General features: G+C 41.7%; 6 protein-coding genes and 1 long non-coding RNA gene across 10 annotated transcripts; 3 read left to right on the plus strand and 4 right to left on the minus strand.

Annotated features, from left to right (window-relative positions):
• Nucleotides 1-3925: 3925 nt before the first annotated feature.
• LOC127774038 (pentatricopeptide repeat-containing protein At1g20230) lies at nt 3926-13873 on the minus strand. The gene is made up of 4 exons (XM_052300307.1): nt 10304-13873; nt 5236-5332; nt 4785-4828; nt 3926-4333 (listed from the first exon to the last, which is right to left on the minus strand). Exon 1 carries the CDS (start codon nt 13540-13542, stop codon nt 11548-11550), a length of 1995 nt encoding a protein of 664 aa, XP_052156267.1. The 5' UTR covers nt 13543-13873; the 3' UTR covers nt 3926-4333; nt 4785-4828; nt 5236-5332; nt 10304-11547.
• Nucleotides 6362-10311, plus strand: LOC127774039 (uncharacterized). The gene has a single exon (XM_052300308.1). The coding sequence runs from the start codon at nt 7877-7879 to the stop codon at nt 9416-9418; it is 1542 nt and encodes a 513-aa protein (XP_052156268.1). The 5' UTR covers nt 6362-7876; the 3' UTR covers nt 9419-10311.
• Nucleotides 13874-14095: 222 nt separating the features above from the next.
• Nucleotides 14096-20525, plus strand: LOC127774508 (protein FAR1-RELATED SEQUENCE 5-like). 2 transcript variants are annotated; one of them, XM_052300766.1, is made up of 5 exons: nt 14096-14325; nt 14847-14944; nt 16084-16227; nt 16317-19344; nt 20252-20525. In XM_052300766.1, exons 2-4 carry the CDS (start codon nt 14870-14872, stop codon nt 17898-17900), a joined length of 1803 nt encoding a protein of 600 aa, XP_052156726.1. In that variant the 5' UTR covers nt 14096-14325; nt 14847-14869; the 3' UTR covers nt 17901-19344; nt 20252-20525. The 2 variants fall into 2 exon arrangements, with proteins under 2 accessions (XP_052156726.1, XP_052156727.1); XM_052300767.1 differs by lacking the exon at nt 14847-14944.
• A 1441-nt stretch (nt 20526-21966) lies between these two features.
• LOC127774471 (uncharacterized) lies at nt 21967-23160 on the minus strand. Its single transcript, XR_008017747.1, has 2 exons — nt 22823-23160; nt 21967-22287 (listed from the first exon to the last, which is right to left on the minus strand). It is a non-coding gene; the product is annotated as an uncharacterized LOC127774471 (long non-coding RNA).
• An 8799-nt stretch (nt 23161-31959) lies between these two features.
• Nucleotides 31960-33118, minus strand: LOC127773460 (protein SRC2-like). Its single transcript, XM_052299526.1, has one exon. The coding sequence runs from the start codon at nt 32883-32885 to the stop codon at nt 32163-32165; it is 723 nt and encodes a 240-aa protein (XP_052155486.1). The 5' UTR covers nt 32886-33118; the 3' UTR covers nt 31960-32162.
• Nucleotides 33119-41004: 7886 nt separating this feature from the next.
• LOC127773459 (FT-interacting protein 7) lies at nt 41005-45133 on the plus strand. Of its 3 annotated transcripts, none has more exons than XM_052299524.1 (4): nt 41005-41258; nt 41745-41868; nt 42209-42326; nt 42422-45133. In XM_052299524.1, the coding sequence occupies exon 4, from the start codon at nt 42516-42518 to the stop codon at nt 44838-44840; it is 2325 nt and encodes a 774-aa protein (XP_052155484.1). In that variant the 5' UTR covers nt 41005-41258; nt 41745-41868; nt 42209-42326; nt 42422-42515; the 3' UTR covers nt 44841-45133. The 3 variants fall into 3 exon arrangements, with proteins under 3 accessions (XP_052155484.1, XP_052155485.1, XP_052155483.1); XM_052299525.1 differs by having other exon boundaries at nt 41005-41236; nt 42209-42333; XM_052299523.1 differs by having other exon boundaries at nt 41005-41236.
• Nucleotides 45134-48633: 3500 nt separating this feature from the next.
• Nucleotides 48634-55232, minus strand: LOC127774598 (probable esterase PIR7A). Its single transcript, XM_052300867.1, has 3 exons — nt 54768-55232; nt 51095-51232; nt 48634-49356 (listed from the first exon to the last, which is right to left on the minus strand). The coding sequence occupies exons 1-3, from the start codon at nt 55230-55232 to the stop codon at nt 49069-49071; spliced, it is 891 nt and encodes a 296-aa protein (XP_052156827.1). The 3' UTR covers nt 48634-49068.
• Between the last annotated feature and the right edge of the window lie 1738 nt (nt 55233-56970).

Consider the following 56970-nt stretch of genomic DNA (forward strand, 5'->3'; position numbering starts at 1 on the left):
GTGCGGAGAGTGGATGGCCGCATGGTGGCACACGCAGGCTAACCGGCAGCAGTGCCCACACACCGATGAAGGATGGATGGTGGTGGAGCAATGGAGCATCAATTGTTGATAGGCAGGTGGCGGCCAGCGGAGCAATGGAGCATCAATATGTTCTATCACTTTCTTTGGGAGTTTGAGTGTGCACATATAAAAGGTTGGCGGCGAAGAGAGGACAAAATTGACAAGGGTAACAAGGGTAAGTCTTTGGCCATGATTAAGAAATATGGTGATTGCCATAAGTCTTCTTTCAACTCTATCAATTAGGGGGGAGGGGGGGAATTCAACAATTCTTGGCTTTGTTGTTCCAACCGGAAGACCCAAATAAGTGAAGGGCATTGAACCAATATTACATCGAAAAGTACCAGCAAGGATTTCTAGTTTTTCTTCATTGACATGAATTGGCATCGTACAAGATTTATGGAAATTCTCAAATACTCCCTCCGTTTATGATGTAAGTCATTCTAGCATTTCCCACATTCATATTGATGTTAATGAATCTAGACATAATGTGGGAAATGCTTGTCTAAATTCATTAACATTAATATGAATGTGGGAAATGCTAAAATGACTTACATTATGAAACGGAGGGAGTAGTAGAGTAAGCAAATGGTTGGGTAATACCTTTGAGACAAAAAGCTCTTTTTGACAAGCTTTCAGAATGATGAGAATATCATCTGCATATTGGATAATTTGGAATTTTCCCTTCCACTTGTGGGATTGGCATAGATAAGATTCCCTGAGAATGAGCTTTGTTTATCCTTGAAGTGTTTTCTTTGTTGGTCAATAGAAACTGTGGGAGTACTAGTAGTGGCTTTCCGTTGTTTCTATTCCCATCTAAAGTGCTGACATCGCAGGTAAACAATTACCTCATGAGAAAACCCAACCTATAGGGTGGGGAAAGAAGGATTTTGGTCTTCACCATCCTCACTAACGTCCTGTTTGGATCCAAGGAATATTTTTTAGCCCACCCTCAAATAGCCCAAATAGCCCCAAAAAAATCCAAAAGGGTGAGCTATTTGAGGGCTATTTGGAAATAACCCACCTAGAAAAACTATCCCATCCAAGGGGTGCTAATTGGGGCTATTTCGAGTGGGACCCACTGAAAAAGTGTCTTCTCTCTATCTCTCTCCATATGAAGGTACATTAAAGGCCAAATAGCTATCAAAATAACCCTTGGATCCAAATGATTAGAGTTATTTTATTGAAAGACTATTTCCTTATACTAAAAAAATAGCTCTCAAAATAACTCTTACCTAGTTTTCTAAACAAAGCCTGATATTGCAGGTGAATAATTACCTCATGAGCAAATACTAGCCTAGGGTAGGGACACATGGATGATTTTTTTTTTAACCACCCTTGCAATGTCATTCTGCAAAATGTAAAGTCGTACAAGACAAGAAAAATCACCAGTAGTCTTTGCATGAACTTTTTCCATCCTTGAAGTGATGAAATCGGTTCGTATCTCTAATATATATCTCCCTCCCCTCGAAAGATGATATGAACTTCATTGCTTCATGGCAGTCACCACAAATCCGGAGATTCTTTATCACCTGAATCAAATATCCCTTGCATCTCAGCATCCTCACTTCACCATCCTTCACCATCCTCACTTCATTGCTTCTCAGTTATTGCAGCCATCATGGGGTTTGAACTATCGCCAGCCAACAACATGTGTACCTTGTTCTTGATCTCTATCCAACTACAGCCTTTTTCTTTCTTCAACCCTACAGTCTTCATCATATCCCTCAGCCTATTGACCCCATCCCACATTTTCTTGGATGCATAAATGTTGGAAAGCAGGACATAATTACCAGCATTTTCTGGCTCTAGTTGAAATAGATTTTCTGCTGCAACCTCAGCAAGGACCACATTTCCATGAACCCTGCAAGAGCCCAGCAATGACCCCCAAATACAACCGTCTGGCTCAAACGGCATCTGATTTATGATATCATACGCATCATCAAGCTTACCAGCCCGACCAAGCAGAGTAACCATACATGAGTAGTGCTCCATCCTCGGAGAAATTCCATGCTTGTGCTGCATTTCATTAAAGTAACTACGCCCCTCCTCTGTCCAGCCAGCTTGGCTGCAGGCACCAAGGACACAAGTGAAGGTGACTAGGTCAGGCTTCTCTTTGGAACTTTGCATGGATCGGAACAACCGCACAGCATTCTCAGCCTCTCCATGCATAGCATAGCCACCAATCATTGCATTCCATGAAACCACATTCCTATATGGCATTGCTTCAAAGATCATCCTTGCATCCCTGACCCTGCCACACTTAGCGTACATGTCCACCAAAGCACTCACATAAAGATCTTTCTTTCCATGTACTTGTTTGTAAAGTGGCTCCATTGTCCATGAAGTTAAGCTTGCTTGTATGATTCTTACAACACTAGTAATATGTCCGTGCTAAACGCTACGGAGCAATTTTATTTGATCTTCAAAAACTTTTAAAATTTCATGTTAGCAAAAAATATTTTTATATGATATGTGCAATTGAGTTTCAATTCAATTCATATCGTATATTAAATATATTTAACGCAAAGTACAAAAATATGATATTGCATGGACACAATAAATCTTGATAATAATTAATTACATATAATCACTTCAGTATACAATATAAAGGGAAATATACATTTAAGAAATATGTTAAAAAGTATAGATTTATTCCATTAATTTGTTGCGGGCATAAACAACTAAAAAATAAAGTAGGTAAATAACTATCCTAATATTTGCAATACACTTAAGAAATTCTCCTACACCGCTAGTAGCATGCTCGTACTAACGCTACGGTGACATTTAATAATATACGTGCACGTTCTATTTTTGCAAGCAACATATATGTAACAAATCTCTACTTATATATATCTCTCTTATCTACTATTATAAAAATTATATATATCTCTCCTCTCTACTATTATAAAAATTGAATATGTTTCTGAATTTTGGTATGTCATCCGTGTTTGAATCGGCTTTAATTTTATATTTTGGTTTTAATCTCTACTATTATCTTTACCTATTAAAAATGTTGCAGATGATTACATACTCAACTAAATTTTCGTCCGTGCCTCTCTACTGACAACACAACTAAAATAAACCGGACTATGATGACTTGTGTTCGCTACTCCAGTTTCCCCCCGTGCACGGTAAACATGAAAAACGGAACAGTCCATTAGCATGTAATTAATTAAGTATTTGCTATTTTTTAAAAAAATAGATTAATTTGATTTTTTTTAAGCAACTTTCGTATAGAAACTTTTTACAGAAAATGCACCGTTTAGTAGTTTAAAAAACGTGTACATGGAAAACGAGGAAGATGGGTTGGGAAAAAGGGTTTGCAAACACACCCCGTTCGGACTCAAAAAAGAAAAGGCCAATCAAGAAAACACTAATGACTCTACTAATGAACCGTGACTAATTAACCTATCAACACTGTAATTGAACCAACATATCTTATAACTACCTCAAAAATTTGTAACTTTCAGTTCTTCACATCAATTTTTCGTCCGTGAGTCCAATCGAACGATGGCCTCCGTTTCCATACACACGAGTAACTCATCACGTAAGATGGATAAAACACAAATTCACAAATTCAAAAATAGATACAAAATTCAATCAGATAATCCAAAAAAAAAGAAAAAGAACAGGAAAAATAATAAAAAAACGCACAAACCTTATCTTAATTTTATTCTAAATGCTATCTCTGTTTTTTAATAGATGACGGTTTTTTAATAGATGACGCCGTTGACTTTTTCTCACATGTTTGACCATTTGTCTTATTCAAAAAATTTACGTAATTATAATTTATTTTGTTATGAGTTGTTTTATCACTCATAGTACTTTAAGTGTGATTTATATCTTATACATTTACATAAAATTTTTGAATAAGACGAATGGTCAAACATGTGAGAAAAAATCAACAGCGTCATCTATTAAAAAACGGAGGGAGTATGAAACAATACCAACAAAATTTCGGTATTTCTGAGGTGAAAGTGTGACATTCTATCGAAGTCTCCAGCACTAAGTGCACTTCTATGAAAGTACCACATCCAAAATGAGCATGCTAGGCTTGAATATACCAATTTTCCCCGTTGGTAAGAACATTCCCAGTAGTCTGGGCATAGTCACAAATTCAGTGCGCCTAGCTATGATGCTTTTGAACCATCCTGGACACAATACGATCAAGCACATTTTGAACTATGCAAGAAGGCAATAAACACCATTTATCACCTACAATTAGAATCCTGTCTATAGGTGCTATGAAGGTGAAGCAAACCAGCTCCTTCACCTACAATTAGAACAAGATATTAGTAAGAAAAAAAAATCTTGAGTACCAGGAATAAATTTAAACAAGAAAACCAAGACTAAGGCTTAATTACATGTCAAATTTATTCTAAATTGAAGGGACTCTGCAGCTGAAATCTAATATCAGTAAAATTACTTATCCTTGCCAATCATTGCCTAAAATAATCCAATCTTCTTTATTGCATTTCTATGTCAAGAAAACAACAACAAAAAATTCACTTGAAGGCCTCTCCAACCCTCCTTCACAATTTACTGATAAGGGCACATCTTTGAGAAACATAAATATTACAGATATGTTAGTTGCTAACTTAAGACACCACAGCTCAAGTTTTGGGATCTCCAGAGTAATTTATGCTGTCTCTTGGAATGAACATCCGAGGTAGATAAATAAGCTCTTTACATGATATAAGAAGCAACAAGAAACTGAATAATACCTGGATATAATTGTGTTTCCGGAAAACCTACCCATCTCTTCAGCCTGAATGAAAAGCATGAATTTGATGATGATTACTAATGTAATTTTATGAACTTTGTCCATGTTGTATCTAAATAAACAAAAATAAAAAACAGTATTAAGTGGTGGTTAGTCTCTACCACCACCATGGGATCTTTTGTAACACATTATTTGAATATTGAGAGAGGAGAGTTTTTTAGTCTAAACTCCAGCATGGACCAAAGGTTTTCATACTAAAATCCAGCATGAATCCATGTTGTTGTCTAAAAATAAACATATTAGGTTTATCTAAAAACCAATTCTATTCAAAGCAATACAATTAGACAGGCATATATACGCCTCATCCCATTGCACGAAATCACATTCAGCAGTATCATTTAAAAAAATCCGATCATAAACTCATGTTTTTTTGGTAGTAAGGATAACCTGACCTGATCAGTCAGCTACCTTGTGGAGCAGATGACTACTGCTCTTGGTCTCCCTGGCTTCGATGACATATCCAAATATTGCTTCATCATGAGGCAATAGCTACAGAAATGAATGACGGTGCAATAAACACAAATAAGTACCAATAATTCTGCATAACATATTTGGGGTGCTACAGACATATCAAAGCAGTATTCAACTACTGACAGATTCAAAACTCACGCATATGCTCAGCTCTGCCAACCAGGCCAATCTGAATTATATTTGCTAAAACCTCAACACAAGTGAGACCACATGATTGCATGAATCCTTACATCCAAGTAAAGGAAATGCAGTACTAACATTTACGATTTCAGCCGCTAAGTTATTATACTGTAAAGCTTACTAATCAGTAACTAAAGAATGCATAGTTAATCATCCCTGAACAGAGCCAAGTGCATCTTAAACAGCAGATGCGCACGTATCATCGAGCTAAGATCCTGCATATGTCAATTTTTTATTAACCAAAATCCACACCGCCTAGTTTCGAACTAAGCAATAGGGAAGATTTTGTAGACTGATGCAAGCAAATCCCAATTCACAAGTAAACAACAGTAAACTTCAATTTTTTGATCATGCACTCAACATTTGCTACAGGTGGCTACATCGATCTTAAAGTAACATCATGAAGAATTTAATTATTGTGCTAACAAGTAGCATCTTATTTGGGATGTAATTGCACTCCTGCCGGATCCAATGCACGATGTCCAGCCATTAATCCTTTGCAAAGCCCAAACAAGCAAGCATCAGGCAGGAATCTAGAGGCAGACCATTAGCAACAAGAACAGCAAAGCAGTGAGGAAGGAGGGGTGCTAGTGAATAGTGATACATTGTTCCAGGAGGCCTCCGAGTCGTAGTGCCGGACGAGCTTGGAGTGGCCGGTGCCGTTTTTCTGCTGGTGTGCCTACGCGCGCAACTATTTCGATACTGGCTTGGCCTTCCTCATCTCGGTCGACAGCGGCGGTGCGGGATTCTTGAGGAGGCCGGCGAAGACGTCGACGACAAACGAAGAGATGGAAACGCGTCACGTCGCGCATCGATGGCGAGGAGTCACGGTGGCGGCGTGATCCTTGGCGGCACGAGAGAGTCATCGGCGGCGTCGCGACCTGACGGTGGTCGGCGGAGCAGTGGAGGGGGCGCGGGGCCGATGCGCGGTCAGGGGCGGATGGGTGCGCAGAGGCAGATCCGCAGATGGAGGCGCGGTGCGCAGAGAATCCTTGAGGGCGAGGGGGCGGCGTGATTGACAGAGAAGTGGGGGATGGGGTCCATACGGAGGTTGAGGGGGTGCGTGGTATAATGTGATCCGTTGGATTGGATGATTCTGGGCTGTTGGATTTAATGAATGAGTAATGTAGGTGTAAGAGTGGGTTGGTGAACCATAGTTAATTAATAGGATAGATGAATAGCATGATGATAGTGATCAGCCTTTTTTTCATTTCTCCTGTAGTCCTGTTGAGCTCGACATTACTGTCATCAGTCCAACTTCTCTGTACTTCTTTTTTTTTTATGCTTTACTGTCGGCATTAAGCTACCATAGTCCTGCTATGTCATATCTTTATAAAATAAACTTATCTGTGGGCCAACATTGTTCTCCTCCTAATATGCTGTCATTTTTTGTATGCTATTCTACATTGGAAGCTTTCTGTTGTTGTGATCACATGTAAAAACTTATCAGAGGCTTGTTTCTGGATGCTGCAACAGCTGTACTTTGGCTGTCGTGTCTGTCTGTCTTTTTTTTTGTGTGTTCTTTGGCATTGATTTTAATCTTTTCTTGGGGTCACAATGCTCATCATTTTCTCCTATCAGGTCATGGAGCTAATATTATTAGGTGAAGATCAAATGGTGTCAAAGATAGGACAACAGTGCATGCAGTTACCATCTTTATTTCTTAAATTTGTGGATAAATCAGATTTTGGAACCTGGGAACCTAGTTTGTGGTTGTACTCAGTGTTCTAGGTGTTAATGTCACTTGCTAATCACTAGAATTTAAATGCGTGGAGTACATTGGCAACTATTATATATGCTTGTAATATTGTTTGAAGGGCACAGATTGACTTACCACATGCGAATGTCAACTGCTACATTGAATAGCAGTGTTACTATCGTTTTAAAAGCTTGGCAGTATTTTCATTTTCTTTATTTAATGAACTATTTTCTTAATTTTGGTTTTCTTCTGTACATGCCATTGTAGAAATTAGTTATCAGCTTTTCTTTCTTTTTTTTTTTGAAATTTCAGATTATTTTGTGTGATTTTGTAATTTGATTCTATTCCTAAGTTGAGATGTGCTATCTATGCTCGTTTTTGCTTAGTTTTTATTCAAAGAGATGCATTTTCCCTGCTTTCCCTGCTTTTCCCCTTTTTTCCCCATCCGAATAGCATGGGGGTTTAACACCCAACGTGGAAGTGGATTAGGTGGTGGGAGGGGATCCACCCAATCCTGGACTGGTGGTGTTTCCCCCTAGGGAAAGCCCTCCCCACGTGCTGAACGAGACCTTAAGGGGTGGAAAATCATATCCCAAACTCATTATTCAAACATGGCCGAGCTCGAGTGAGCAATCATATCCCAAACTCATTATTCAAACATGGCCGAGCTCGAGTGAGCGAGCATGAAGCTGGAGCCACAGCTGGCGATCACGATGGAGTTGGGTCGTAGCAGCGATCCTAACATTTCCCTGCAGTCACGGAGACACAGCTACCTGCAGGAGATCCGAAGCTTGGCCGTCGACTCGGCCGGCGGGTGGTCGCCGTCGTCGTCGTCTCGGTCGGCGAGATCCAGTAGTTACTACAGCAGCAGTAAGTCAAGCAGCTCTCGTCATCGCTACGCCCCTTACTCCATCTCATCTTCCCGGAGGTTGGCAAGACTTGAAGACAAAGGCCCTCGCGATATTGCGCGGCGGATGGTCCGCGACGGCTTCATGGGCAAGCTGATCGGGGAGTTCGGCCGGGCGCCCAGACCTGCTCTGGAGAGGTGGTTCTCCGAGCTCGACGTCGGCTGGGTACTCCGGTCGGCGCTGGAGAAGGAGAAGAGCGAGCTGGCCTTGGATAAGCTGTACGATCTTGCCGTGCAGAGGTGGACACGAGGATTCACCATGATGGCCGAAGCGCTCAGCGCCACGCAGCGCCATCTCCAGGAAGAGGGCCGTTCGACCGCCCAAGTCGACCGGGACGACGACCTTCGACTGGTGCGGTTCGTTGAGGCGACCGTCTGCAAGATGCTTGCCTTTGCCAATTCCCTAGTCGCCGTGGCCGATAAAACCTGGAATCCAATGAACAAGCTCTCGGGCCTCATGAACGTGCGCAGCTGCATCTCCCACGCGTCTGAAATCATCATGCTCTCCTTGAAGAAGGAGACCCTCTGGCTACCAGATTCGGACGAAATGCTGCAAGGCCTGCTCAACAAGACCAGCAATATTTTCTCGACTGCAAAAGATAATTTGGGTCAGGCCATACAAAGGATGGCAAACGATGCTGAAGCTGTTACTCCTGTCTTGAGTGGCATGCATTCCTGGGAAACTTTCCCGCAGAGTGCAGAAATCCACAAGGCTACTCACTTAATTATGGGCTATGCAAGACTATTTTGGGGACACATTGACGAGCTCAACTCCATACTAGGCCAATGTTGGCCTCATCGCATCCTAAAATGCGACATCATTGAGCAAATGATCAGCAACTTAATAGATCATCTGGAGAAGAAATCAGAGTCGTTCTCAGACCCTATCCTGAGGTACTTGTTCTTGCTTAACAATTCCTACTTCATACAAGATCAGTATATTGCAATCACCGGTTACAGCCTTCCATCTGACTCGAAAATAGGGATCAAATATTGCGACTACCAAAATTGCTATCTCAATGTCTCCTGGGATACAGTGCTATCTTGCCTGCACATTAAGATGACAACGCTCTGGTTTTCTAAACCCTCGCAGCTAGCAAGATTCAAATCGGAATTTCAGAGAACATGCAGACATCAGAAGCTATGGAAGGTTCCGAACCCTGAGCTCAGGAGGAGCCTGCGAAAAGCTATCATTGACAAGGTTATTACTGGTCCTACTGGATACAGAACATACCTGGAGGCCCATCCAGAGCAGGAGAAATGCGGCAGTAATCAACAGGACATGGAAGACATGGTGAACGAGCTTTTTGAAGGATGAAGGATTATTCCAGCTTCATATTGGCATGCCCATTTATATATAGAGTATAAATTTTAAAGCAGCTACGACGAGAAGAGGCCAAGGCTAAACAAGTTCAGTCGATGCTCGTTTTTACTGTACTTTGATATTCTCCTCGTTCTATCCCTTTTTTAAGATATCCTCAATTTTACCTTACTGCAAATAAAATGTATTGGACGGCTTCTTTGTGCCACATCTATCGGCAGACAAAGATACATGCTTCCTCTTGTATTAATCCTTTCTTTGATTCTTTCCCATATGGCTGACTCGGCCAGGCCTTAGGGGCTCTGACAGCTGGGGAGGCAGAGATATATACAGACCCAGTTCAATAGTTCATGTTCAGCGTGATGTTTATCTAGTTTGGTTTGTTTACCTAGCAAAATTTTAGTAAAATGCAAAAAAGTTGTTACATAACAAAACAAAAAACTCCATGAAAGCTCTACTCAGCAAAAATTATGGCAAGTTCATGTATCTATCTCAAATAAGTACAATTTTAGCACTAGACATCTTCATCTCTATCCTACCAAAATTTACCAATCCCAAGGTTTTTGCTCTGCCAACTTTTGGTAGGGCATAGAACCAAACAAAAACACAGAGCTAGCTCTCTGCCTCTCCCAGAGACGAGAGAACAAGAAGATGCAAGTAACTTCGTCAATGGAAAAGGGGTTATGAAAATATCTGAAACCATCGAGCATCTGTAGTAAAATATTATTATTGTGTCAACGTATATCAGGCTCTTCAATAGTCTAGCTTTCTAGTATTAAACAGAGATTCTGATTAGAGTGATGTCTCAGGATAGTTATTAGACATGAAATCAGAAAACTGCAAAGTAGCATGAATTATTATGACAGATTGACAGGAAAGTACCTTTAAGGCTTTAGCTTTTCTTCACCTGTAAATTCTTCTTTATTTACCATATCCTCTGTTTACATGTATACGGTCACTTAAATCAACAAGTCTGCAGATCACAACCATGAATACTTTTCATATAAAATAATATTACTTTCAACTGAAATTGCTTAAGAAATTATTCTGTCCATAAAACATATGCAGGTAAGATGGGATTGTCTACTATATAAATATATCATGTTTCTTATGAAAATTGCACAAACCAAATAACAATTGATAAGTAGGCAACTAAAAGTTGCTACCAATACCAGATTACAAAACAGAGTTTGCATTTTGCAAGGGATAGGAATTACAACACAGTGATATAGACTACATCTGACACTATGCAAATATATTATGCATTCTATTTCCTGAAGGAAGTACTAACTCAGGAAAATGACCCATTGGGTATTTATGGTTGCAATAAGACAGATCTTTCATAAGAGACTAGAAGCTGGTGTGGTCTAAAAGAAAAATATAAAAAACAATGAGCTACCAAAACTGACTGATGGAGATTGTGCGATATATCAGATTGATAAATTCTGGAATTGCAATCAAAGTACAATGAAGGATTTTATGTATTCTTTGTTGGTCAATAGAACGTAGGAGTTCCTTTGTTTCTTTTTACATGTTAAATTGCTGACATCGCAGGTAAACAATTACCTCATGAATATATACCAACCTAGTGTAGAACAGGAGAGTTGAAGGTCCTTCGGGAAGCCCTGCTTTCAAACCTTGGGTGTGTTATGTCATTACCTTCGGTCCTGGATGTTTGTGTTTTGGTGATGGGCAAGTCATGCCATTCCTGATACTAAGTCCCGGTTATGCTTTAAGGTGACACAGTAGTCCTGTGTCTTAGTTTCAGGTTATGGCAGGAAAGGGGTGGGATGGAACCCTCATAGTGCCAGAAAACTGTGATAGCTGTGCTGTCTGTTATCATGTAATGGTGTAAAGGTCGTGTTGTAATGTAAAGACTATCCCATTTCTGGTAATGAAAATGGGCTTTCAGCCCTTGCTCAATAATAATAATAATAATAATAATAATAATATTGTTATTATTATTATTATTATTATTATAAAATAAATCACTAAGTAATGCAGATATTGCTGGTAAGTAATTACCTCATGAGGAAATATTAACCTAGGGTACAGAGACGTAGATGCTTTTCTACACCATCCTTGCCAAGTTCTGTAAAATGTAGAGTCGAACAAGACAAGAAAAATCACCAATAGTCTGCGCATGAACATTTTCCATCCTTGAAGTGATGAAATCGGTTGGTGTCTCTAACATATATCTCCCTCCTCTCGAAAGATGATATGAACTTCATTGCTTCATGGCAGTCACCACAAATCCGAAGATTCTTTATCACCTGAAGGGGTGTTCCATGACTTGTGCTTATAAGGCCCAATGCTACAGCCAACTTCTCACTGTGCACAGAAAGGATATCATCCTTTTCTTGCTCTTCCACATCATGTAGGACATAATCTGTACTTGGTGCAAAGCCTAGCCTCCTCATCTCCATAGTAAGGTGTTTTAGCTTCTCAGTTATTGCAGCCAACATGGGGTGTGAACTATCACCAGCCAACAACATGTGTACCTTGTTCTTGATCTCTATCCAACTACAGCCTTTTTCTTTCTTCAACCCTACAGTCTTCATCATATCCCTCAGCCTATTGACCCCATCCCACATTTTCTTGGATGCATAAATGTTGGAAAGCAGGACATAATTACCAGCATTTTCTGGCTCTAGTTGAAATAGATTTTCTGCTGCAACCTCAGCAAGGACCACATTTCCATGAACCCTGCAAGAGCCCAGCAATGACCCCCAAATACAACCGTCTGGCTCAAACGGCATCTGATTTATGATATCATACGCATCATCAAGCTTACCAGCCCGACCAAGCAGAGTAACCATACATGAGTAGTGCTCCATCCTCGGAGAAATTCCATGCTTGTGCTGCATTTCATTAAAGTAACTACGCCCCTCCTCTGTCCAGCCAGCTTGGCTGCAGGCACCAAGGACACAAGTGAAGGTGACTAGGTCAGGCTTCTCTTTGGAACTTTGCATGGATCGGAACAACCGCACAGCATTCTCAGCCTCTCCATGCATAGCATAGCCACCAATCATTGCATTCCATGAAACCACATTCCTATATGGCATTGCTTCAAAGATCATCCTTGCATCCCTGACCCTGCCACACTTGGCGTACATGTCCACCAAAGCACTCCCCACATAAATGTCATGATGAAAGCCCTTCCTAAGAGAAAAACAGTGTGCAGAACGACCATGCATCAGAGCTGCAATATTTGCAAAAGCTGGCAGCACGCACGGTATTGTAACTGAATTTGGCTCGATTCCTTCTGACTGCATCTCCCTGAAAAGATCAACGGCTTCCAGATCCCTTCCATTCTGCACACAACAAGCTACAATCGAGGTCCAGGAAACAACATTCAACTCAATCCCTCTGCCGACAAACTCCCTGAACAACCTTAAAGCCTCAGAGACTTGAGCATTCCGTGACAGCCCGGCGACGAGGGCATTGCAAGAGGCAACATCCATATGGCTTGACTCATCAAACACCCGGACTATCTCATCAGCTCGTCCGCACTTGCCATACATGTCGATGAGCGCAGTGGCCACACAAGCATCCAACCTGCACCCGGCCTTCACCACATACCCATGGAGCTGCTCACCGACAGCGACATCTCCAACATCCCCAACCGCAGATAGCGCACACGAGACTCCGGTCGCGTCAGGCAAGAACCCTTCCCCGTGCATCCTCACAAGCGCCAGGACCGCGTCCCGTGCGCGCCCGCTCCGGTTCAGCCCGGAGACAAGCCCGTTCCAGGTGATCACATTCGGCTCGACGCCATCGCTCCGCATCCGCTCGAGGAGCCCCCACGCTCCCTCGGCGTCCCCGTGAGAGGCGTGAGCGGCAATGAGCGCGCTCCAGCCCACGACGGTCCTGTGCGGCATTCCGTCGAGCACGCTGCGGGCGTCGGCCGTGGCGCCGAAGCGGAGGTAGGCGTGGAGGAGCGAGGACGCGACGAAGGCGTCCCGCGAGATGCCCGCGACGGCGGCGGCCGCGTGCAGGGCGCGGGCGAGGCGCAGCGCCGAGCATGACTTGAGCGCGGAGGGGAGGAGGCGCGGGTCCGGCGGGAAGGAGACGTGGCGTAGGAAGTTGAGGACGGAGCTGGTGGTGGAGCGGGTGGACATCGGCTCGGCGGCGCCGGGCCGTCTCGCATCTCCCCCGCTCGATCGTCTGCGACGATCCAACCGCTTGTGGTGGTGAGCTCGAGAAGCCACGGAACGAGAGGAGAATGGCGCCGGCTCGATCGGGAGAGGACGGCTGCGCCACCGAGCCGGAGAGCAGCAGCGGGGGATGCCGTGGAGCAGCAGCGAGATGAGAGGCGGGTGGCGGCGGATGAGATGAGCGGTGGAGGCGTCAAGCGGCGGAGGATTCGCCGGAGCAGGCGGCGGAGGTATGGATGGATGGGTGGGAAGACCGACGAGAGCGAAAATCAAATGGATTTGGGATTGACCTGCAGTTTCAAACATGCAAAACCGTTCAAACATAGAAGATATGTAGTGGAAACACTATCTCTAGTGCAAACATAGAAACCACACTTGGATGCAAAACGTAGGTTCCAGATATGTCCACGTCACCACAGTGAAATGTTCAGAAAACACCCCGCCTAATTCCAAACTTTAGCATCTCAGCCCCCAAATTGTACCACAACACATCTCCGATTCAGAAGGGATCCATCCCCAAACTCAACTCTCTGCTGCGGCACGACGGTGGGGTTGGGGGAGGGGTGGTGTGGCGGCGGCACGGCGGTGGGGTGGGGTGGGGCGCCGGCGGTGGTCGGCAGCAGCGCCACCTTTCCACGTGATTCGCGGCAACATGAATCAACCCCCATGCTGCTCCGGTGACGTCGAGGCATCTGCGAACGGCGGCCTCGATTAGCCGATTGCTCATCCAGCATCCACTGAATTAAGGTCATTCTCTCTTCTTGATCCCTGCTATAGTTCGTGTATGTTCTTCCGCGGAATGAGCGGAATGTTCTTGGTTTGAACAATTTGGGGGCTGAGATGAACTAGGGTTTTGATGCCACCAACACTGACAACTGCAGATGAAATAGAGTTACTATGCCGTCGGTGTTCTTGTAGAGACAGCTACAGCTTCCTCTTCTTCTTGTTCTTCTTGTCCTTCCCTCCACTTGGGCCTAGCCCCTCATCGATTGGCCAACAAAAGGTAGTAATGGTGTCCCTCCATTACTGCTGTTCTGTAAGGTTGTGATGAGCTACCCACTGATGTGGAGCAACCGGCGGCGTCTGCAGCTGTTACTGTTGTATTATTCATCGATGGGAGGACCGTGCGTAGAATTTATGTTGCTGACGACGGCCTGCCGTCGTGCTTTATGTTCTCCATTATCTTGCATATTGCTTTAGAACATTAATACTCATGTTAGTGTGGATTTTGTATCTCTGACCATATGCTTGTTTCTTTCTTTCTGTAGTTAGCCGGAACTCAGATTTTCTCATGTTCTGTAGATACTCAGATGAATGTGTGACCTGGGAAATCTACATCATGAGCTTATTGCCTAAAATTGTACATGTAACTCAAATGCCGACCTCCCTGATTTTTTATGAAATGTATATGCAGTTCTATTGTGGGAAATCGTCAATCTAGATGACTGATTATTTTTCCTACAACTCGTGACTATAAAAGATTTTTCTACAACTGTTGTCATGTTTCATTTCATTAGCATGCCACACAACTACAGATTGGAGTAGTTGCTTCTGAATAAAATCAAGATGCTTGATCGAAACCAGGAATTAGCATCACATCCATTCAGAACTTTGCTGTGAATAGACAATCTGATCAACAGATCATAATTCTACTTTCCATAAACATCAAGACTGTTACATATCCTTTTGCAGAGCTGAACACTGCTCAAGACTCAACAGGAGTCTGTCCATCCATCCAACCATTCATTCATTCATGCACCACAGCAGCTGATAGTGTAATTGACTATAATTTGACTAATTTAATCCATAAAATCTGGGAACAAGTACGACAATGCATCCAATGAATACCTCTGAAATAGGAGAACCATCATTCCCCTATGGTGTTCCTAAACAAAATGCACCCTTTAACACTGTGTCTCCACTGTTAAAAAAAAAAACTTCTATGGGAAATGTATTCCCCTCGGCTACTTTCATCAAAAGTGTTACCCCTGCAAGCTGCAAAGACAAATATGCAAATGTCATGTTGCAAGCACATACGTGAAAGTTTGAGCCTGTCAAGCATTTTGTTAGAACCAAAATGCTCTTGGCACACAATGGTAGCAACTATGCCTCCAAAATTATAGTCACAGGGAATTGTATTTCAACATGTGTTCCCTACCCACTGTTAGTTGAATTTTCTATGGTTACCTATAATCTTTTTACCGGAAACCGTTACTTTCTTCCAAGAAAATATTATCGGCCCACTGGTTTGGGTTGATGTGTTGTTTGCTTCAAGTCTCCCATTTGCTCTGACATTCTTGCCTAGGGAAAGACATGTTTTACCATTAAGCAAGCCTGAAATAATCTGACATGTTCACTTTCTTAGTTTTCTTTCATTTTACCTATGTTTCACATATAGATCTCACTTCTTGAATTTGTCTCTTCTATTTTACTGTCTGTTTATTTCTACTGGGTGTGCTCTGTTTATAAAAATTAAGTTTTACATATGGTATTTTGATCATCCAGGTTATTCTTAGAGAACGAAGTGACATGGCAGGGAGATTGGACTTTAATGATGTGCATTCCGATGCAGAATCGGTTACTGCAGGTATTCCGAATCGACGAGATCAATACACCACGCCTCAAAAGTCCTCAAGCACTCCATTCTGTGTAAGTATTATTGCACACCCATTTTTTCAAGTTAGTTTAAGCATTCATGATATGCTGCTCTTTCATCATTGTTAATGTGCACTGTGTAGGGTTCGTATTTTATTCCAGACTGTGATGATTCTATGGTGCCAAACATCGGTATGACTTTTAATGGTTTAGAATCAGCCAAGGAGTTTTATGAAAGCTATGCGCTTAGAGTTGGCTTCTCAGTTCGCATTGGACAACACAAGAAAGTTGATGGAGTGGTTCTGTACAAACGGTTCCTTTGTGCGAACGAAGGATTCCGGGAGGACAAAGGTGAGAGAGGACTAGAATCTGGTAGTGAGAAAAGGAGTTATGAGAAAAGAATCACTAGGTGTGGTTGTGAGGCGAAGCTGGTTATTAAACTAGTCGATGGCGATAAGTATGTTATCACGGGATTTGAGCAAGGTCATACACATGCATTCGTTTCTCCTGACAAGAGGCATCTCATACGTTCCAACAGAAAGCTTACCTTGAGTGGTAGAAACACATTGCTCACGTGCCATAAAGCTAGCATCGGTACATCACAAGCATACCGATACCTTCGTGTTGGTGTAGGAGGGTTTGAGAATGTTGGATTTACAAAAAGGGACTTGCAGAACTACCATAGTGCTCTAAGAGTTTTTATAAAGTCCTCAGATGCTCAAATGTTTGTTGATCAGTTGAGTAGGAAGAGTCTTGCAAACCCAGGTTTTTATTTTGACTATGTTGTGGATGACAAGGGGAGGTTAATTCATGTATTTTGGGCAGATGCTATTTGCAGGAAAAATTATGCTCACTTTGGAGATCTCGTCTCTTTCGACTCTACATACAGCACCAACGAGTATGGCATGGTTTTTACCCCTTTCACAGGAGTGAACCACCACAAGAGCAGTGTACCTTTTGGTGCTACAATGTTATCTGACGAGACAATGGAGTCCTATATGTGGTTGTTCCACACTTTTTTGAAAGCAATGGGAGGTGTTGCACCTAAGCTAATTATCACTGATGAAGCTGCAAGCATGAAAGCTGCAATAAGAGAAGTTCTGACCACTACTATTCATAGACTATGCATGTGGCACATTTTGATGAAGGTTTGTGAGAAGGTTGGACCAATTCTGAAAGAAGATGAAAAATTCAAAGCTCGACTAAGCTCTTGTGTGTGGTCTTCTGAAACACCACTCGAATTCGAGGATGAATGGAGTTGTATTATTTATGAATATGGGTTGGAAGACAACGAATGGTTCAGTACAAAGTTCGATCAACGGCGTTCATGGGTGCTAGCTTATTTTAGTGACATACCTTTGTCAGGATTGTTAAGGACCACCTCAAGGTCAGAGAGTGCCGATTCATTCTTTTCTTGTTTAATTGGGTGGAAGCTTGCTTTGGTGGAGTTTTGGCTCAGGTTTGATGCTGCACTAGAAGAACAAAGACATAAGGAACTAGAAGAAGATAACATTACGCTTCACACAATCCGCAATTTGAAGACAGAATGGGTGATAGAGAAGCATGCAAGTGAGTTCTTCACACTAGGGGTGGGCATATTTAGACCGAACCGAAGAACCGAACCAAAAAGACCGAGACCGAGACCGAGAAATTCGGTTATCTATTCGGTCCCAGCCCTCAAAAGACCGAATTTATTTCGGTTATTGGGTTCGGTTAACCGAATTTAACCGAAATGACCGAAATTTTGGCCCAATAGACCTAGGAAGCCCAATAAGCCCACTAAAACAAACCCTAGAAGTGATACTAACCCTACTACCAGTGCAGCCTCCTCCTCCAGCCCCACCACGCCGCCGCCTCCTCCTCCAGCCCCCACCGCGCCGCCGCCTCCTCCAGCCTCCACCGCGCCGCCGCCGCCGGCTCCGCCCTCCACCGCGCTGCCGCCGCCTCCGCCCTCCCCTGCGCCGCAGCCCGCCTCCGCCCTCCACCGTGCGACCGCCGCCACCGTCCTCCACCGCGCCGCGGACGATGCCGCCGTCCTCCACCGCGCCGCGGCCGACGCCGCCGTCCTCCACCGCGCCGCGGCTGACGCCGCCGTCCTCCACCCCGCCGTGGCCGCCGCCGTCCTCCCCCGCGCCGCGGCCGACGCCGCCGTCCTCCACCGCGCCGCGGCCGACGCCGCCGTCCTCCACCGCGCTGTGGCCGCCGCCGCCGCCCTCCACCGCGCGTTCCAAATTTTTTCGTTCCAAACTCTCCTCAAAAATTTCGGTCAGACCGAGACCGAGACCGAGACCGAATTTGCCGGTCCTGAGTTTTTTTGGATGAAATTCAGTCCTGAGTTTGCGAAGACCGAACTGACCGAAAAACTGAAGACCGAGACCGAATTTTTCGGTCTGACCGAACGCCCACCCCTACTTCACACATGAGGTATTTAGCATAATTTAGAAAGAGGTGCTAGCTGCCAGGGACCGTTGCTTTATTGACAATGTGCAACAAGATGGCGAGGTCAAAATCATCGATATCATTGAAGAATCCAGGAAGCCAAGAGTTGTGCGTTATGATAGACAGACAATGGTTGCAACGTGCACATGTATGCTGTTTGAAACTCATGGTATACCATGTCGTCATCTAATTCCAGTCCTAAGAAGTGCCCAGCTAAGTGAACTGCCGAGATACTATTTATTGGAAAGGTTTAGGAAGGACTGCAAGAAGACACATGTGTTCGATGCAGATGGTATCTTGTTGGAAGAAAACACAAGCAACAGTAATGATCCTGTGATGCAAAAAATGCTTTCAGAAGCATGCAACCAAATGGAGAAGCTTATCCTACAAGCTAAGCAATCAGCAGCAGCTATGCAACTTTTGAGGGATGAACTAGTTGTGCTTGGTGATAAATTAAATGAGATGGTTCCTGAAAAAGAGCTTAGCCAAATTGAGGAATTTGAATCTTATCTTGGATGTAGCATTCCAAGTCAAATTGAAATCCACCCGCCAAATGACACTCGTTCCAGGGGTCGGATAAAGAGAATTAAAGGGCACAATGACAAGGAGAAATAGCAAAACAAGAAGAGAAAGAAAAAAGAGAGAATACCACGAAGGTGCAAGAAGTGCAAACAAGTCGTGCTGCACGATTCGCGCAACTGTCCTAACAAAGAACCACAACAGTGATGCAAGGTTCTATACATCATGCTTCCTTAACTATCAGTCATCTTATAATAGTTGTCATACAATTTCCTGGAAGAAGTTAGCATTTCTCTGTAAAAGATTGTGTGTTGTCATCCAAAATTCAACTAACGGTGTATCGTAAAGTCTATAGTGTGGCAAGAACATTCTGGTTCTAATTGACATGCTGTAGATTTCCTTGGAACAAAGTAGCAATTCATGTAAAAGATAATAGGTGGCCATATAATATTTAACTAACAGCAGGTAGTGAACACATGTTAAAATATAATTAGTTGGGACCATTGTGAGGTAATAACATTTTTAGTATTGTCGTCATGAGTCTAATTATTAGTATAAATCGCAAATGTACAATTGTCCTGTTAACTGATGTGGTCCCTTGCATTTTTGCATGGGTTCTTATTTATAGCTCTTTAAGTTTTTGCCTGTATGATTTGGGACCTAGTGTTATCAACTTGGAACAAAGTATAAAAAAATATGGGAAGGATTCTAGGTGGGCAAGTGAGCATGTAATATACAGTGGGATGTGTAGGAAGCACAATCATTTTGGATTGCATTTTCAGTTTGGAATGGTTAAGAATTACATATGGAAAATATTTAAGTAACACAATTGTTGTATTCTACAAACATGTTTGGCTCTTATACAAATGTATATTGCGACAAGGACATTTTGGACAGCTAATATTCAGCTTGAAATGGTTAAGAGTACATATGGGAAGACAGGGAAAAAAATATTAGAACAACCATTGTGTTCCAGGAACATTTTGTTATCTTAGTTTGGTCCGTACTGTGAATAAAACTTTGTATGTATCTATGCTCACAAGTATATGTGTCCTTAACAATTTTTTATCTATGCTCACAAGTATATGTGTCCTTCTTAACAATTTTTTTCACTATGCAGTTTGCTGGGTGCAGTTTTTTTTGCTGAGAGCAGCTGGCGAGAATTCTTTTGCCTAGAGTAGTTTTTTGTTCAAAGTAGAGCCACTGCCATCATCCAGTGCACACGTGTGTGATCTATTAATAGATTTTAGCCATTTAATAGCAAGGTTGCATTTTGATTAGACAACACCTTGAAGGGGATAACTGATATTTGTGCACAAGTGTTGTAACTTATGAATGTTATTACCTGCCAAAACTCTGTGGGATCTAAATTGTGTCAGCAAAAGACATCTGAATATCAGACCATGTCGTTATACATTGATGGACTAGGTTGACTCTGCCACTACTAGAAAAATAATTTATCGCCACGAAAAAAATCGTAGTATCAATGCTAAAATTGTGGAAATAGATACATGTTGCCACAATCTTAAAATCGTTGCTAGGCGTGGTAATAAATAGCATGGTAATAGGTTATTGCAACGATTTTTATTTAGTTGTAATAAAATTTGATATTGCCATAAAATGGATGTGGCAAAAAATATATATTACGACACTTCACATCGTTGCAATAAATAACTATTGCTACCACTCCATGTGTGGCATTAGTTCTACGTACCAAATTAAATGTTTCAATATTAATTTATCATCCTAACTATTTTCTTCTGATATCTTGTCATGGCCAGGATTCGAACCCAAGATCTCTCCATCACGCGCGCTCTCCATGACCAACTCACCTACGCATCAATTTTGTTTAAAAATGCATACAATTCCATTTGAGACTGCCTAACTAAGATTTAAATCATGAACTTGAGTATTTAAAATATTTCAAATGAAAAATTTAAGTTGTAGATCTCATCGAGAGCTATAAATTTCATATAAAATTTGTCCTAATCCGTGTCCATATGAAAAGAATAAGTTAAATTATGAGATGATAAATTTTTATTGCAACGAATTTGTTGATCATGGCAATAGAAAATAGTGAAAAGTACCATGTACTATACAAATTGCCACAAAAATTAAATGTGTGGCGATAGAACATGTTTTTTGCAATAGTAATGTTTGTTGTGGCAATAGCTCATTTCCTATTGCAACAAAAATACTGAATAAAACAACGATTGTAAATCGTTGCAACAAATTATAGTTATTTGCCACACAAAAAATATCATTGCGATAGTACAATATATTGCCACGAATTATTTTTCGTTGTAATAAATTGGTGGCGATAGCTCAATTATCTTGTAGTGTGCCAATTGTTTGCGGCCACTTTCTGGACCTATGATTTTCTAGGAAAATCCTAAATATACTTGAACTGGATAAAATTTTCTGTGTGCTGTATTTTTCTACTTGAACTAGTAATTTTCTGCACTTGTGTTCCCATTGAGTTTCTTCAGAATTAAGTTCCCTGAATGTTCAGATGTCAATTTTTTTTCATGAAGGTATATATCTGTTCACCCTCATCCATATATGTGGTCTGTGTATGTGGTGAGGGAGATGCCATTTTCCACCCTAGGCACGATTTCCTGTTGTCATGTGCATAAGGTAGATTATATTCACTTCAGTCTGCTCTGCAGTGTCCATTGTCCACTTAAAATTCACCAAAACCTTGTTCTTGTGCTCATTTTTGAATTAAGGAAGGGAAGAACGATAACTCTCACTGCCGTGCATTGTCGTGGATTGCCGTCGAGTTCTGCTCGTGCGCGGGCTGTCATTGAGATGCAAAAGCAGTGCAAGTCAAGGTGGAAGAAGCAGAGGCATTTTACACATTGTGTTTGCTTGTAATATTGTCATTTCAGTATATAGACAAATTGATTACAAACTAACTCTTATATGAATTTTCTTTTTAAATCCTAATAGCATGATAAGTGCTATGCATTGTCTTGATGAAGTTCTTCATCTCCTCCAATTCCTGCAGCACCTTCTCTAGATTGTCACCTTCAATCATCATCTTAGTTAGCACCTCCTATGTATTCTCACAATGGTCGTCAGTTTTGAAGTGCTGAACCCTAGACCCACAGGATTACTGTCTGTTGCGTGTTGCTCTCCTCTCAGCTTGGTAGTCTGAAAATGTGACATCCAAGGAAGTAAAAATACTGATTTGGTAGCAAGGTTAGAAAAACATACAGGGAAGCCTGAAAAATTGTGTGATACTAGCAAGGTTAAGTTAAAAAACTAGTGAAACATTTTCTTAACTAATCCAAGAAACCAACAAAGATCCATTTTATGCCTATCATATTCTGAAAGCATCCCCTGTAATTGGTCAAGGAAGAGTTCAGCACTTCAGCTCCCCAAAATTGAGCACTTGTAGAAATTTTAGTCACAGTGTGCTTGGTGTCCAAACATTTTGCCATTTTCCTAAACATCAACAACTAAATTGGGACAAAATCCAATATGTAATTGGTTACTGATGAGTTCAGGACTTGCAAAAAATTTAGTCACGGTGTGTTTGGTGTCCAAACATTTTGCCATTTTCCTAAACATCAGCTACTAAATTGGGACAAAATCAATATCCATGAGACATCCACACGAGAGATCCAATCAGTTCAAACAGCTACATGCAGGCTGAGACTAGGAGAGGCGATCAAGAAACCCTCACCTTCAGAGCCTAGAGCTACGAGTCAATATCCTCAACGCATGACCGCCAACTCCACTGCGTCGGGGGCTAGCTCCCTCGGACCTTCGGCAGTGTGCTCCCTCTAAGCCTCACCACATCCGGCTCCCTCAGATCTGCATCCGTGTTCGGCGCAACGGCGACATCGGCAACATCCTCCTTACCAAAAGAGTTCCTCTCCTTCCGCGCCTTCTCAGCTACCGACGAGGGCGAGGACAGCCAGAGGCCAGAGTAGGTTGCCGCCGGGGAGGATAGCATCGAGGCTTCACTCATCATCGCTCCTATCCTGTGCGGCTGGTTGTCTTTGATTTGGATCTGGTGATTCAGAAATATGTGTACCTATGTGAGAAAGGAGGGAAATGAGATGGTGTATTTGTAAATGTATAAAGCCTGACGCGGGGGGTTATTCATAAAACGTGTTGAGTGGGAGCTGGGTAGGTAACGCCTAATCTGGAACGCACATTTTAGATCCAGTGGTCCACAACGTAGGTGTAGGTTTTCACTACATATTTTCTCGTTCAAACATCCATGATGAACAGACTAGATCCCCCAGCTAAAAGTACCGGTGTATATATATTCAACAATTAAAAAAAATACAATGAGATAGGCACAAGCTTTTATAAGTATCAGTGTATTGGATTGTAAGGAAGTAAACAAAGTTAGCAATACAGTAAGAATAGACTTAATTACCTCGAGAAAAAAAAATCGGACATATCTTTCGCCAATATGATTAGAAATTATCTACTCACTCCGTTTCACATGCTTTTGACTTGTTTAAGTCAAACTTCTTAAAAGTTTGATCAAGTTTATGCAAAATATACCAAAATTTATAGCGTTAAATTAGTTTTATTAAATTCAGCATTGAATATATTTTGATAGCTTCTTAGTTTTATGTTAAAACTATTATTATATTTTTCTATAAATTTCATCAAAGCTAAAAATTTGGCTTGAAAAAAAATCAAAGCTTAATATGAAATCGTGGTAGTATATTTTTGTTTCTGTGTTTCCAATACGATGCCATTTCTCTTGCGGCTTCAATGCTTCATGCATATACATCCTCTCTTTCACCCCTGAGCAATTTTCCGTCACGATGAATGAACCAGCCGGTAAGTAGCATGCTACTTTTATGAAGATAGCATTCATATGTCTCTTTTACATACCAAAGACCCTATTCATGCTCTACATTTCATAACTATATAATCAATCCATGCTTCTGCGCAATGGAGACACTGCCAGCCAACAACATCTGTTCCTGCTCTGCATTTGATAACTAGAATCGATCAATGCTTCAGTGCAGAAGCAGACCACAGCTAGCCAGCAGCATACACTCTTTTGTTTGTCTTTCACCAATCAATTAGTTTATCCATCATCTAGAAAACAACCCCTGCTCTATGCATTTAGCTGAGATATTGTAGGAAACCATTTTACATCTTACATCTTGTTACCATCCTGGACACACTACAAGATAATTGAGCTATTGCCACCAAATTATTACAACAAAAAATATTTCATAGCAATATATTGTACTATTGCAATGATAATTTTTCTGTAGCAAATAATTATATTTTATTGCAATGATCTACAATCGTTGTTTTATTTAGTACTTTTGTTGCAATAGAAAATGAGATATCGCCACGAAAATCTTGCTGTTGCAAAAAACATGTTCTATAGCGACAATTTTAATTTGTGGAAATTTACATAATACATGGTACTTTTTACTTTTTTTTTTGCCACGATCAACAAATTTGTTGCAATAAAAAAATTGTCATCTCATAATTTAACTTAATTTTTTCATATGGATACGGATTGAGACAAATTTTATATGGAAATTGTAGCTCTCGACGAGATATATAATTTTATAGTTGATAACTTTTTTATTTGAAATCTTTTAGATATTCAAATCTTAGTTAGGTAGGCTCAAATGGAACGATATGCATATTCCAACAGAATTGATGCGTAGATGAGTTGGTAAAGGAGATCATGCGTGAAGCATAGGTCTTGGGTTCGAATCCTAGCCAAAACATGGTATAAAGAAATAAATATAAATAGATAGGATGATAGATTAATATATAAACTTTTAATTTGGTACGTAAAACTAATGCCACATATGGAGTGGTGGCAATAATTTTTATTACAACGATGTTAAGTGTTGCAATATGATTTTTTGCACATCCATTCCGTGGCAACATCTAAATTTATTACCACTAAATAAAAATCATTGCAATAACCTATTACCACGCTATTTATTATCACGGCTAGCAATGATTTTAAAATTGTGGCAACATGTATTTATTGCTACAATTTTAGTATTGATGCCACGATTTTTTTCGTGGCAACAAATGATTTTTCTAGTAGTGACAAAATATAATATCTGATCTCAAACAAAATAATTGTGTTGTATATGGATCATCATGTGCAACTTCAAAACTTCTTATCACAACAACTGTACAAATTGATATGAGATTATATGTTTGAGTCAACCTGATTAATCAATATCATTTGTAGAAAGGAAGATAAGAATTACAACTATCATGTGTAACCTGATTAATCTGTATCATTTTGTAGGGAGGGAGATAAGAATTATAACTATCATGTGTAACCTGATTAATCTGTATCATTTGTAGAAAGGAAGATTAGAATTACAACTATCATATCAATATTTTGTTTTCTTGTTAGTCTTACCGATCATATAGATGAAAATCTAATTAATTTCAGTAAGTTTAAAATTGAGTCCTTGTCCATTAAAATACTTACCAAAGTTTTCAAATTGAGCTCTCGTCGTTATAAAAAATTTTCACACTTGTAAAAAACGATTTTTGCAGTCGGCAAATTTTTTTTCCCAAACGGCTGGATGGTCCGCCTACACACAGATGTTTGTGACAATCAATATTTTTCTATATATTTAGCGCAACCACATGCAAAAACAACATTTTTGTATGCTTTCACCTATGACGCCCGCATGTGAAAATAATTTCAGCAACAAAAATATAAAAATTCCAAAAGAACAAATTCGGCTGAAACCCTAGCTCCCCGATTCTCCCAAAACCCTAGCTTCTAAACGTATCGTCATCGAAGCCGCCACCACCATCATCGTCGTCATAGCCGTTGCCGTCGCGGCCATTCGCTCCCGCTGCCAGTGCTCCCACCGTCCCTGGTCGGATTGCGTGAGTCTGCTCCTGCGGGCATCGGCGACGGATTTACCCAGTCCGAGGTCACCACTGCTGCTCCCGTCATCCTCAGATTGGGCAAATCTACCACTTCTGTGGGCACCGGCAGCAGATCCAGCCAGTTTGAGGCCGCCGCCGCCCGAGGCTTACTCCTGTCTCTCCGAGGATGCTAGATCCGTGCACCGGCACCGCCCCCCCTTGAGGCCACCGTCTCCACGTGATGGTGCCGCCTGTTCCCGAGCTGTCATCTCTGCTGGGAAGTGCAGGGAGGAAGAGGAGGGGAAGTGGAGAAAGGAGGAGAAGGAAAGTGAGAGGAGGAGGAGAAAGTAGAGAAGGAAATAGAGAGAGGAGAAGAGAAGGGGGGAAAGAAAAAAGGGGAAGGTGGAGAGGCCAAATGCACGGATGAAAAAGAGTTAAGTGGAGGGGTAGCTGACTAGCTGTTGCGTGAATTGTAGGAGAAGGAAAGAAATGTCCATATGGGAAAACTGATTTTGTCATGCGGTTCTATTAAGAGGCCCACCTACGAAAATAGCCTATTATCGTAGGTGGGTGTTGGCGGCTATTAAATGTCGATTCTATACCGCCAACATCTGCATAAAGATCAGATAATAAAACATCCAACATAGAGATAGGCACTTAATCTCACATATTCCACAGGTGTTGGTGTATATTTGAATGCAGATAATAAACCCTGAAGTTGGGAGGAAAATCAGACTAAAGTGAGGAGAATTATGTATCCATGCAAGGACGGGTTGTGAACTTCATCGAAACATCAATAAATCAGCCCAAAATACCAAGAAATGGATAGAGGAGGACTAGGGGAGGACTTGGGCCAAAGGCCAGGCCAGATGGGCCTAACCCAGGTTCGGCCCTGGTTCGGCCGAACCACAATCTCAGCCATCCAGGCTGGGGTTTGGCGTGGACGTCTCAGATGCATCCCTGATGGCGGTTGGAGGGCACTTCGGACATTTCCCCTTCGCCAACCGTCATACCTACCTCTATAAAAAGGCTTCACTCCCTCACTTCACACACACACTTTCAAGCTTGAGCTGAATTATAAGAGGCTCTATTGTACTATATTGTATACTAGAATAGGAAGAGAGTAGAGTAGGAGTCGGAAGAATTCCGGAGTTGTTGGTAATCTTCTCCTATTTCTTTTATTCTGTTTATTAGTCTGAATTCAATATAATATTCTTCTTGAGTAATTTAGATTTATCTTGTGAGAATTATCTCTTGGTTAGTTCCTAATCAGCATACGGGATTATTGTTCACTATAATCAACTAAAATATAGTGATTGCTTTGGTGAGTTATAAACACTAAAGTAGATATTAATTGCTTAGACGTGGTGTTTAGGTAATTATTATCCAGTAATTGCTGTGTATCCCACAGTACGTTGAGGTGGGTGTAGAGGTGGTGACAGCCCTATGGAATGTCTCTTCCCATACAAGTTTTGAAGGAATTTTAACCAGAGGTAGAACCTCATGGAAGAAATACGCCGTAGGGGAAGTGCTACATCGGTATATCCGTGCGCTTGTGGATTTTATCTGTAACCGTATCAAATACCAACAGTGGGCCTCCTGCAAAAATGTATTTTCGCATGCAACCCTTGAACCACTCCTGGAATAGCAATTTTTGCATGAGGGTCAGTTATGTCCCGCTTGAAACCTAGGGGGGTCTCATTCAGAAAAATAAAATCTATAGTAGTGCCATATTAGCTATAACGTCCCGCCTCTCCCAGACCGGGCCCACTTACATCTGCCAGCTTTCATAGGTCATAGGCTGCCCTCACAAACCAACACAAGTCTTCTGACCCGCCTGAAACCTAGAGGGGTCTCATTCAGAAAAATTAAATCTATAGTAGTGTCATATTAGCTGTAACGTCCCGCCTTTCCTAGGCCGGGCCCACTTACATCTAGCAGCTTTCATAGGTCATAGACTGCTCTCACAAACCAACGCAAGTTTTTTCTGCACACTTTGTCCTCACTCGTGTACACCTGGAAAGAATTTCCCGGTCGGTCACCCATCCCGAAATTGCGTACCCAGGAAAGAAATTTTTCTGCACACTTTGTCCCGGGACGTGTGCACCCGGGAAGAATTTCCCGGTCGGTCACCCATCTCGAATAGGGATGGCAGTATTGCCCGTGGGTTCGGGTATCCGCGGATACCCGGCCCGATGGACGCGGGCGTGTGCACCTTTTTTTGCCCGTGGGCACATCCGACCCAATATCCGCAGACTTAGTGGGCAAATGCGGGTTTTATATTTCGCCCGTGGATAACCCATGCCCGACCCGAGACTTTTATAGCCCATGTATATCCTTCATGTCTTCAATAGTTTAACCTCCCCTCATGGCCCAATAGCCCATTTGGCTCATTTGTATACAGCAATATACTCCCTCCATTCCAAAATATAGGGCACAATAACTTTTTAAAGGTGTTTCATAATATAATGCGTGCATGCATGCATGGCAATTATTTAGCATCTCTTCTCTCCTAAATTATTATTTTTTAAATCATACACTCACAAGATATTTAATTCTATTGGGTGCATGTATTGTATTAATTGGATTGATTCAAACAAAGAGGTGATAATAATTGTTTCTTGGTCTTTGGGTCAAGGGTGGTTATGTCTTATATTTTGGAATGGATGGAGTATATACTTACTCAATGAAACCCTAGCCTTATCTCCCCACTACCACCTTTCAATCTTCTACCAGCGGCGGCCCACGGGAAAGGTGGCTGGCGGCGCGACTCGGCGGTGGCTAGCGACGCGGTGGCTGGCGGCGTGGCAGGGGTGGGCGACGCGGTGGCTGGCGACGCGGCTGGCGGCAGGACGGTGGCTGGTGAGTGGCAACGCGGCAGGCGGCGGGACAGTGGCTGGCGAGTGGCGACGCGGTAGGCGGCGGGACAGTGGCTGGCGAGTGGCGACGCGGCGGTGCTCGAGCGCAGCGGCGGCGGCTAGCGTGTGGCTGGTGGCGCACGAGCGTGGTCGACGGCAGTTTCGCGGTAGGTGGCACACGAGCGTGGGACGGCGGCCAGTGACACGGCGGTGCGGGTGGTGGCCGGCGACGGGGCTGCACGCGGGCAGCAGGCGGCGACACGGCGGTGGGGGTGGCGACCGGTGACGCGGCTGCGCGTGGGTGGCGGCGCGGTGGCGGATGGCAGGCATGCCCAGTGGGCACCCGTCGGGCATGCCCGTGCCCGACGGGCATGGGCACAGGTACGGGGATTTGCCCGATTGGCTTTGTGGGCATGGGTCGGGCCCGATTGGCTTTGTGGGCATGGGTCGGGCGTGGGCACATGGATCTCGGGCCAGGCATGGTTTCGCTCTACCCATGCCCGACCCGATCCATTGCCATCCCTAATCCCGAAATTGCGCACCCAGGAGGTCACCCATCCCAGAATTGCACATCCGGGAAAGAAATTTTTCTACACACTTTGTCTCGGGACGTGTGCATCCGGGAAGAATTTCCCGGTCAGTCACCCATCCCGAAATTGCGCACCCGGAAGGTCACCCATCCCAAAATTGCGCACCTGGGAAAGAATTTTTTTTCTGCATACTTTGTCCCGGGAAAGAAATTGCTTCCCAGTCGTTGCTTCCCGTCGGTCACCCATTGCTCCAACACAAGTCTTTTCTGCACACTTTGTCCAAGGAAAGAACACTTTGTCTTCACTCGTGTGCACCTGGGAAGAATTTCTAGGTCGGTCACCTATCTCGAAATTGCTCCAAGTCAAGCACGCTTAACCTCAGAGTTCTTTCGAGATCGGCTTCCGGAAAAAAAGTTGGAATTTGTTGATATGAGTATTCTATTAATTCTATTAAGCCCTGGGCCGGGATGTCACATTAGCGCAGATGCATGATTTTAAGACTAGCCACTTAACAATAACAAGTGTTGTGTCCCTAATGTTTAGTGGGATAGAGTTAGGGGATTTGAGATAGTTGGCTACTGGGTTAGAAGTGATGTACATACATTCATATAGACACACACAATTTTGCTGATATACATATATGCGTTAGAGACATTGGCGCCGATCGAGTTAGATGTCCATTTTTTTAATGTTTTTTTAATCTATTTGTAAAATATGTTTTGTAAAAAGAGCTAAATGTAAAAAATCCAGCATGTATTATGAATTCTTCATGAGCCCTTGCCTTTATGTTGAATAAGTATTTAAGAATAGAAAAGTATACCAGATTGTTATTACTCATGTTAAAGTTTTCATAGAAGATTTCTTCATTAAAAATGGGATTAGCAGAAAAATACCAGATTAATTTTAACAGGTTTGTTGTTAAGAAATTCCATAGACAAAAACTTTGAGTCAATGTAGGATTGAAAGCAAAGCAAAGTTTTGCAGCATTCAGAACGGAGACATTTTCTGTACATAACAAAGGCGCCTACGCATATAGACAGATCTTCTAAAATCTAAACCACCGACCAGAATATTTCACCATTCTCATGAAAAAGTATCGATAGTTTTGTTTTATATCTTTCCAATATGATGGCATAATTTATTATGCATAATTCTTTACTTTAGAACTAAGTCATTACCCTTCACGATGAATGAGCCAGCGGCTAGTAGTTAGTAGTAAACATGCATGCTACATGTCTTTGCCGCATGCTAGTGTGAAGCTAGCATGCAACTCTGTTTTATACTTAAGACTCTTTTCCTGCTCTATTTCATGAGTGCAACCAATGCTTTATACTTATATATATATTTGTAAAGGAGACGCAATCAACCAGGAAGATAATACCATAGATGTTGTGATATCTTTCCAATATTTTAGTACATATTTGCTCTTCAAAGGGTGTGAACCCATTTGGACATCTTCGAAGGGTGTGAACCCATTTGGATAGATCAGACAGTTCCTTCTCTGAATAAGATAGCTGAGATATTGGAGAAGACCGTATTACATCTCACTTGAACAATGGAAACAATTTATACTGAAATGATCCGATATGTGTAGCTCACTTCTAGAGATATTTTTTTCCAATTATACAACTCTATATAAAATAAAATGGGAAGAGTCAAGCTATATTGCACTGATTTGATCATTTGTAGCTCACTCGCAATAATTTTGTCCAAATCATACAAATTTGTGTGAAGTAAGATGAAGAGAATCAAATGGAACATCTCATATGATCGGAAGATACTTTATTTGATAGTAAGTCGGTGGGTAAAAAAAGGAAAACAATTTAGTTAAATAAGGCCCCTTGATTCAAAGGAAATTCATAGGAATTTTAGAGATTTCATTCCTATAGGAATTTTTCCTACAAAGCTCTTTGAATCAAAGGAATGAACCCTATGTAATCCTATGAAATTCCTATGGAATGTCTCTTCCCACACAAGTTTTGAAGGAATTTTAACCAGAGGTAGAACCTCATGGAAGAAATCTTTTGAGTCTTTTATCTCTCCTCAAATTCCTGTGTGTTTTTCCTGTGGTCCAATTAAACGGTCATTCCTATGTTTTTTCTATGTTTTGCAATCCTCTGTTTTACCTACATTCCTATCGTAATCCAATATTTTTTCTATTCCTCCGTTTTTTCATTCCTATGATTCAAAGCGGCCCTTAAAGCTTTTATTGACATGAGAAACTTCCATGATTCAGAATTCAGAAGTCTGAATACTGCAAAACAAACTAAATTTGTAGGATTCAGAATTCATGTTTGCAAGATTTTCAGGTTGTGTTTCAACTTTCAAAAGAATTTCTGGTTCAAATTTTCGATGATTTGATGTTCTATATTAATGTCATAACAAACTTCCATTTAACAGGCAGCTTTCCGTCTCACTGTATTAGACCGTCCTTCAGCCATCAAAATATCAAGTCTACGCTACGCTTTAATGTTGAAGGTGTCCACATGTTTGAGGCTTTCATTTCACCAAGTTTTCAAAAAAAAAAAAAGCCAAGCAAAAATCAATTTGAACATGAAAATAAAATGTAGGTTTCAATAAGACTTGAGTATATAGCTTGCATTTCCACGGTTCATAAACAGCTAAACACCATTGCGATTTGCAAGCTTCAATTTCATAATTTTACTTTTTTGCTCACCTTCAGATGATCAGATTCATTCGCATATATGTTCACATATTTATATATTTATTTAAGACAGAATATAGTTTAGCATTCATATTCTGCAAGACTCCATTTTTGCCCGTGGCTGCTTCACCGGCCGGCGCGCACGCCGCCGCCCGCCACCGCGCCCATAGGCGGCAACGGCTGCGGTATCGGCGGCAGCTGGCGGTAGCCGTACAGCGGCGGCTGCGGCGGCGGCGCAGCCCTGTACGCCGCCGCTGCCGCCGCCAGGTACGCCATCGTCGAGCCACCTGCTGCCGGCGCGGCGGGCTTGCAGCTGCAGGCGGCGGCGGCGGCCGCGGCGGGGTCAGGGTGGACGACGCCGCCGAGCTTGTAGGAGAGGTTGAGCACGCCGTGGGTGGTCCTGCTCGAGCCGACCTTGCGGACCGGGTAGGACGCCACCGCGGCGGCGGTGGGCCCGTCCCCGGCGCCGGCGAGGACGTCCGGGAGCGGGACGAACACCTCCCCGACGTCGCGGTCGCCGCCGAGCCCGGCGCGCTCCGCGCGGAGGAGCACGCGGACCGCGCCGCTCCCGGCGCCCGACGCCGGGACGGCGAGGCGGACGGTGGCGTCCTTCCCCTTCCACGACGGGTTGCGGCCGCCGGCGCGGTCCGTGGCGACGCGCTGGCGCGCGCGCGGGTCGCCGGCGAGGTAGACCACCGCGTAGACCTCCATCTTGGAGACGAGGTTGACGCCCCTCAGGTCGCTCGCGGACAGCAGCGTCAGCTCCAGCGTCCTGCACGCCATCGCCATGGCCGGTGGCCGGCTTTGGCTTCCGTCGATATCGAAGCTGCTCGACCTTGAACGCGCCATGATCGCGTATATATATAGCGGTAATTAGAATATGTTGAGTAGTGTATTATTATCTAGTAATTGTTTAGTGATGAAGCGAAAAATTCCTCGCGTTAGTGGCAACTGCATCAATCGGCCGGCCACGTAATCCGGGCTCTTTGGAGCAGAGCCAATGCTTTTGCTTCGAGAAGGAAGCAGATTCCAAGCTTGATTTGCCATTTTTTTTTATATTTACTAAGATTTGATAAACTTCAGTGGGCTGGAAACTTTTCCAGATCAGTTCACAGTTTCTAACCTTGCGTAACTTTGTGGGAAGATACGTTCTCGGCTTATCCGTTAATCCTAGTGAAATAGTACTAGATAAGATCCAACATTGTAACATTTCATTCCATTTTTAGTTTGGGATGGTCGAGAATGATTCACCAAGGTCCAAATTCAGTTACCCATTGACTGCTAATTAGATCGTAAAAGTGCTAGAAGGTGGATAAACAACCACGGAAATAACTTTTGCGGCTAAGCTTTTTAGAAGATTGATTGACACCTCAATATAGCTGCAAACAAATACTCTGCACACAGCACACTAGGCTCATCTTGAATTCTTGATCAGTATTGCATCGCTGTGGTGCCTTGTACCTAACCAACAGCTTAACGCCTGTCGTAACGGGCAGTGGTGGAGCTAGAGCAAAATATAGGAGGTGCACTACTATACCATAAGTGTAACCTTATACGTGTTTACATTAAGTAACATCATAGTAAACATTCAATACACAAAAATAGGTAAAAGAAAATGTAGCGATAATGTGTTTACCAAAATAGAGAACCCCAATGTTAATATAAAAATTAGTGAATAGTAAAAAAAAGTAAGACTAAAATCACAACAAAAAAGATACCCAAATTAGAGAACTACCTCAATCCACACTCATTGTCTAAAACACAAAAGAGGCAAATGATAACAAATTGGAACTCAACCCTAAATTTAGAGAAAAAAAACAACCAATAATCATCCAATCGACTCCCTATCAAGCAAAATTGTTCGGTTTGCTTACAGTAAATCAGGATGATCCTAAAAAACAATTTGGAAAGGAAGCAACTCGTCAGCTGACTACCCGAGAATACTTATAAGCTGCAAGCATGAACGCATCTTTTACCTTCTTGCTCTGTATGGTGGCCTGTTGGGGGTACACTTGGTTGAGTTGAGGGGGGTGCACAAGTGATAAACAAATGGTACCTATAGGTAAAATGATTTTTGGACATGGGTGCTTGTGAACCCTCCCTGATCACTGTAGCTCCGCGCCGGTAACGGGAGAGTTGGGAATCAAAGATTAAGGTACTTTTCAATGAATTGTGTTTGATGAATGTTTTCTTAAGCACAATTCGTCTTTAAAAAATCTTGCACAAAGGGAAGATCGGTTAGACAACCATATAAAATTTTAAAAGCAAACTTGATTTCATTTGTTAGGTATGAAATAAAGAAATGGGCGAGGGAACATTTCTGACCTTTCACTCGTTGTATATTTCTTCATCAAGCCATAGTATTCCTTCCGCCTTAAAATGAGATTATTTTTAGCCCCTTTTGTTTGTCCTAAAATAAGTTTATTTTTTAATCACTTCATCGGAGTTTATAAAAGTATGATAAATGTATTAGGAGTAGATGAAGTGCTAAATAATTGCATTAGGTTTGATTAAGTGAGGGTACTTGTTCTTATTTTATTGATATGTATGGGATGTTGTAAAAATTAACTTATTTTAAGATAGAGTGAGTATAACAGTATGGGTATTTCTAATAGCAAATATACACATTTTGACAATGTTATTTTTATTTTAAATGATTGATTTCGGCAGTGTTCATAGCTAAAACCGTAATGTTATACAACAAAATTTTGCCTCTCTCATTTGTTACATAGCCAAATTTTGACCGCCAACAAAGATTTGGATCGGTAGATGGATAAAATTGCCAAAGGTTTGACTTCAATACAAATAAAAAAAATCACTGAAAATTACTGTCGAAGCAGCCAAACAATTGGTATGGCACAAATTGAGTTCCAAAAGAAAACCATCGTTTTTTTTAAGAAAAAAAAAAGGCATTGGAATCACATTTCTGGTTCTGGGCTACCAGCTCGGCGCCCTGGCCACGGGTGCATACTTTCCAGAATCCAGAGAAGCTAGGTGGTGCTCTTCATCTAATAAAGATGAAGATTAGGTTAAGTCATAAAAAACAAGTAAATTATTAGCACATAATTAATTAAGTTTTAATTATTATAAATTTAAAAATATTTATTTAATATTTTAAAGTAATTTGTATATAGAAAAATTTTGAGAGATGCTAGAGCACATGATGCCGTTGAAACGGGACAACTTAATAAATCTAATCCTACATGTCGCACCAAACGTATGTAGAGTTTCTACACGCAAAACAAGCAAAGCAGTGTAGCCCCCTACTTTCCTGCTCGTGTGCAAGCGAAGCAGCAACACTCATCGTGTTTTGCCCCATCGGCCACAATAATGGTAGGGGAAGAGGGAGCGCGTAGAGAAGAGGAAGGAAGAAGGGGATAGGAGGAGACAACGGCAGGTGACTCATTGCCTGACCAGGTGGCGACGACGCTCTCCCCTTCCCTCTGCTTTGATACCTAGTACCTAAGTTTGGAGTACTGGTGCTTGGTACCTCAATAGTAGGGGTGGAGTTAGGGAGCGTGTAGAGGAGACAAAGGGAGAAGTGGAGAGGAGTTGCTAACGGTAGGTGGCTCGTCGAGAACCAGACAATGGTTGCGCTTGCCTCTTCCCTATGCCTTGGTACCTAGCATCTTGTACCAAGCCTGTGTGTATCAGTTGAGGATGAAGCGCCCATTGCATATCTGCAAGCTACATCAACGAGCTAGCGACTTAGCGAGAAGCACGATGGCTTCAAGCGATGCCTGCGTAACAACCTCAAAGCCCCATGAAGCACTTTGCAATCACCCCTCGTCTGCTTTGCCAACTCCGAAATTGCTCTCAATGCCAAGACCGACACATCCTCGCAGGTGCCGCGAACCTCGTTGTACTCGGACTTGCACCCTTCTTTTCCTTCCTCTTCACCGACCTCGTCGTCGCCTCCCTCCTCACCGACTACTGTGATTTCAACAGCTCCCAATAAACTCGCCGGCCTCTAGATGTGGTGTTGGGACGGATAAAGAGGGAGGAAGGAGGAAGACGACGCTTGAGGAGTTGAGGAAGGGGGAGGAAGATAGAGATTGGGTCGTCGCGTGATGATGGGCAAGGTGGGAGGAGGAGGAGAAGGGTGGCGTTTGAAGTAGTGGGGGAAAACCGGATGAACTACATCCTTTGCATGGCTTGAAGAAGACGAAACGATCTTATGGCATGAGAAAAACAAAGCGACGAAGAGTTTGGTGATCCACTTTATTATCTATCTTTTGTTCTCTTAACAATACGGGATGCCGTGGTGTAGATTTTTCTCAAAAAAATTACATTAACACGATGTAAAACCGTTCAAAAAAACATAGCAACGAATCCTTAATAAGAGCCTAATTGGTTACCTATATTCCCTAATAAGACAAAACGGCTTATTAAGAAATAAAAGTTAATATATAGGGAATTTTTTTTATAAACTCGTTCATAGCGACTTAAAAACCAATGTTAAAATAAAATTACATTGAAAATATGTTAAAACCATTTCCAAATTCAAGTTTAATAATTCAAATTATAGCTTTTGCTTTTAACCTATTAGGCTTATCGGGCCAACCGATGAGCTCGAAGAATAACCACCTCGGCTGTCTCCGTGGCGTGCCCCTTGTCCCTTGAACGAGCGTGCTAGGTCGTTCCCGCATAGCACGCAGCACGTAGGGGCTGTTTGGTTCAATGTTTCAACTTGCCACATCACACTTTAGGCTGTCACATCTCCTTAGTCTTGTGTTTGGTTCATTGCTATAGTTATGGCAAGCCACACTTTCTTACCATCTTACCCCATATGTTATAGACTTAATCTTTTGTCTAACTTTGCCACAAGTGTGGCTTACAATTTGTAGGCCAAAAAAGTGTGGCAAGCTACACTTGTCTAACATTGTCTAAAGTGAGTTATGGCAATGTTAAGAGCCAAACAGCCCCGTACGCCGACGCCGGTGGCGCCCGCCCCGAGACGGCCCGGCTCGGCGGAAGCTGCGGCGGCGACGTCCACCGGCGGGATGCGTGCGTGGATGGGATGTGTGTCGCTGGGTCGTCGTCTCGTCGACCCCGGTCCACGCACCGATCGAGGTCGAGGAGACTACCCCCGACCGACCGGAGTCCAACCCACAGCAGCTGGATCGCCCTCCACGTGGGGTCCTCTTCACCCGTCCGCTGTCTGTCTCTGCCCGCACTCCGATCGAGAAAAGGAGAAGTGGAAGCGATTCCCTGTAGCAGCCCCGCCCGCCCGCCCAAGTAAAAAAAAAAGGAAAGCGCACGCGAATAATCCCATACTACTACCCACCACCACCACCGAGGCGGAGGAATATGCAAAGCGTGGCGCCGTGGTCCCACCCTGTCTGCGACCGCGGACAGCGTGTCGTCGCTACTCACGCTCGGTGGGCCGCCCAAAGTGCACCCCGCTTTTGCAGATAACACCCTCAGCTTGTGCCTATTTCTTCGGTACTGTATACTGTTTTTTAGGACTGCTTTTAAGACATCTCCAAATTCTAACCCACCCCTATTGTACTCTTGCACCCCTTTTTCCTTGTCGTTGCACATGCTTTCCTGGGAAATTTCTTTTTCTCTTGCATCCTTTGTTTGTTTCTTTGTTTTCTCCTCCGTTTTTTTTTTCTCCCGTCAACGCGTTAAATTGTGCTGTAAGGGCATATAGGGACACTCCTCGCTAACTGAGGGCACTCTCTGAGAAACACCCCTCACAATAGAGGACATCCTAGATGGGCTCCTCAAAATATAAGAGGACTATATGAAGATACTCAAACCCACAATGGGTGTCCCGGCACTGAAAAAATTCGAAAATACCTCTTCCTACAGCCGCTCCTATCTCACGCGTCTCTTCCTCTACCCCTTCTCCGTTTCGCGTCTCTTTCTCTGCCCTTCTCCCCTTCGCCGATTTTTCCTCCGCCCTCTCCCCAGCCGCTCCGTTTCCTCCGCTCTCCCCCGCCGATCCGTTTCTTCCGTCCTCCCCTTCCACCTCGTCGCCGCCGGATCCTCTCTCTCTCTCTTTGCCGCCTCTCTCTCCCTCTCTCGTTGTCGCCTCTCTCTCCCTCGTGGTGGCCGATGGCAAGTGGCACCGGCGGGGTCGTCTCCGTCACGCGGTGGTCGCCGGGTCGGGCTCACAACCCAGGCCGACGCTGTCGCCAGCCGGAGGCGGCAAAACCCCCGCTCGTCGCCGCCTCGCGCCGGCCTCGCCCTGCCTCGCCCCGACCTCACCCCACCGCCGTCGCCAACCTCGGTTCCGGCGTCACCGATGGCCAGAGGCGGCATATCCGACGCCACCGTGCGCGGATCTGGCCCCCTCACGGCCAGATCGGGGTGGAGCGGCGCCAGCAGCACCGCATCGAGGAGGAGGTCATGGCGCCGGCGGAGGAGGTCGCGCAGGTCTCCCTCTCGCCCCCTCTCGCCGCCGACTCGCACCTCTGTACCTCGCCGCTGCCGCTGGCCTCTCTCTCCCTCTCTCTCCCGTCGCCGGCGGCCATGAGGGGTGGAAAGGGAAATTTTTCGGTGGAAACGGTGTCCATAGGTGACGCTCGCGCCCAACGTGTCCCCTCGGTTGCGTTCCCCTACCAAAAGTGAGCGAGGGACTCGTTCCATCGTGGGGGAACAGCACCGACGATAAAAGCAAACAGCGACGGGCAGAGGGGGCCAAGGGGACGACCTGGGGCTACGCATTGGTGATGGCCTAATATACTCCCTCCGTTTCAGGTTATAAGATGTTTAGACTTTGGTCAAAGTCAAACTGATTTAACTTTGATCAAGTTTGTAGAGAAAAATAGTAACATTTTTAACCCAAGACAAATTTATTATGAAAATATATTCAATTATTGATTTGATCACACTAATTTAGTATTATAAATATTAATATATTTATCGATAAACTCAGTCAAACTTAGAACAGTTTGACTTTAACCAAAGTCAAAACATCTTATAACCTAAAACGGAGGGAATAATTTGTACCACCTTCGGTTTTCATACAAGGGGCGCACCACCAACCCGTTTGAATGTACTGTTCTACACCAACCCCAACTCTAAGGCTGTGTTTAGATCCAAACTTCCAACTTTTTCCATCACATCAACCTGTCATACACACATAACTTTTCAGTCACATCGTACTAATTTTAACTCAAACTTCTAACTTTGGAAGGAACTAAACACAACCCAAGTTCACTTGTCAATGGTGGTTGCAAGCATGGGAGACTGTAAGAACAATGCAGTCATGTAGATGTACCGCTCTGTCATTGATTTACCTTACATTGCTCTACGATTATCATTTTTTGGCTAATTATAAATTATTTCACACATAAAAATATTGATTTTCCAAACATGCAAACGATTACGTTTTCAGAATTATATTTACAAACTTGGCAAACATTTGTTAGAAATACATTCCAACTTTATTGATCACTGTTTATTATAAATCAATTTTAGTAATTGTGCACGATGTCTTTAATAATCCATGCCTTACCATTTCAATGGAAAAAAATTACCTTACAACGTCGTGTATAAAATCAAAACCAAAATACACCAAACTATGGCCTTGTTCTTTTCTCCAACAAAAATTAGATAAACTTTGGGATAAAAGTGACACGTTTTTCAAGTTGCTAAACGGTGCGTTTCGTACGAAAACTTTCTATATGAAAGTTGTTCTAAAAAAATAAGATTAATCTATTTTTCAAATTTATAATAATTAAAACTCAATTAATCACACGATATTGTTACATTGTTTTGCGTGAAACATTTAATCTTTTAATCTTTTAGGAGATTTAAACACTAGACTAAATAAGCCGCACGTAAATAGATTTTATACTATTTTTACTCAGGCCCATGATCACAACAGAGTACCAAGAAACCCTGGTCAACATATAGTACTGCTATCGTACTAACTATCATTAATGAAGGAAGAAGGAAAATAAAATCTAACCTCAACTTGTAGTACTATTTTTTTCTCTAAATGTCCTAGAACTTTTATTTATAAATACCAAGGACCCATTAGGAATTTGAGCATATTAGATTGTTAATAGATTATTGCTATGGATATTAGATTGTTAACAGATTATTGCTATGGGTTAACTACTTAATTATAAAGATAATAAATTTTACATCAATTTAAACAGTATGGTAGAATAATTTATTTTGAGAAAAATACATTTTTAAATATATGAAAGTACTACTCACTCTGTCTCATAATAATTTAATCTAATACGAGAAATCATATTACTACAAATCTGAAAAAATAAACATGCCAAGATTTGTAGTAGTACTATGTTGTGTCTCATAATTTTTAAATGTAGTGGTACTATAACTCTATAATCCTAGATGAAGGGATTACTATTAATTTGGTACTATCTCCATCCTATTTTGATCATCCCCTAAAAAAAGCATAAATCCAAGGACACCAAACCATTCATCATTCTCAAATTAATTCTCATCAGTTAACGTGTTCCATCGCTTTGTGTCCGGTGAATTGTTTATGTTTTAATATTATTTATCATTACACCAATAGAAATTATACACCAATAAAAATTAATTACATGCAACACATTCGATCATCATATTACTGTTTACACAAACAAACGAAATTCTTATAGATAATAATTATTTTGAGAAGACCTGGAAATCTTATGAGACGATCAAAATGGATGGGGAAGAGTAGTTTGCGACTCGGGAGCAGTAGTATTTTCCATTTATAAAGAAGACTTGACCGGCAGCTGGGAGAGGAAGGAAGAAGACAATGCAGATAGAGTTGGCACGAACTCCAACCCCCACAATGTTCCATCAACACTCCTGTCTCCACTCTCCACCACCCTCAAATCCCCAAAACCCCATAGTAGGGTCCAAAACGCAAAAAAACCCCATCCACCCCTTACCACCTGCCCTAAACTGCCAAATCCCCAAAACCCAGGGTGCAACACGCAAAACCGCCACCCCCTTCGCATTTCGAAAAAAGAAGGCCACCGGCCACCCCACCACCACCTCCACCACGACGCACGCTTCGAGCGCCGCTTCGCCTCGCCCCGCTCCACTCTCTCTCTCTCTCTCTCTCTCTCCACAGCGTTTGTTTTTGCTCGCGAGAAAAACCCTGCGGAAAATCGAAAAATCTCGCCTCCCCTCTTCGTCCCCTCCCCTCCCCTCCCCACTCGCCGCCGAAGCTTCCGGTTGTTGTTCTTCCTCCTCGAACCCTCGGGAGAGATCGCGTGGTGAGCCCGCTCGAATCTTTTGGTATATCTTTGTTCCCGTTCTTTCCATCCATCCCTGCTTTTTTCTTGGCCGCTTTCCGTGTAATGCCGGTGCCATTTCCGCCTCTTTGGTTTTCCCCGATCTGTGGTTTCGGTCTTGCCCGGTAGAGATTCGGGAACGGGAAGCGCGGCGGCGGTTGCGTGACGGTTTCTTGAGGGTTCTTGAGAGGTCTTGGTTCGGTTCGTGCTTTTATCTTTGGTGGGGTGTGAGTCCGTGCGTGCGTGGATGTTTTTCTTTTGCTTTTGCGAAAGTGAAAGTGCGCTTGCGAAAAGGGGGTAAAGCGACGAGCTTGCTGTGTGCGCGCATATGTAGCTGCTGGTTTCTTGCGAATGGTTGGGGTGGGGGGATTTTTTTGCTCGATTCCTGGTTTTCTTGCCGGGTTCAGATCTGATCTTTTTTCTGCTCTCTCTTGTGTGTTTTTTTCGAGTTGTTTGTGGTTGCTCACCTCTTGTGCACCGGCAACGGCAGGCTTGAGCAGCGTTTCTTGGTCGGCGGCAGCGGCAGCGGCGGCGGCGGTTGCTAGATCTCCGGCGTGACACCGGTCGGAATGGGCTGGATGTCGACGGGGACGACGTTTGGGCGTTGATGGCAGGTGAATCCCTGGACGAATGTTTTTGCATTTGGTTTGGTCTCCCTCTCCAGATGTAGATGGGGGGTATATATGTTGTCTTGAGTTTTCTATTACTATATTGGAGCATGGTCAATAGGGAGAACATGCTTGTTCTTGCCGCCTGCGCTGGAAATGTTAATGCTTCTCTGTCCTTTCGAGATTATTATTATTCTTTAAAGTCGCCTACTTTGCAGTGCAAGAACTCATTTTTCACCTCTTGGTTTAGTGATTTACTTCCCTCAGTGGGGAACGGCAACCGTCCTTTGTTACTTTGAGCTAGTAAATGCGCGAGATTTACCTGGTTTGCCCATGATTGCTCCAGGTGTGGTGTTCCCATGATTGATGATGTGGAGATACTGGGATGGTTCGAGATGAAGAAAATGCTTGTGAGGTGCTCTGTTGAGAGAAACCTTATTACCTGATGACTTGTTAATTCGAAGGTGCCAGGTTCTTCCTGTTCATTTTGATATCGTTCATCATTTTTGTTTCCAACAACCAGCCATTTTAAAACTTGTTCTTATTTATGATGTTGCAGTTATTCTACCACACCAGTTGCTGCTGGTTGGATCTTTTTCTTTCATTGCTGAGTAGGAGCGTAGGAGTTGGTTGGTTCAAGAATTTCGTTCAAGATGATGCAGAGGCCGTTCCGTCCGGAGGAGTACTCCTTGAAGGAGACTTCTCCTCACCTTGGTGGTGGAGCTGCTGGTGACAAGCTCACCACCACCTATGACTTGGTTGAGCAGATGCAGTATCTTTATGTCCGGGTAGTAAAAGCTAAGGACCTTCCAAGCAAGGACATCACTGGAAGCTGTGACCCATATGTTGAGGTGAAGCTTGGGAATTATAAGGGTACAACTCGGCATTTCGAGAAGAAGACTAATCCTGAGTGGAACCAGGTCTTTGCCTTTTCTAAGGAGCGCATTCAGTCATCAGTGGTTGAGATCATTGTCAAGGATAAGGACTTTGTCAAGGATGACTTCATCGGGCGGGTGTTGTTTGACCTGAATGAGGTCCCAAAACGAGTGCCACCTGACAGCCCATTGGCTCCACAGTGGTATCGGTTGGAAGAGCGGAATGGACACAAGGTGAAGGGAGAGTTGATGTTGGCCGTTTGGATGGGTACTCAAGCAGATGAAGCATTCCCTGAAGCTTGGCACTCTGATGCAGCGTCGATCCCAGGAGATGGACTTGCAAGTATTAGATCAAAAGTTTACCTTACTCCAAAGCTTTGGTATCTGAGAGTCAATGTCATTGAGGCACAAGATCTTATACCAAATGACAGGACCAGGTTCCCTGATGTTTATGTCAAAGCCATGCTAGGTAACCAAGCTCTTAGAACCCGGGTATCACCAAGCCGGACGCTGAATCCAATGTGGAATGAGGATTTAATGTTTGTTGCTGCTGAACCATTCGAGGAACACCTGATTCTGAGTGTAGAAGATAGGATTGCCCCAGGGAAGGATGATGTACTTGGAAGGACAATCATTTCTCTGCAGCACGTACCTCGGAGGCTGGATCACAAGTTGCTGAACAGTCAGTGGTACAATCTTGAGAAGCATGTAATTGTGGATGGCGAGCAGAAGAAAGAGACCAAATTTTCAAGCCGGATTCACTTGAGAATATGCCTCGAAGGTGGATATCATGTCTTGGATGAGTCAACACATTACAGCAGTGATTTGAGGCCAACTGCTAAACAGTTATGGAAGCACAGCATTGGCATTCTTGAGTTGGGTATCTTGACAGCACAGGGCCTGTTGCCGATGAAGACCAAGGATGGGCGTGGAACAACTGATGCTTATTGTGTTGCTAAGTATGGGCAGAAGTGGGTGCGGACAAGGACTATTATTGATAGTTTCACACCCAAGTGGAATGAACAATACACTTGGGAGGTGTATGATCCCTGCACTGTGATCACTATTGGTGTATTTGACAATTGCCACTTGAATGGTGGGGAAAAAGCCAACGGTGCCCGGGATACCAGAATTGGGAAGGTCCGCATCCGCCTCTCTACGCTAGAAACTGATCGAGTATATACTCATGCTTACCCTCTGATTGTTCTGACACCTGCTGGTGTTAAGAAAATGGGGGAGGTGCAGCTTGCTGTCAGGTTCACATGCTCATCACTGCTGAACATGATGCATCTGTATTCACAACCATTGCTGCCCAAGATGCACTATGTACACCCATTGTCCGTGATGCAGGTAGACAATCTAAGGCGCCAAGCCACCAACATTGTATCAACAAGGCTGAGCCGTGCAGAACCACCACTGCGGAAGGAAATTGTGGAGTACATGCTGGATGTTGACTCTCATATGTGGAGCATGCGGAAGAGCAAGGCAAACTTTTTCCGTATCATGGGTGTCCTAAGCCCTCTGATTGCGGTGGCCAAGTGGTTTGATCAGATCTGCCATTGGAGAAATCCGCTGACCACCATACTGATCCACATTCTCTTTGTGATTTTAGTCTTGTATCCTGAGCTGATACTGCCAACAATCTTCCTCTACCTGTTCCTGATTGGAGTGTGGTACTACCGCTGGCGGCCAAGGCAGCCACCTCACATGGACACTCGCCTCTCACATGCGGAGAGTGCTCATCCTGATGAGCTTGATGAAGAGTTTGACACATTCCCTACTTCTCGTCCGCCTGACATTGTGAGGATGCGTTATGACCGGCTACGGAGTGTTGCTGGGAGGATACAGACCGTTGTCGGTGATCTCGCGACACAAGGAGAAAGGCTGCAGTCCCTGCTAAGCTGGAGAGACCCAAGAGCCACGGCGCTCTTTGTGACCTTCTGCTTTGTTGCTGCCATTGTCCTCTACGTGACTCCATTCCGTGTTGTGGTCTTCCTTGCAGGCCTGTACACCTTGAGACACCCAAGGTTCCGCCACAAGATGCCCTCTGTTCCTCTGAACTTCTTCAGGAGGCTCCCTGCAAGAACTGATAGCATGTTGTAAGCTCGACTGCCTCATGCTATGCTATCGAGCTGCCCAGGCGATGGCTGCAATGCATAAGAAATTGGAGAAACCTGAACTCTTATCTATTCTCTTTTTTGTAGTCTATCAGTTGCATGGTTATGTATGTCTTCAGGTGGTTTTGAACCTTTCATGTAACTACTGAATGCATTATGTGACTGGATTTGCATGTATGGTGCGTGCGGGAAATTTGTTCGTGGTCATCACCTGTCATCGGGAGGCTTACTGGGCATGTCATCTCATACATATTGCATTCTGTATAATTCTATTAGATATGTGCCCCTGAATTTAGGCTAGCTGTGTTAAGGATGATGACTGACATTTGGGCTGCAGGAAGAAATTTGTGCTAATCTGGGCCCGGCAATTCTAAGTGCAGGCATTAACCCTGACCAGCCTGTGGCCCATCCTGTTGAGTGATCTGTTGTTGTTTTGTGATTTGTGCTGATTGCCTTGGAGCCTGAACAAATTTTTTGGCAGCTTCATACTCTATGATGAGCAGGAATTCTTGAACTTAACATTCTGAGTTTCTGAGCTGAGTAAAGTTTTATGTATCCATTTGCAATGAATCTGCTGTGCAACTGAGATTATTTTGGTAGGCATCCAAGTCTATAAATGTTAATATTATACACTAATCGGCCAAGTAGTAAACGATTTTGTGCTCGCTAGAATTAGATATGTTGCTGGTTTTCTTTCTGTTATTTCTTCAATTTGGCAAATTTCACCTCATAGCAGCTGAGAGGACGAGTCTTTAGGTTGAGTCTGCCCGCGTTTAGTTTCCCTTCTATTCTCAACTTTCCATTACGTCTTATTACATCAAAAATTTTTCTACAGACAAACTAACTTTTTTTTTTAAACTCCCAACTTTCTTCAAACTTCCAACTTTTTTCAGGAACTAAGCACACCCTATGTTAATCATCTCATTTATTTGCTTCGGTTTATATTCATACGTGCATTGAAGTTCTGGCTCTATGATAGTACTAATTCCTTAGCATTCATGTCTTACTGCACATTACATTTACATCCTTCCTGATGATATGCACATTACATTTAGTTCCAAAGTTTTTTTCCAAACTTCCAACTTTCTATCACATCATACCTTTCATACACACAATTTTTCAGTCACATCGTCTCTAATTTCAACCAAATTTCTAAACTTTGGGCCAATCTAAACACAACCTTAAGTAGCATGAACTACAGATATATGCACAGCTTTTCAACCCTTTCTGATGATAACCACTAAACATGCCCATCATTTATTTTCCTGATAATGTCCAAATAAATGTACTACAGAGTTCCATGGTCAGGAGGGCGGCGCCGCTCATGAAGCTCGTCGCCGGTGAACCGGTTTGCCGGCCGGATCAGCGACAGCGCCAGGGTCAAGTCCTACTACGTACAGAGAGCAAAAAAATAAATCATAAATTCAAAAATGAAAGGTGATTGGAATATATCAGGTCAATTTAGCAGTAGGATTGAGAAACACACGAATATAAAAATATATAGGAATTTAACATGAATACAAGTGTTAAACAAATGATTGGAATTACCGTTCGAGTAGACAACAAGAAAAATATAAATTAGAGAAAAGAAAATAACTAAAAGAAAAGTTTTCATAAGGTTGGACCTCATGTTATTTTTTCTTCAAAAATCGTCTTGTCTTGAGCTATTTCAGAGGAATTTCATAGGATTGTTAGGGTCCCAATCCTTTCTTCAAAGGACTAAATAGAAAATTTTCATGTAAGATTTAAATCCTATAAATTTCATATGTTTTTCTACAAATCAAAGGGTTCCAGGATTTTGACAGTTACCAAACAACATTTGTAACAAATCCCCCTTGATCTATCTCCCATATGATCTTAACAAGTAATGATCACATCTTGATATCAAGTTCACACAATTAATTCTTCACTTCAACTAGCCTATGATGTCGCGCATTTGCGCGACTCTAACACACCCTGTTATGTGATATGTGAGAGTGCTAATATATTTCTCTTGAGATTCTTGTTGCTAGTAAAAGATTGGGTCAGGATGAATCATAGTGTTACCTTGATACATTAAATGTCTATAGGTATGAGTCATCGTCTTTATATGTCTTTGCTATTGTATTACCCTTATCCCCCACTTATTTTCTATTGGTGCGTTCCTTTTGTGGATTTTGTTGGTTTTTAAGGAATTAGTTTAATTTTTATTTTTAAATTTGTGTGAAAATCATTAGACCTATATTCAGACCACTATGACCTCTTTATTGGAAGGAATGTGCGTGTCTCTGTAGCAATTTTTTCTGAAACACATTAACAACTAATTGTTAGAAACAAAATTAATTACATGAACATACATTTTGAATATGCACTGAATAGCTCAATCATGATTAATGAATATTTAGTTAAAGGATGAGGGTTTTTTTCTTCCGTTCTTTCTTTCCACTTATAGGAAAGCTTTGTCTCCGGAAGCCTCTTAAATTTGTTTTTTTTTACCATTCACTCTCTTTTGTCTTGTATTAAATCCAATAGTTAATATTTATCAGATGATGTGGATCATTCTCATTCCATTTTGGATTTCACTTTTCACTAGTTAAGAAGTGGTCACTGAATATTCTGAACAGTATCTAAGATTGTGCAATTACTTGCGACTTAATTAGTCCTCTTTGGGATGATCTAGAGTATCATCCAAATCTTGATTTTTTTTTAAAAAAAAAGTTCATCTAGTTCTATAAAACAACAATTTTTTTTTCTCTTGGTGCAATTGGTTGAGGCATTACGTCTGGTGGGCTTAGCTAGTAAAGCTTCTGGGCCATAAAATTAGGCTTGAAGTTTTCAGGATTTCCTGCATTATCAGGGTCCTGTTGCTCGGGGAGCTGGAGCCTGGAGCAACCATAGTTATATTAATGAAAAAAAACAAAAGTAAGCCTAGCAGAGATAAAACACTAAAACGTGAAGAAATACTTATTTTAAAAGATTCTTCTTAAAAAAATCCAATGCCTAACACTAAAATCAATAAAACAAAAGGTGAGCTAAAAGAGAAAAAAAAAACCAAAATTTGAGTTAAGAACAATCTTTTAAATGGAATATATTGCGTGGCATACTTTAGTATAAGCATTTTTAGCATAGTGACAAGTCAAACATTTTCAACTTTGACTATTAATAGCAAAAAAAATATATAAAAAAGATCAATTATGCAAAATTGATGTTATTAGATTTATCATTAAACAAACTTATATTTTATAGCATAGTGACAAGTCAAACATTTTCAACTTTGACTATTAATAGCAAAAAAAATATAAAAAAGATCAATTATGCAAAATTGATGTTATTAGATTTATCATAATACGTAACTTTTTTATTTAAAGCATCATACTCTTATAAATATTGTTGGTCAAAGTAGTATCTTGGATACCGAGTCAGAGTCTAAAAATGCTTATATTTTAGAATGGAGGGAGTAGAAGATACACTATCACACTACAAGCTACTGAAAATTAAACGTGAAAGAGTTAAAAGAGAAAGAAAATTAAATGCCACACAAAACCTAAGTAAAGTCTATTAGAAGACATTAGTATACTAAGCTATTGAACATAAAAGATGGAAAAGCTAAAAGAAGGAAAAAATACTGAAAATTGGAGATGTGTTTGGTCAAGAACTATCTTTTAAAAACTAAACTATTGAAGATAAAAGAGGATACAAATGATGGAGATGTTAGGAGTTGAACCCAGACCTATATAACTTGAATCATTTACTATTTTACTCAGCAACCACTGGGACATACAAATCATTGTAATCCATAATATGTTTCACCTAAATATTTATCGGTATTTAGTGAAAACCCATGAATTATGAGGGATTCGCCTCTGCTGCCTATACACTTTACTCTTAAATAATTACCAAAGGTACAAATGAGAAATATTTTAATTTCCTTATTTTCTAGAACACATGTTTTCTTTCGGGCAGTTTCACCCACTTTATCTGTTGGTACGTATTTTTTACTATATGGTCCCCTTTTCTCCTGTATATCTGCGATGCTTGGCACATCTTTTTTCAGCTCAATTCCGAGAACCACTAAACAATTAAGCGCCTTTTTTTAACTATCAAATGGTGTCCAAATAAACAATATACTATTACATACTTCATCAAACAAACAGTACAATAATCATTATTCTTTTTTTTCCTTCCCTCATTCTCTTTGCCTCATTTGAGTGATTTTTGGCTGTCTCCAGTCATGGTTATTGTGCTTTGTCGGCGATCCTGACCAGCAACTCGGCGAGCTTGGCCGGGCTGGAGATCATGGCCATGTGGTCGGCGCCGGCGAAGTCCACCACCTCCACGCCGGGGCTCTCCGCGACCATGCGGCGCTGGAACTCGGCGGGGATGCCGCGGTCGTCCTCCACGACGACGAAGACGCGCCTCGTCGACCCGTACCTCTCCTTCGTCAGGAGCCCAGGGTCCCTCATGAGCACGTCGCCGGTGAACTTGTTCGTCGGCCGGATCAGCGATAGTCCTAAGGTCAAATCCTATGAGGCAAAAACACCATATAATCATGTCACCATCATGTATTGAAATTATTAGTTAAATAAGGTCCTGTTTAGGTTAGCTTTTGGACATGCAGCTGTAGTTTTTCTTAAGAATCTTTAGCGGTTTCATACAATTCAGAATCAGTAGCTACTATATACTCTCTCCGTACTCATAAAGGAAGTCGTTTTGGACAGCGACACGGTCTCCAAAACATAGCTTTGACTTCTTGTTTCTATAAAAATATTTATTCTAAAGTGATACATGTATACTTTTATGAAAGTATTTTTCAAGACAAATCTATCCATATAATTTTTACATTTTCAAACTCAACAATTTGAGAGTTATCCATGATTTACATTCCCAAGGTTTGACTTAAACATTGTCCTAAACGACTTCTTTTATGAGTATGGAGGCAATATATAGTATAGAAAAGGGAGAATAGCTGTTGTAGTCTCTAAAGTTTCTACGTAGGATCAATTTAGTCCCTAACATTTTAAATGGTCCAAAGAAATCCTTAAACTTTGTCATAAGGACTAGAATAATCTTTGGGTCTACCAATATCCTCATATGGATATGGCATGTAATTATTTATGCAAAAGCTATGATGAATTATCCAATTTACCCTTACGTATATCATAGAAAAATAAATGTAAGGGTGAATACATAACCATATGAAAAAAAATTTTCTCTTTTCTTTTTCACCCTTTTGACATATATTTTTGCTCTTACATATACCAAATATTTTTTTTACTTTGTCCTTTTGTATTTTATTTTCTTATTATATATGTAACGGTAAATTAGACAAATCATATAGATTTTGCATAGGAGGGTGACATGGCATGTCCATGTGGCGATTTTGATGGGACCAAGGACTATATCAACCCACGTAACAAATATAAAGTACTTGTTTGGACAATATGAAATATTAAGGATTAAAGTGACCCAGGAGCGAAACTTTAGGGACTATATTAGCTATTCTCCCTATAGAAAATGAACTAGCAACGAGAAGTTGAAAAATCAAAGCTTTTTCAGATTCCCACCTTCTGCTTCTTAGAATCTCCACCCCCTATATCGAAAGGATCTAAAAGGATTCTGAAGGTCCCATTCTATTGGAATGCATAAATTTCATGTGAAAATAACTAAGTTTTCTAGACGAGGTCCCTATCCTTATAACAAACCAAAATTACTACAATAATTTTGGAGGATTGAGTGTCGAAGGCAAATTACTCTTGGATCTGTATGAAATGTGCTATTCCATATGGATTTTGACGATAAGTTAACATGATCGTATATCTCGTGGTTCTCTCTCCTAGGTGTGTCTTGAGTTTCTACATTTTCCACCACATTTGCTAGTACAAATCCTATTTGTGTGACTCCCATAGGATCCCAACAAGTAATAATGTAACATCCCAACATTAAGTTTTCCATCTTGAGAAAAAAAAAAACGCCCTAACTTCTTGTTGGAAACTTGGGATTAATTCTTCGTTAATTCCAAAGTGGCCGGCCATGAAAAATTCCCACATTCCGAACAAACTATTTTATTACGAAATTACTCCATCTAGACATTTAATTTATATTTGACGTTCAGACAACTAAACCTATTTCTTCCAACGTCAAATACATTCAACTAAAAGAAATACTTGCCGTTCTCTAGGCGGTCTTAACGATCTAGATTAGCAATTTGAACATTTTAAATCCTATAAGATTCCCTCTTGATGCGATTGGTTAAGGTATTACCTCTTGTGGGCTTAGATGGTAAAGTATTTGGGCCATAAAATTGGGCCCGAAGATTACAGGGTTCCCCGGGATGTCAGCGTTCTGCTGCTCCAGCTCCATCGAGTCAAGGAAGAACTCCGCCCCAACATAGTTCACGTGCTGCGTACAATTAGTAGAAACCATTTGTTAATGAATTGATTGATTAGTTAATTAATTAATACAATATATATATATATATATATGTATATATATATATATATGTGTGTGTGTGTGTGTGTGTGTGTTCGCGTGTGTAATCAGCATACTTTACCTAATAAAATGTGACTGTAGAAAAGTGTGCACACGAATACCCCCTCTTTCCAAAAATAAAAGCATCCATTGTATCTCGAGAAAACTTTAGTATATACTAGAAAATCAGCATGCAAATTGGCACGCTGAGCTGGTGACTGATTTATGGCCCATCACCAACGCGAGTTTCTCTATATCCCAATAAATCTTTCATGTTTATTCAGAATTAGTTTTATGCCAATGAAATTTCTATCCAAAAAAATCACACATTTGAAATGATCCCTTAATTAGTGATTTCAATCCTTCCCTCATCACTTACAGTCTTAATAAAGTTTTTGAAGATATGCTGAACACCTAAAATAGATATTATTGTCTAGTGGCTTAAAAATTTATATCTGAAGAAAACAAAATGGAGCAAGTGAAGTAATTCAACTACTTTTGTCAGTGCAAAATTACCTTCAGAACCCAACCAGGGCATACCTACTTATTTGACTCCAACCATGGGATCTGTCTGATAACTACAAAAATGTCCTAGACTCCATGATGTAAAAATTGCTAGGTTAAATTAGACCAGATTTTGTTTTAGAATTGCATGTAACATTTTCTTTTCTTTCAAATTATTCTTACCTTAACCTTTTCTATCTAATATTTAATTTGCATTAATTTTGCCTGTAGAATTTCCTTGATGGCTAACATTGGTCTTTTTTTTTTCTATTATTTTCCTCCTCCTACATGAAGCTAGCGCAGGAGTTGCCCGGCCAGTACCCCCCCACCCAAGAGGCAAAGACCCAGCACACGCACCCGACGACATTCGTCCGCTCGTCACGCGTCCTTCCTCGCGCATGGGCCGCCAATCAGCCCAACCTCGCTGGGAGCAGGCCCAAATCGGACGCGCGTACGCGAGAAATCGGGAAGGCACGAGTAACAAAAAAAGAAAAGAAAATCTATCGTGGTGTGCCGTCCGCCCGTTCCTCTCGTTTCTCCACGCGTCGCGGACCTATACGACCACCTGGACCAATTGCATGGCGGGTTACCCACCAGTTTTAGAATTACCGATTACCTTCATCTCATAATATAACTACCTCTACCATCCAAACTTCAATAGAAGAGATAGCTATATTATGGGGTTAGAGGTAGTAGGAAAAATGACTAAAATGTCCTAAACACTCTCTTTATCTAAAAATAAAAAAAAATCCCTCATATTTTGGGACAACTTCTTTGGAATACATAATTTTTGAAAAACTTAGAATTCGAGTGCCTTGTCACTACAAGTCTTATGATAGAAAAATATAAGAAAACCATATCGTTTGTATGATCACAGAAAAAGAATAGGAATCGATCAGAAGAGAGGAGGCATAAATGAATATTTTCAAGACGTTAAACCTTATGTTAAAAATCCTCCAAAATTCTCATAATTGTAGGCAATCCTAACAAACTTTAAAGGAATTCAGAAAAGCCATTCCTTTGTTCAAAATGTCCATATAGTAATTCTTTCCGAATACATCCTTCAGAATTTTTTTCCCAAAGTAGCCCTTAGTAGGGAAGGAAAATGTATGATGTGCCCTATTAATAAACAAAATATAGCTTGTTCTAGAGTCTAAATTTGTTAAAAAATATTAATTAGCTGAGAGTACTTAATTAATTACGTGCTAATGGACCGCTCCGTTTTCCGTGCGCACTGTTCCGGTTGGGAACACTGGCTTCCGAACACACCCTAAGTATTATACATGTTATATCACTAGATTTGTATTTTAAAATACTTTATGTGATATAAATTTTGTAGTTGTTTGATAACATAATATTAAATAAATTAATAGTCAAAAATATATCATTCAAGACCATGTAAAAAAGTATTATAATTTGGGACGATGGGAGTAGTAGACTCATGTGTCGGTCTCGCATTAGCAGTAGTTGTCAATATTAAACTAAGTCAACGCATTTAGTTACGTCTATCTCTCCCCCCCCCCCCCCTCTCTCTCGGTCGCATGCAAAGAAAATGAGTTCTCCTAATAAACAGAAAAAGTATGTAATACAAACCATATATATTAGAAACATTGGAACTACCATTAAATTTGAAAACAAACGTCTGAGATTTTTCCACATTAGCAAAAATAAAATTTTTACTCACAGTAAAATATTTACTCATGATTAAATATAAAAATATTTTTTTCTCTTGGAAACATGGACAAACCTAATATAAAGCCTAGTTATCATAAATGTGAAGAAAATATGTAGTGTAAATCGGTACATATTTATTTATATTTATGTAGTGCAAATCATATATGTGGTAATATAAAGCCTATTTATCATAAGTAAATAATTTAAAAAATATATATGGTCCGCTACTCAAAATTATCAAATATTATGACTCGGAGATAATAATAATGGAGTCGAGATATCTAGCAGGTTTTATCTCGACAAAATGTTTGTAGGGAATATGATTATTTCCTATGATTTCCATGAAAATAAAATCATGTCGGCTATATTATCTGGCGAGAAAGATCATTTAATTTCCACTAAGTTCAGAAATGTAATAAAAAAGTTCAGAACATGATTAAAGATTGACCAAATTTAAATGTCGTTCTCAAAAACATTATCTCGATACTCGGTAGGTGGTTGTGGTTACCTCTAAAAACGAAGCGTAACTACTAACACTGAGTCCGTTGCTTGAGGTTGCCAACACTTCTTTCTCGTTTTCATATGTATGAGTGATTATTAGTTCACAACTCCAACAAACGAACTCAGCCTAAATAGGTTAAGTTTCGTATGGTAGAATATACTCAGTCAAATTCGAGTCTTCAACTCATTAAGTATGAGTACTCATATTTTTGTATAATTATTTTTTCAGTGCTAATTGATGAGTCTATGTCAACATTGCATTTGTATTGACTATCAATCTTAAAATATATTTGTCCATGTGTGGGTGTGTTCATAATTCTTCTTTTTAGAAAATAAATCACGGACAAACAATGCTTGTTGGTCCACAGTACAATTCATTAAGGACTCCCAGACAAAATGCCATTTTAATTTGAGCATTTCAGGGTTATATTGACACTTAGATATTGACACAATCCTAATTAAACTCACATATTATACATCTACCTTTTAGAAAAATAGGGTGGAATTTTTAGGTCATAAGATTTTAAAGTTGATTTAATTAACGTAATCCTAAAACATCGTTTAGTGCGCATTCATGGAGTAAATAAAAAAAAGACTAGTAGATCGATCAGAAAAAACTTCTGTTGATTTCGCAGCTAACACCGTGTTTAGTTCCAAAGTTATCCTTAAAACTTTCAATTTTTCCATCACATTAAAACTTTTATACACACAAATTAATTTTTCCATCACATCATTCCAATTTCAACCAAATTTTTAATTTAGTGTGAACTAAACACAGGTTAATTACCTCCTCAGTGGTGGCGGACATGGGGCGGCCGACGGGCGGCATGGCCGCGGTGAGGAACACGACGGCGGCGACCCTCTCTGGGAACCGCTCCGCCGCGAGCGCGACGCTGAACCCGCCCTGGCTGTGGCCGACGAGCACGACGCGCTCCTCGTCGTCGCCGTCCCCGCCGGCCGGCGGCAGCGCGGCGAGCGCGTCGAGCAGCGGGCGGGAGTAGTCCTCGAACGTGCGCACCTCGTCGACGCGCGCCGGGTGCGCGCCGCTGGCGGCCATGTCGAGCGCCGTGGCGCGGTGCCCCGCGCGGCGCAGCGCCGCGGCGGCCTTGTACCAGCACCACGCGCCGTGGCACAGCCCGTGCACCAGCACGAAGTGGTGCTGGTGCCGTCGACGACGTTCCACGCTCTCATGGCTGCCGCCGCCGAGCTCCATGGCGCCGCCGCCCGTGGACATGGGTGCTTGGGCCATCATCGATTGTGCATATGCATCTGCGTAGCTCCTATATATATGTTTCCTTCTTTAATTTGCGTGTTGCACATCATCAGTAGAAAATTATTTAATGCACGCTTATATTTCTTTGCGTGTTGCACATTTTCAGTAGAAAGTTAATAAAAGAGGGTATTATGGAGGTGGGCTGCTGACAAACTGGCGGCTAGCACCATAACATTTGTGTAACAAATGTGGCTAATTAAGTGTTAAATTACACTACCTTATTTTCAATAACTTTTCACACAACATTTAACCGTTTATCTTGTTTAAAAATTTAATATAGAAATGTAAAAGTGTAAGTTAAAATTATATTTTATTTGATGATAAACAAGTCCACAATATATAAAAGAAATTATATTTATATTTTTTTAATAAAATAAATGGTCAAATGTTATATGAAAAATCAACACTCATTTAATTAAATGGAGGGAGTAGTATATGTTTTCTTCGTTTTTAAATAATCGGCAGCAATGGCTATCTCCACATTATCTGTTCTGTAAGTTTATATCTATACAGTGAGATTTATTTCGTTCAATAAGGTAGAATATTTGTAGTTTTGTTATGGATAATCCCTGCAGGCCTGCACGAAAAATTATCAAACAGTGGTCAAGACCGATCTGGCAATTGCGTTATTCTACGTTTTTACAAAAACCAAAAAGATATATCGCCACATTTAAAATAGGCAAAATTAAATTTGGTAGCCGCTATTATTGTCGATGTTCGATGTCGCGATTCCGGTATTTGCATAGTATGGAGATCGTTGATGCTATGATATATGCGAGATTGAGGTAAAAGAGATGGGGACAATGATTTTTATACAGGTTCGGGCCCCTGAATTGTCAGGTAATAACCCTGCTCCTGTTGGCCGAAGCCGGTCGTTGCTCTTATTCATCATAATCACAGCAGTACAATATTTGGGGTAGCCTATCTATCTGTTATCGATATAGCGGACTGAAGTATCATCATGTAGTCAATAACAGGGTAGTCTTCCTCCTCGAATCTGTGCCCGGCGAGATCAGAGACAACGCTAGATCCCTACAGCCGGCCTCTGTAGGTACCGGGATAAGGTCAGTCCAGGTATATCTTTGATGTCGATATCCGACGGCATGTCTTGACGTATATTGGCTTGTATGTTGATATTGTGTCTTGATCTATTGTTCTGTCTCCCCTCTCCTCCTAGGGGGTCTTGTATTTATACCCATAGGTGTCCCCTTGTCCAAGTAGAACTAGGGAAACCAGTATGGATACAATCCGAGTAGATCCTTGTCATTTCCATATAGAACTCTGGTTGTCTTTCCTTATCTGGAACTCCCTCCATATCCGAGGTCAGTTTCCGTATAAGACATGGTATGTGGTGGGTCCTGCCGAGATTTTGTCAACTACTATTAGGTATGTGGTATCCATAGCCTTGACAATTATTTCAAAATAGTATATATAAATTATAAAATTTTCTTTCTTATTTACTATAGATTTTTTTCATGTGCTTATATATTTTGTATCTTGATCACTTATCTAAATGTTATAAATGATTAGGTTGTATGGTGTGGTTTCGGAGGAAAAGAAATGCAATCCACATCCTTGATAAATCATTCAAATGCTAAAACAATTAATATGACGTGACTTCATAAGTAAAAAAAAACAATTAAGATGTCGTGACTTCATAAGTGACTACACTTATTGAGTACGAACTTTATAAAATATACTGCATCCGTCTCAAAAT

Source organism: Oryza glaberrima, chromosome 5 (genome assembly GCF_000147395.1).
Source record: "Oryza glaberrima chromosome 5, OglaRS2, whole genome shotgun sequence".
Classification (NCBI taxonomy): Eukaryota; Viridiplantae; Streptophyta; class Magnoliopsida; order Poales; family Poaceae; genus Oryza; species Oryza glaberrima.

Excerpts from the sequence above, each read along its gene's own strand:
- LOC127774039 (XM_052300308.1), top strand. The coding sequence starts at position 7,877 with ATGAAGCTGGAGCCACAGCTGGCGATCACGATGGAGTTGGGTCGTAGC.
- LOC127774038 (XM_052300307.1), bottom strand. The coding sequence starts at position 13,542 with ATGTCCACCCGCTCCACCACCAGCTCCGTCCTCAACTTCCTACGCCAC.
- LOC127774508 (XM_052300766.1), top strand. The coding sequence starts at position 14,870 with ATGTTCTGTAGATACTCAGATGAATGTGTGACCTGGGAAATCTACATC. Across the intron at positions 14,945-16,083 it reads TATTGCCTAAAATTGTACAT|GTTATTCTTAGAGAACGAAG; the intron begins GTAACTCAAATG and ends TTGATCATCCAG. Across the intron at positions 16,228-16,316 it reads CCTCAAGCACTCCATTCTGT|GGTTCGTATTTTATTCCAGA; the intron begins GTAAGTATTATT and ends TGCACTGTGTAG.
- LOC127773460 (XM_052299526.1), bottom strand. The coding sequence starts at position 32,885 with ATGGCGCGTTCAAGGTCGAGCAGCTTCGATATCGACGGAAGCCAAAGC.
- LOC127773459 (XM_052299524.1), top strand. The coding sequence starts at position 42,516 with ATGATGCAGAGGCCGTTCCGTCCGGAGGAGTACTCCTTGAAGGAGACT.
- LOC127774598 (XM_052300867.1), bottom strand. The coding sequence starts at position 55,232 with ATGATGGCCCAAGCACCCATGTCCACGGGCGGCGGCGCCATGGAGCTC. Across the intron at positions 51,233-54,767 it reads TGTCCGCCACCACTGAGGAG|CACGTGAACTATGTTGGGGC; the intron begins GTAATTAACCTG and ends AATTGTACGCAG. Across the intron at positions 49,357-51,094 it reads ACCATCTAAGCCCACAAGAG|GATTTGACCTTAGGACTATC; the intron begins GTAATACCTTAA and ends TTTGCCTCATAG.